Source organism: Monodon monoceros, unplaced genomic scaffold (genome assembly GCF_005190385.1).
Source record: "Monodon monoceros isolate NGI ecotype Baffin Bay Population unplaced genomic scaffold, NGI_Narwhal_1 Super_Scaffold_5, whole genome shotgun sequence".
NCBI lineage: Eukaryota > Metazoa > Chordata > Mammalia > Artiodactyla > Monodontidae > Monodon > Monodon monoceros.
In genome coordinates this window covers 77086471-77157804 of record NW_021703782.1, presented here as the reverse complement: position 1 = coordinate 77157804, position 71334 = coordinate 77086471, and the positions used below count along the sequence as shown (strand labels likewise).

At 45.9% G+C, this 71334-nt stretch overlaps 3 protein-coding genes across 4 annotated transcripts in view; all 3 read right to left on the bottom strand.

Annotated features, from left to right (window-relative positions):
- Window positions 1–14854, bottom strand: part of CLTA (clathrin light chain A) — a 19435-nt gene extending 4581 nt beyond the window's left edge. The window contains exons 1-4 of the mRNA XM_029203062.1: window positions 14465–14854; window positions 7578–7615; window positions 5334–5451; window positions 1180–1291 (exon numbers count right to left, since the gene is read on the bottom strand). Coding sequence (XP_029058895.1) covers window positions 1180–1291; window positions 5334–5451; window positions 7578–7615; window positions 14465–14666 — 470 coding nt within the window. The 5' untranslated portion in view covers window positions 14667–14854. The remainder of the gene's footprint in view (window positions 1–1179; window positions 1292–5333; window positions 5452–7577; window positions 7616–14464) is intronic.
- A 19722-nt stretch (window positions 14855–34576) lies between these two features.
- Window positions 34577–36543, bottom strand: CCIN (calicin). The gene has a single exon (XM_029203579.1). It carries the CDS (start codon window positions 36432–36434, stop codon window positions 34668–34670), a length of 1767 nt encoding a protein of 588 aa, XP_029059412.1. The 5' UTR covers window positions 36435–36543; the 3' UTR covers window positions 34577–34667.
- Window positions 36544–41167: 4624 nt separating this feature from the next.
- GLIPR2 (GLI pathogenesis related 2) lies at window positions 41168–61049 on the bottom strand. Of its 2 annotated transcripts, XM_029203881.1 has the most exons (5): window positions 60954–61049; window positions 51144–51252; window positions 50684–50787; window positions 48788–48865; window positions 41168–41778 (listed from the first exon to the last, which is right to left on the bottom strand). In XM_029203881.1, the coding sequence occupies exons 1-5, from the start codon at window positions 60964–60966 to the stop codon at window positions 41618–41620; spliced, it is 465 nt and encodes a 154-aa protein (XP_029059714.1). In that variant the 5' UTR covers window positions 60967–61049; the 3' UTR covers window positions 41168–41617. The 2 variants fall into 2 exon arrangements, with proteins under 2 accessions (XP_029059714.1, XP_029059715.1); XM_029203882.1 differs by lacking the exons at window positions 48788–48865; window positions 50684–50787 and having other exon boundaries at window positions 41712–41778.
- Window positions 61050–71334: the final 10285 nt, after the last annotated feature.

The window sequence follows — 71334 nt, the reverse complement described above, 5'->3', positions numbered from 1 at the left end:
CTCGGCAACTCAACCCCGACCAGAGGGCCGCCCCACCATACTTGTCACAAAACTTCAAATGGAACCTGACAGGCACGCATGCCCCACAGGAAGGTGGCCAGGACAGAGGCTCGAGGCAGTGACAGAACCAAGAACGGGCAACGGGAGACAGGTAGTCGAAGGCTGCTGCACAAACAGTCCATCTGTTCTGCCGTAGCCGCCCCACGAAGGCAGAAACTGTCTGGCAAAGAGGTTAGCTCCCTCTCTTCTGGCAGATTTCCACTTAACAGCTGCCAGAGACAAGGGTACTTAAACCCACTCCTGCCTCTGAGAACAAGGACCCAAGGCTCTTTACCATGAAAATTACAAACAGCCCCAGGCCACGTCTAACCTATCTTTTACACTTAAGTGGGTGGAGTGACTATGAAGTGAAAGCCAGTTCCCAGTCTCGAGTCTCACAGGGGAAGCAAGCCCATCAGCCTGCGCCCAGGTGAGCAGTGCTGCCCCCATCTCTCTTTCTGAGCTGCTTCCAAGTGGACTCTGAGCACGGAGCATTTAAAGACCACAGCTGCTGGTTGGTGGTGAAGGAGAATGACACTGTTTACTCCCTACAACTACTTAACCTTCAGTAAGTGAGTAAATTCTGAAAAGAGCATTTTTAAAAAGTCAACTCAAGATTTTCTTAGACACAGATAATAAGCACCCAGAGAACCCTTAATTCTGAAGTCACTTGGCTACCTAACGATGAAACACACATCCCTACTACTGGACCCTGTGGGGAGCAGCCCTCAGAGGCAGGGGATGCGACATGACTGAATCTATAATCACCTCCAAAGTACTGAGATCCTGGAATAGTCCTGAAAGTGGCCTTTCATTCCAGGGTTACATTTTTACATGTGGACTTGATCCCGTGAGATGACACTTCCTTCTGCAGAATCACACCATTACAGGCAGTGCATACTAACCAAACTCTCAGCTGCAGAGCTAGACTCACTACAACTAGTGTGGCGAAAAAACAGGCTGAATTACCCTCACAAGATCCAAGAGACTTGTAACCCTTACGATTCAAGTATATTTTTGAAAACCTGCAAAGACATTTCACACTAAAAGACGCGGCAGCTGAAAACCTACACTGGCTGGTGGAAACGGACCTGATTTTGTCTTGGCAAACGAGCTGTTCTAGAAGCAGTACGGACTGACCTGTTATTCGCTTTCGTCTTCTGTAGCTGCTCGTCCTGCCTCGCATACCACTCATCCAGCTCCTTTATTGCTTTTTCTTTCCACTCTGCTTCTTGCTTCCGAGAATTGGCATCTTTGAAGGGAAGGAAAAGGAAGACGATACAAATGAGGCGAAATGCAAATTTTAGTCCGCTTCACCGTGTATTTGGGCTTATTAATCTCATGCTGTGTGCGGGCGCATGTGTGTGTTGGAGGGAGAACAGTCGGGAGGGAAGATAAAATTCTCTTTTCCCTGATTGTATGTCCAGCTCTCGATCTTAGCAATTCTATCCAAAGTGTTTCACCACCACTTATCCCAGTCCACCTACACGTTAGTGGATCACTAGTTTGGGGGTTTTTTTTTTTTGAGGTGGGGGAGAGGTGGAAATACTGACTTTTAATTTTAAAAAAGGCTTTTGGGACACCAACTGGGGAAAAAGCAATTACAGGTGATTCTTTAATGATGCTGCCAGTTCAGGGTGGACTATTCATATTAAATAATCTTTTAATAAAATCTCCTCACAAACTATATTCCACACAGGTTGGACAATTAATGGTAGATGCACATCTATGAAGCAGGGAGCTATGAGAAAATTTATCAGAGGTAGAGATGATTCCAGAAGCAGGAAACAGTAGGGTATAGATGGAATTGAGGGGAGCACAAAATATCTACACCTGCTTAGGCCACAGAGCGAGTCTGTGGCAGAGCTAGGGCAGAACTAAAGGAGAAACTCCAATGCGGAGAACTGTGGGGGGAGAGGTGAGGGTCGTCATGAACAGCTATCCAAAAGGTTCTAGGTGAGAGAGAAAATGCACACCTAGCAGGTGTGCCAGATTGGGTTCTCACCCACAAAGTTTCTCAGGACTAAATACGAGTTTCCCTAAGATACTAAAAGAAACATGTCAGTAAATGGTAGAGAGAAGGAAATACAAGTCATACTTTTGCCACAGTTGACACCGGAAGTCACCCTAATACCTAAACTTTAAGCACATTCTTAAGGATGTCCTCTCTGGCAGGTGTTTTACAGACATCTCATTTAATCTTTACAACAATCCCAAGAAGGTAAACTAGTCCCATATTCAGCAGTGAGAAAAGCTACAGCTCCGCAAGTTTGAGTAACGTTCCCAAAGGTTATAGTAAGTGGTAGAGCCAAGATTCACACCCAGGTCTGACTCTAAAGCTCACACATTCTTACTTCACTGTGCTGCCTCCAAAGAGAGGGACGAGGGACGGAAAGGGAGGCAGGCCCAGCAACAGTCACAGATGTGACCAGCAGATGGGCATCAGTGATCCAGACCAGAGTCTGGACAGTGCAGAGCCAGAGCCCAACCTGTAATGAGTGTCCTTGAGGAGCAAAGTACAAAGCAAACAACTTCTTGAAAGGAAGAAAGTAAGCATTCAGGGGCAATTATAGGGCCTTTGCAAGAAAGGTCTTGTAGTAACAACCTGCAGAAGACTTTGTAACTACTAGAAATAACCTAGTAGCAGCTAGAAACTCCCGCAAAGTTTCAGATTATAAAGAACTTTTTACCCTGTTATCTAACTTATCAGAAGGTGACATATTGGCTCAGGAGGAGAATTATTTCACTCAAATTTTCCACTGATGACTCAAGTATACACAGTAAACTTGTGATGTGTGTCTGTCCATGGCATTAAGTATATGTGGAATGGAGGGTGCTGTGATGCAGGGAGAGATGCTGTGGGCCGACGGTGCCCTGTGGACAAGAAACTGAAAAAACTTTAAAGAATAAGGTCTCCTTTTCAGGAGTTGTGAAATTACTTCCAAAGAATTACTTTTTGATTGGAGAGTATTTTCTTTCTGTATAGTCTAATGATCATTTTACTGCATAAAATAGTTCCTTTAAATCATCTTCTTTTATAAATTTATGAAGTGACACTGGCAATAAGAATTCAGAATTCTTAAACGCTTAGCTTGATGGAACAAAGATCCAAGCTGTAATACAGCGTCTCTGAATCTGGGAGGGAGAAGGGAGAGGAGAGGGTGAAAAATCCTCTTAGAGAGCAGGGTACACTGACAGCTGTCTTCTCTGGCCATACGCATTAATGTTCACAGAAAATTATTGGAAAACGTTAGCACACAGCTAAGCTTAAGACCATGGACATTGCTTCTCTATTTTTAGCATCTTGCACTTTCTCACAGTTCTTGCAACAGAAAAATGTGAAACTGCAGAAACACCTAATTCACGGACCAGTTTAATTCGATTCTACTGGAATACGAGGCCAAATGTTTGACTTCCCTCAGGAAGGCAACATGAGTTAAGAAAATAGCACTTCATGGAATATTCCCAAAGGGCCCAATTTGATAACTGAAAAAGAAAATGAAACTTTTCCAGACACCACAGTGTACGCTCCTCCATGGAGAAGACAACTTTGCTAAACTTTGGGGAAAGAGAAAAGATAAAGCTGGGTTCTGCATCATGAAAAAGACTCCAGTAGTACTAATACCTGCTAAGTCTTGCCTCTAAGTCTACTCAGAAGAGATGCTCAAAGAAGAACAAGCAAGGACCAAGGCTGTTTGCACCATGAAGACCTATCTTCATCTTTCTAAAGCTGCACTATCCAGTACAGTGGCTACTAGCCTCATGTGGCCATTTAAATTTATTAAAATTAAATAAAATTTAAAACTCAGTTTCTCAGACATAATAGCCACATGCAGTTAGTGGCTACCATACAGAACAGCACAGATATAGAACATTTCCATCATCAAAGAAACTACTATTGGATACTGCTGTAAAGGTTAAACGTAAGTGTGCCCTCTGTTCTGAAAGCCACAGAAACTGGGCTGGAGAGACACTAATTGGCTGTATTATCTGGGTCAATTCCTTTCCTATTTCTGGGTGTCCTTTCCTATTTCTACACCATCTGAGTCATGTTTTCACTAGTTCAGCGATTCCCAAGAAGGAATAATAATGCTGACACTGTGGTAACATAGAAGCATGTTGCTATTTCTAGTTGTACAATAAAATATTTAGGCACGATGTATGTGGTGGTGTATATATCTTAAAGTGGATCAGGAAAAAAATTATGTGTATATTCACAATACACATATAAATGTATGCACATGTGAGTGTATAAAACATACACATACATGCCTCATTTATACAAAGACAACCCAATATGGCAAAATGTTCATTACTGAATCTGGAGGAAGGGGCACACATGTTTGTTTTACTCTATTCTGTGTCTGAAATTTTAATTAAAAATTGAGAAAAGAATACCCTCTGGATAACACCCCCCCCCCCGCCTCTGCCACACCTTTCCAACCCACGTGTACAGATACCAAGTCTCTCCCGATCTTGACCAACAGCTGACACACCATGGAGAAGGCTCTTCAGCAAAGGCCAGGCTGACTAGCACTGATTCTCAGGCTCGGCCTGCCCCTCGAGATGGCGTACACTAAATGCAATGCGGCTGAAGGGATGGGTATGGATTCTGAAGCAGAGCAGACTTAAGCTGAAATTCTGACTCTACCACTTCTAGCCGTGGTGATCCAAAAACTTACTCTTCCTCTGATCCTCACTTTCCTCACCCATAAAAAGTAAAAACTTACAGTGATATTAGGGTAAGAAAACCAAATCGTACATATTACCTAACATCCTTCACATTTTCCTCTCAAGCATTACTTTAAATCCAGCCTTCAAATGGTAAATGGACTGTGCAGTCCCTCACATGGATATGATACCTTCAGGTTTACAAAGCACTCTCATAAATACCATCTCAGACTACCCTTGGGGTTGATAACACTGATCTTACTTCACAGATGAAGAAACAGATTCTGTAAGGTTTGAGCAACCAAGTGCCCACAGCTGATAAGTTACTGCTGGGCCTGGAGCCCAGTCTTTCACTCCAAGTCCAAGGCTCTTTCCACAGCACCACTCTGCCCTTCCTGAGAGGACAGATGCACTGTGACTCTCCGGGCTGCCTGAATCCCCACACGGCGGCCTGTGATTAAGCATCTCCATGTGGTGGCCTTGTGACCTTGTTCAGAAAGATACCTTCCCCAAAACTGTACAAGAACATTATGGCTAATTCATGTTAAAAAGGGATAAAAGTAGAGTCAAGGTCAACTATTCCACTGAAAACAGATACCCAAAGACAGAAAGGGATTCCTTACCAAGGGCTTCCAAGCGTTCCGTTTGCTCTTCTCTCCATTTACGGATACTTTCAGGCTCTGACTGCAATCGATCCACTTGTGAAATAGCTGCATAACTGTCTGTTGGCCCATTACTCTCCTTAACACAAAACACAGTTGTGCTCTATCAGTACCAAAACCTCCTCCCAGAAATGCGCTTCACCCAAGTTAGAACCGCTGTTTATGTGCAACACTGATGGCTGTGGTAAATGTAAAGGATTACCTTACGAGCACCACCACCACCTTACGTGCCAATAGGGAGCTTTCAACATTATGCACTCAATCCTTGCAATCCACAAGGGAGCCTGAGTAGTTCTTATCCTGTTAATAAATGGGACATGAGTGGGAGATGGGAAAGCTGGGGAAGTGAGTAATGGACTTACTAGGAAACAGTGTGATCAGTTTTATTTTCCTTACTTGACACAGAGATTGTGATATCTTCAAAGTAACAAAGATAAATACACAGCACGGCAAGGCCTAGAACCTGACACTTCTAAATGTTATTATACAATACAGGGAAAAGTATACTTCATACCGCCTAATCAAAATATAGTGAATTCTAGGAAAAAGAGAGTCCAAAAGAAAATGTATAGTTACTACAGTCACACCAAAGAAAATAAAAAGGCAGGCCAATGTGAGTCACAGCGTATGGGATGGGGAGGGAGACACACAGGTTCTTTATAGTGGTTAAGATTTGGAAGCTAATAAATAAATTGATAAAGATTCAAAAAGAATCTAATCTTTATAGAATTATTTCACCTACTAAACTAGGGAATATTACCAGCTTAACTTAACCAGACTATAAACAAAGATGGAAAGAAAATTATTTACAGTAGTATTTATTAGTAACTAACTTACTGTTAGTACTTTCCATGTTTCAGACACATAAAAGCTTTATCTCCCAAACACCTTGCAAGTCAAATTTTTATTCCCATGTCAGCAGTCGGGGGATTAAACTGAGGCGCAGAGAAATGACATGTCCAAATTCACAGCTAGTAAGGGATAAAGCCAGGACTGAACCCCATTCCATCTCACTCTAAAGACCAAGCTCTAAACCAGGGACTGGAAACTATAGCCAGCTCAGCCACCTGTTTTTGTAATTAAATTTTACTGGAACAGAGCTATGCCCATTCGTTTACATACTGTCTACAGATGCTTTCATGTTACAGCAACAGAACAGGTTGACAGAGACCTTATGACCCACAAAGCTTAAAATGTTTACTATCTGGTCCTTTACAGCAAAAGTTAGTCCACCTTTGGCTTAAACCAATTAGACTAATCTCATCCTTCCTGACAGTTAACTGGTTGAAGGGTGGGCAGAAACCCAGGCAGAAGCAAAGCACCACGCTATTTCCCCAGGCTACAGTGATTACTTCCATCTGGTCAAGAGGGAAACATAGGACTTTTGTTGAGTGGTTGGGAGAAACCTCCATGTTGTTCTAGATAGTATGACATGCACATGTGAGACCCGGAAGTGCTGTAGCCATTCTGCCACCGTGAAAGAGTATAAAACTGCACACTCAGCTGGCAGAACCAGAGTCCTAGAGGAACTGAGTTGGAATCCAGGTCCGAGGACCCCTAGCCTATCTCAGAGTTCTTTCAATTATATGAGCGAGTGAATTCTATTTAAGCCAATGCAAGTTGGGCTGGTGACCAAAAACTCAGTGATACAGAGGGAAAATAATGGTAGTCGTCACAAATACCAGCCACCCCCCACCCTCAAGACCATCTAAAAGCTGAAAAGTTCCAATGCTGGCCCCACCACATACTACCTTTGTTACTTTTAGACTCCTGGTTTAACCTCTGTATGCCTCAGTTTATTCATCTGTAAATGGGAATAACAATAGTTCAGGTCCCTCAGATTGTTGTGAGAATTAAAGAAAATTCAATATAAACAGTGCTTGACACTACATGGCACAGTGTTTAAATCAGCCACCACTGCCACTGCCGCCGCCACTGCCACTGCCACCACCACTGCCATCATCATGAAGGGTCATTTCTTGAGAATAAAGTTGGTAACACTAGGGTCAGGTCAATCACATTTTAAAAGACTACTCTATCAATGTTACCTCTCTTCAAATCCTTCCACTTTGGCAGGTAACATACCAGTTACTAATACATCCAGGAAAGTCAAAGGAGTGGGGTCCTTTCCAGGTCAGTCAATTCAAATCACAGGAAAGGAAGACTCTCAACACTATCATGCAACATAATCAGAGTACTCTGTACCTGGTAGTATTCGCCATTCATGATTCCTTCAACAGCATCTGCAAGACATAAGATTTCAATCTGTCAATTAGGGCTGGTCATATGCTGGGCCAAAGGGTTACAGAGTATGACACTGCTGTAAGTACTCTAAGTTACTACCCCTGTGCTAGGTACCAGATAAACAATGGACAACTTTCTATTTAATGAAATCAAGATGTGCTTACACAAATGACTTCACCAAAATGTGGACAAATCTGTCCAAAAGCTTTTGATAATTGTCTTCTGGCTTAGAGATAACACTTAGAAGCCCGGCAGAAGAGCCTCACAGAGCAACAGTTTCTCTATCAAAGTTCTAAAGAAGGCAAAGGATAAGGGTGGTCCGGAATCCTTCACAGCGAGCAGAGATATGCAGCTTCATATTTAAACCAAGGTGCTTTCTTGGGGTCAGGACTCTCCATCCTTTGGCTAGAATAGGTTTGGCACCTGAGGGTCTACACTTGAGACTTCTTACTAATTCCTCAAGTCTACTTGGAATTAGTCCAGAACAGTAAGCTTTGGGCATACCAAATTAAATTAGTGTTTTCAAGGATGCAAGTTACAAAAACTCAGATTGTATACAATCTGATCTTATTGGCACAATTAATTGTTCATGAGCTAAATGAGAAAGTCCATCTCAGAAATATGAAAAATGTCTAAGTTAAGACTCAGAGATTATCAATCCATACAGTACAAAATGGTGGTCCACAGGCTGAACATATTTTATTTAAAATACAAAGCACTAAATCAGGAAATTTCACAAAATCAGGATTCCCAGTGTGTGTGTGTGGGTGTGCAGACAGAAGATCTGGCAACACTGGGCCTGCATTCCTAAATGAAGGCAGCCTTTACGTGCAGCATGCTCTGGACAATTTGCCAGTCCCCACTAGCCCCATTTTTTTTTTTTTAACCCATTCTGTGTGTCACTAATTCAGTTACCTGACTGGCCCAATAAGCATGTGTTTCTAACCTATGCCCTGACCCAACAGCCATCACTGATACAGCCTGTACCAGGCTGCACACCAGCCCTTTGGAGTGGCTGCTCTGCCTCCCCTTGAAAGCTTCAATACAGGCACCATAAAAATGCAGCGTCCACCTACATATTCTACGTATTCTCTATCTGTTGGCTGACCCATATTTACTGCCTACTATGTAGGACTTACAGTATTTTGTCCAATTGTTTTCAAACTATGATGACCATGTTATTGCATGGGATGGGAGAGGGAAGAGGAGAAAAGAGATGAACCTAAAAGATACAAGAACCCAAGTAGTAAAAGGAATGCAGAGCAGCTAGTGTGGGCCACCATCACAAGGCCCTCAGAAACATCAGAGGTTTCCCTAGAAGCCAGAGGCAGGGTGCTCTGAGTCGCATTCTTTCCTTTGAACAGGCAAAGATTTCATCAAACCACTCCAGTTTTCTTGGTTCCTAACTAATTAAACCCAACTTGAACCGCCTATTTTCCAAATCAGCCTCGTTCTCTTGCTTCTCCCAATTACCCTCCTCTTAGCTTTGGGAGTACTGAAAACTTTCCTTTCCCCAGCATGCCTCCCTGATACCAAAACATTGTTTTAAAAAAAAGGAAAATGGAGACAGAAGAAAATGCCACATAATTTCATTACTCAGCCTATTGGTTTCTATTTTTTTACTTTATCTAATGCATACACATAAAATTTCTTCCCGCAAAATGACTCCTATAACAGATGCTTTTTAGTAATCCATTCATCTATATCATTAAATTCTCAACTTTTTTAGTATGAAAACACCTACTACTTACTGCTTCCAATGTGCCAGGCACAATGTTAAACACTTTCTATATATTAAGTTTAATCCTCACAACACATCTGTATGTATCAGCACTTCACAAACGACCTTAAAATACATGTAGGGTTGGTTCCTTGAGAGGTAAGTAAAGTGTTCTTGAAGGGGCAGATAACTAATGACAGTATTTTCACTCTTAAATTTATTTTTTATGTTTAAGATATATAAGAAAAACATTAAATGCATGTATCATGAGATAATCAGCATTTACAAAGTGGTGCAATACCTGGGCAAGCAAGAAGTCAGAGGAAGGATCATCTGATAACCTGAGGCATGAAGACAAACCACAGGATCTAAGCACTTACCAACCCATCACAGCTCTGATCCATGTTTCACTTGCTGGTTATCTATCAATCATTTCAACATATTTCTCATACTTTTTTTAATTTCCTTACTTGTTTTACTCCTATGCTTTATTTATAAAAGTACAAAAATGAGTTTCTTGTAGTTTTTGTCAGTGGCTTTTTTCTACTTTAAGCTGTTTCTGTGCCACCTATCCCTATCATTTTTAAAATATTCTATCAAGTTTTGAAAATGTAAATTTAGCAAAAAACTAATAAAAGTATTTGCAGAGGGCATATTCAATCCTTCCTCAGCAATAAATTTCTTGACACAGAACTGATGGATCACAGAATATATATTCTAAAGACCTCTAAACACCAGCCATTTGCCCCCTTTGGTCCACCATTTGGTGGACCAAAGCATCACCACAAGTGCCCCATTTTTCAGACCTTCATTGCTACTAGAGACTGAGTTTTAGCGTGTTTTGAAATTTTTGCTAATCTGATAGCAGGAAAAAAAACCTTAAGGTGGCTTTGTTGTGCCAATCTTCTGTGAGGTGGTCACCTGACATTTGATTTTCTTCTTTACTAAACTGCCTGAGTTTTGCCCATTTTTCTGCTATCTTTTGATTTCTAAGTATTCTTTCTGTATTATTTGTTTTCTCACATTGCAAATATTTTCCCCATTATCTTTTTGTATGGTTTACAATAGTTAATGCCTAGAACTACTTAACTTGTATGAGACACTATCAGTTTTTTTTTCCTTTATGATTTCTCTGTCTGCATTTATGATGAAGGCCTTTCCTACTCTAAGATAAACATTCACTTTTCTTCTGGTACTTAAAAAAAAAAAAAAAGCCTCTCTTTAATCCACCTGGAATTTATTTTTTTTGAGTAAAATTTAAAAAGTGAGATACGGGACACGGGTTCGAGCCCTGGTCCGGGAAGATCCCACATGCTGCGGAGCAACTAAGCCCATGTGCCACAACTACTGAGCCTGTGCTCTAGAGCCCGAGAGCCACAACTGCTGAAGCCCGCATGCCTAGAGCCCATGCTCCACAACAAGAGAAGCCACCACAATAAGAAGCCTGCGCACCGCAACGAAGAGTAGCCCCTGCTCACCACAACTAGAGAAAGCCCATGTGCAGCAACGAAGACCCAACGCAGCCATAAATAAGTAAGTAAATACTATTTTAAAAAGTGAGATAACTTTAAATCTTCGGGCCTACAATGGCTAGTCTGGCCAGGCCTACGTTTTGGTTAATATATTACAACTAACACACCAACTATCCAGTTAATATTTATTTCAACCCAGGGCCACTGTCAGTAGGAGAGACCTTGGTCACTACTCCAGACACAACATCAGAAGCAATTCTCATCCCATAGCTCTTTCTAAGTCACATGTTGCCCGTCCTTTAGGTCTGAAGACTCATCCAGACTCACTGGCAAGTGCTTTGAGCTTTTATTAGTTACTGTACTACTGTACTGACATTCAACTGGCTCAAATCAAAGGATCATCTGTTGCTACAGAAACATGCAGAAGAAAGGCCACCCAGGGCCTTGATTTATTAGGACAACTAAGCTAACCAACTTGATGCCCCAGAAGGAAACTTTCTAGGGCATCTCTAGAACTCCAGACAGAAACAAGGGCCAGAATAAGTTTCCAGAGATGAAAGACTCTTTATCCCAAACCCACCTTCAACTTCCCATGTTCCCCAACCAATGGAAGTCAAGCAGACCTGGGTCTGAATTCCTGTGGAGTCATGCATTAGCTTGCCACTTTAGGAACCCTGCTTAACTTCCACAACCATCAGTTCTCACCTGAAACAGGATGACACTACCACTCTGCCTGCAGTTACTGCATGGATCTGAAAGTACACAGAGAACCTGGGGCACAGCAAATGTGCAGTATCACTAAGGATCATGCATGCAATTTCCCCGAACTTCCCTCCACCACTGCTACCAAGAAAATTACTCTCCACCTCCAGAAAGCTTTCCTTTATGTACCTCTCTTCCTTTGATGAGTGCCTCACTGCCATACTCTCTCAGTAGCTCCTTAATCACCTCTCTTAGCCTCCTCCATCCTCAGCCCTCACGATTGAGGGCTTTTCCTCAGCTCTAGACTCGAGCTGCCTCTTTCCTGACCATTTGTTCTTACTCAGTATCCCCAAGCCACTTCACTCAGCTGGTTACCTCCCACCTCTAAACTAATGTTCTTCTCCGGATGTCCTAACAACTGAGGGCACCATCCAAGGCTCAGGCCTAGCCCCTCCTCCATGGGAGTTTTCCCCAAGGCTGGGAGAGTTTAGGTATGTTCCTCTCTCCTCTCTCCTGCCTATATATCTCTGTACGGTAACACATCAGATACAGAGCTCCCTCCTAAAAGCTGTGTCTTCAGCACACCCCAAAGCCTATAGGCTTTGTAACACCTTTCTCACCTCACTCCCAAGGAATAATAGGCAGGGACTGTGTGTAGTCATAACATACCAGGTTCTGCGTGTAAGCACTTTATGGGTGCTCTCCAATATAATCCTAGCAATCCTGTGTGGTGAGTATCCGCACCTTTTACAGAGAAGAAAACTGAGGCAGGGCAGTGGCAGCGATGGTTATGTAAGTTGTCTGAGACCACAAAGCTAAACACATTCAAGCAGTCTAGGACAGCACAGAATCTTAACCCCTAGAGAGAGAGAAGAAAAGAGAAAAAGAAAGAAGATAAAGTGTCCAACTAGTGCTCTAATCCTCAAAGGAAGTGCTGAGCATTGCACTATTTTTTTTCTGACCACTGCACTATTACCAACCTCAACTACACTGTCAGAGATCTGGCTTTAAGTCACTAAATGCTTAGTTCACTAAGAAAGCCCTTCCTAGGAACTAAGTCAGCAATCATCCCTTCCTTCCCTTTGCTGAAAGCTTGATGCACAAGGGATCTGTGTGTCCAGCTCTATTCTTTCCCTTTTACCCCTCCCATCACCAAGATCTGCTGGTTCTATACAGGACCCCTGTACCTGACATTTTTGCACATTCCTTTGTACCTACTGTGTGCCAGACACCTTGCTAGGCACCAGGGATACAACAGTGAGCAAGAGTCAACACTGTCCTTCAATCAGGACAGTCTTCTATGAGTCCTGATACCCCCAACTGTCCTCCCCAGGGCAACCACAACTGCCTTTCAGAAATGACAATCTCTTATCCCACGCCACCCCTGCTTAAACAACTGCAACAGACTATGGCACAGTCTAAGGTGGGGGGACTTGGCGCTCAGCTATTAACTTGCCCTTTTTTCTTAAGCAAGTCGTTTCTCTGCAGGACTCAGTTTTCTCCTTCTATTCAATGAGTGAGATAAACGAAGGATCTAAAAATATTACCATTCTCAGGCAAATGCTGAAGACCTCCTGACAACAACAAAGAAACCCTAATCACCTAAAGCCAAATTCATTTTCCGGCCACAGCCTAGTTCAGCCCAACCTGCTTGCTATAAATTGCATTTTCAGGTATACTACCCATTCTCCTGTAGATTCTTATTGGGCAACTGATTTGCTCAGGAGGCAGCATAATGTAGTATAAAAATTCAGGCTGCAAACTAGGGGTCTCCCCACCCCCACTCCCCAAACAGGTTCTGCTTGGCTGAAGACTGAGATTTCGGAGTCCGAATGGTTTTACGAAGACCACTCACTACTCTAGTGCACCAAAGCCGCAGTCTCCAATACTCCTTATTACCTCACAGCCCGCATGTTTCTCTCATTTATGTTACCTGCCTGGCCCCTTAAGGTCTGAGTTTAGGGTAGCATAAACACCTCTATCTGTCCCACCTGTACCTTATTCTCCCTTAGTTGGAACGTTTTTTAAAGAAATGAAAAGCTGCGTCCCGTTTCTTCTAGCTCATTTCCTACTTCCCTATACGATTAAAAAGGTCTCTTAGACTCATCCTTTCCTCCTACCGCCACAATCCGAAGCACTGCACACAGGTAAGGCATTCAGAAGTCAGACTGGCAGCCTGCCACGTGCTCGCTTTCTCTTTTTTGCTGGAGCTTGGCTGGGGAAAGGCCACACTACTTTTTCCCTTCACCTCATGGAAGACCGATCCAGGCTAATCTCAGGTTCTGCTTAGGCAACACTGCCTACCAAAGCTCTTCCCAGAGGAAGGAGAGCTCCGGAAGTCCTAGCAGTGATACGTTCCACAAGCGGTAAAACTCTTGCCCTCTTTGGCCACAGTTTCTCCAGGGCTAGACCGTCTTTCTCGCGTTCCCTATTCACTCCTCCTTCCCGCCCCCCCCCACCCAACATTCTGTACACCTTAAGTGCTGAAACACTGAACTGCATTGCCATTTTCGTTTCTGTCTCGAAAACGATACCACGATTTTTTTTTTTTCCCTGCCTTCCTTCCTACTAACTGGTCTGTGTTAGGCTCAGACCGGCCTGTAAGTCTGGCCAAAGTGCGCCAATGCGGCTGTGCCTCTGAGGCCAGGCTCAAGGCACAGCAAATGCTCAATGAAAGATCCCTGCATTGAACGGGCTTCTTCGGGCTCCTCAGCTTATCCTATTTTCTTGACTTTTTCCCCCGCCCGTGCCCGGGAGCGCTCAAACACACTCACAGAACGGACCAGGCTTGCCGAGCCTGCGTTTCTGCATGACTGAGCCGGGGTCCCGTTTCCTTTTTGCTTCCTCCTTAACCTCTCGCTCAGCGAGGTACAAGAGTTACACAGAGCTTCTCAGACCCGCTCCGGGCCGAGTTTCCGGACAAGTGCTCCCGCCCCGAACGCGCCCGCACTCACCCGGACCCCCCGGCGGCTCGCCGTGCGGCTGGGGCCCGTGGGCGCCGCCGTCCAGGATAGCGAAGGCCTCGTCGTTCTCTATGCCCGCAATCTCGCTCTCCTGCTGCGCCAAAAAGGCCGCGGCAGGGTCCTCTTCGCCGGCCACTCCGTTCCCCAGCGCGGGGCCGCTAGCATGGGCGCCGAACGGATCTAACTCAGCCATGGCGGGCAGTTCAACAGCACGGTCACCGACGCTGAGAGACACACCAACCGACCAGCCAACTCCGCGCCCGGCAGCGGCCGCTGTGGTGGCGACTGATATCAAGCGGGAGGAGGGAGAAGACGGAAGCGGAAACCCTGCCCCAATATCCGGTCGGTCTGGGCTGTGTTGGAGAGCCGAAAAGGTAATAACCAATCAGAGGACAGAAGTGGTTCAAGAGCTAACCAATCAGCCGGAGGAGGGTTGGGCCCCCGAGTGAAGCTCGTGACTCGGGAAGCACCTGCGAGGAGGGTGCTGAGCCCGGCCGGCCCCCGGCAGGCGGAAGTGGTGCGTGACTTAAAGCAGCTTTGCCTGACCCGCCTTTGTGGCTGGACCGACCCGGGACCGCCACCTCACAGAGGACTCTGAACCGGGAAGTGAGGTGAAGTTAGGGCGGCGATGATTGGCCTGCCGCAGAAGAGTCAAGCCACTTAGGCTTTCTGAATCTCAGTTTCCTCATTTGTAAAATGGGAACAAGAATACTGCACTATCTCCCTCCCAGGATTACTGGGAAAACTGACTCCTTTTACGGCTGTGTACTGGCTTTCTAAAAAAATTTTTATTTGTTAACCCATTGACCCAGTCTGGGTTGTTTTCTCCCCTAGAGCCGCCTGACTTAAATGTAATCAATTCAAATACACTCTGACGTTTCTCCCCTATAGTATTGTTATAAAAAGGCGAATATATCCCCTTATACAAAGCCCTTTTGCAGCCAGTACTCTTTTCAGAGCTAGACAGAAGTTTCTAGGACTGAAAAATTCCTTAAGGATCATCGGGTTCATAGGGAAGCTGAGGCCCCCATGAGGGGTCAGTCCCACAGGGAGTCAGTGGCCAAGAGGAAACCCTGGTCTCCTGGGCAATCCCGAATGGTACTAGCCACAACATCTTATATGTGCGCACCCTTCCCACCTAAGGACAGCAGGAACTTGCTTAGAAAACAAAGTGCTGTCAGTATTTCTTTAATATCAGGGACATGTTAATAACATGGCTAGTTAATTTTGTCTACACCCTAGGGAGGATAATCCAGTGATTCCAGTTTCTCGTGCTCATGTTGAGGAGGGGCTTATCCACTGGCCAAAAGAAGGACCTTTCTCCTTCACCGCCACCACCCTAAAAAGTCGAAAACAGAAACAAACCAAAAGAACCAGCCAGATGTCAAAGTTGCCTCCAGAGGTAGTCAGTAAGGGACAAGAAAGTGGGTCCTAAAAATATACACTAATCTTTGTTGACACAAAAGGGTAATTGCTTCCTTAAAGCATGTATTTACCTTTAAAGTCGTTTAAAGTATGAAGTGTAGGAAAGTTTTGAAGAAAATCATTTAAGAAATTTAAAATTTTAGGGCCTGCACCTGACTCAGTTTCCCCCCTCTCTTTTTGTTTTAATGCTCATCCCTAACATAAATGGACTCATCCCTAACAGAAATTGGCAACAATGCATGAAGTAGTTTCACATTCCTCTTCTCTTTGAAACAATATATCCTGCCCCTGTTAGGAGGATAAGGGACAGAGACTACCCTGAGAGGGCCCAAGGAAGACAACTTTTGGTTGCTCACAGCAGTAGTAGCTGAGGGACAGAGAGCATTCTCTCGGGGGCAAGCGCGTAACTGTGGGGAAGCTGTTCTGAGAGTCACTTGCTAGAGGAGGCATCATCTCTCGTCATGCAAAATCAGCAAGTGTTTATTCACTCAAAATTGAGGAAATCAGCTCGTCGTTTAGGGATGACTTCACAGGGGAGGTGGCTTGGAGTTCAGTTATGATATTTGGGTAAGGTTTAGAAGAGTTACTCCTGGCGCCCTAATGTTACAATTGTGCAAGCTTTCATAGCTTGGCATGTCTGGGGGACAGAGAGTAAATTAGTTTGGCTGGGCCTGAAGGGCTTAAGTAGAGGAATAATTGAAGGTAAATATGGAGACATATGCTGGGGTCTTGAATGCAGTCCATGCTAAAGAGGCTTATTAGCAACAGGAAATTATGGAAGGTTCCAGAAAAAGGAATGCTTTGATCAAAGTGCTGCTTAGGAGGTTAATCTGATCCCTGGGTGCAGGATGGATGGGAACAGAGGCTGTGGGAAAGAAGTTGAGGAATGGCATGATGAAGGTCCAGGCAGGGCAGTGATGTGGACTTCGATGATCTGGGGAGCACTGATGGGAAGTCCCTACCTACCACAAGAGGTAGGGACTGGGAGAGTTGCAGGGGGAAAGGATGAGGTCATAAATCATACCTGAAATCACCAAAGCCACTAGTTTATGCTCTCTGGGGGAGTTCCAGTAATTGCCAGGAGACAGAGAAGAAGATTTAGGTGATATCCAGAAGGTGGCTAGAAGTATACACAAGGAGGGGAGCTCCTGGCTGGAGTGGGAGAGATGGGGAGAGGGAAGTACTGGGTGACACAGCTGGGAAGAACCCTTGGTTCTAGGGAGAGGCAGAGATTGGACTGTGCAGGGTCTTTCCACAGCACTCTGCCAGAGCCAGACCAAGGGCCACACAGTGACGTCTGATGGGTCTTGGTTGAGAGGTTAAGACACAGACCCCACTCTCTAAAGCCAAAAAGTATCTGATCCAGAAGAAGGGTGGTAAGAAATGCATACAAATTACTCTAAGATAGGTACAAGTGGTGATGTGGTATGGGTGTGGAGAGGGCAGTGGTGAGCAAGCAAAGAACTGAAAAGACGGAAGGGAGGCGAGTCACATTTGGTTGAGAAGTCCTAGAAAAGTTTCATACGGGAGATAAGTGCAGTGTCTATCTCTCATAGCTTGGCATGTTTGGGGGACAGAGAGTAAATTAGTTTGGCTGGGCCTGAAGGGCTTAGTAGAGGAATAATTGAAGGTAGATCTGCTGGGGTGAGGGCAGGGGCCATGTATGCCTTACTCATCTTTGTATTCTTAGGGTCTAGCATTATACCTGGCACATAGCAAGTGTTCAATAAACATTTGTTGCTGGAATGGAGTGGCATTTGAGATGGATCTCAAAGGAGAAGGGTTGTGAGATATATATGATGGAGAGGAAGAAAGGCAGGCTGTGCTCTGGGAAGTGATTTGGCTAGGTGATGGAAGATCAGGAAAGTAAATGGATACAGCTGAAGAAAGTGTGTTGGAGTCATATCGTGAAGGACTTGAGAGCCCAGGTGAGGATTATTACTACATTTGCAGAAGCTGTGGGGAGCCTTTGACGGATCTTACCTGGCCAATGACTCTGTCAGAACCCTGTTCTGGAAGAGTCTTCTGGCAGCTCAGGCAGTTAGCATGGCAGAGGGTTCTAAAAACAGGGAGGACAGTTAGGAAAGACTGCTGCAGTGGTTCAGGAGGGAGATGCAGGGGGCCAAGGATGATATTCTAGGAAACAGCAGTGGGCTCAGGTGGAAGGAAAATAATGGAGGTAATATACATAATATAATACTTGTAAGTAATAGCAGAGAGAGGAGGCACAGAGAGAGAGAGGAGATTCACAGATAACTTTTATAGCTTGTGAAACTATGAACAAAAATAGCCACAACAGGAAAAGCCGGTTGTGTGGAATGGGAGGAGATGAGGCAAATGAAGATTTCAGTGTGGACATATTGAGCATGAGGGACCTGTGGGATATTCAGGAAACATTCCAAAGGATATTGGAAATCTAAGTCTGAAGTTCAGGAGAGAGGAGGATCTAATTCCAGCAATGGTGGGCAAGTTGTTCTGGGCCAACTGTTCTGCTGAAAACAACTAGAAGATCTGGCCAAAAGTTTTAAAAATCTCTTTGAAGGTATCAGAGGACTACCAAAGCAGTGAGGAATTGTGGGCCAAAGTTCTAGAAGGGAAGGGAAGCCAAGAAAAGTGAGCCTAACATTTGGAGCCGTTTTTCCTCTCAAGGAGACTGTTAGTTGTAAAAGCAGAGGCTGAGAAGCTGAATAGTTGAGGGCCTACCAAGAAGAAGGGGCCCTGATAAATGTACCAGGCTTTTTGTTGGGACCCCAAAGGGCTACCTACTAGGAATAAAGGGGGAAAAGGCCTTGACTGAATTAAATTGATCCAGGCTTTCTAGTGCCCTTACCTTAGAGCTGCCTGTCAAAAGCAAGAGTAAATTCTCTCTGACAGAAAAAAATTTCATCCAAAATAAATAAGCACAAAAAGACAAAACATGTTCAGAAATATTTTCAAGGACAGGCATACGATAGAAATTCCAGAGGATTCAGATAATGGAGTTATCAGACCTAGACTTTAAACTAGCTATGATTAAAGACTTCAAGGAATTAAAATAATGAGAATTTCAGCAGTTCAAAATTTTGAGAACTAAAATTCACAGTATCTGATATTAGGAGTTCAATGGAGAGGTTTAATAGTGGATTAGACATAGCTGAAAAAAGAATTAGTGAACCAGAAGACAGAGCAGAAAAATATCCAAGCTGAAACAGAATCAAAAGGATGAAAACCACAGAAAAGAGCATAAAAAACATGGGATATGAGGGACAGGTTTTATAATGTAATTTTAGCAAGGAGAAGACTTCCCTGGTGGCGCAGTGGTTAAGAATCTGCCTGCCAATGCATGGGACACAGGTTCGAGCCCTGGTCTGGGAAGATCCCACATGCCGCAGAGCAACTAAGCCCGTGCGCCACAACTACTGAGCCTGTGCTCTAGAGCCCGTGAGCCACAACTACTGAGCCCGCATGCCACGCCCACTGAAGCCCGCACGCCTAGAGCCTGTGCTCCACAACAAGAGAGGCCACCACAATGAGAAGCCCACGCACCACAACAAAGAGTAGCCCCCTGCTCACTACAACTAGAGAAAGCCCATGTGCAGCAACGAAGACCCAACACAGCCAAAAATAAATAACTAAATTAATTAATTTTTAAAAAATTTCAGCAAGGAGAGTAGAGAAAGAATGGAGCAATGTTGGAAGAGAAAATGGCTAAGAATTTCCCAAAATTGGTAAAGGAAATCAAACCACAGATTTAAGAGAATCACCATGAACTCCAAGCAAGATAAAAAGAAAAAAACCCAAAAATGCTCCCTAAGAGAACTGTTTAAAATCTACATGCCTCTTGTGCATTTTAAAACTGACATCTAATTTTTTTCATAACTTAATTAGTTGTAAGGGATATAATTTCTCATATCTTGTAATAGTGATCCTTTCAAATAAAATCGTTGCATTTCTCTTTTAAATGTATCTGGTAGCATCTAAATACCATAGTGATTTGATACTCACCATAATCCATTAAAAATGATAAAGCTTTTCATTAATATTAAATTTCAGATTCTTACTTTTTCTCCATAACACATATTACCATTCCAACACTTGCCCCTATCATACTTCCTGGTAACAAAAATATGTAATATAATTAACTTTTTAAAATATCCTATGACCATAAGGCTCTGAATGTTAAAATTTTGTTTTGCATTGACATCATTATTAGTAGTATACATTTAACCAAAGCAACAAAATATACCAGAAAATTTTATAAATAATTACTAAATATAAAAAGTAAAATTTTATTAGAACTTCATGTCTTAAAGACCTTGATGGGCTTGTATTATCTATTGTGTAATTAGAATTTAGCACCTTAAAATAACAAACATTTATTATTTCACATAGTTTTTGAGGGTCAGGAATCTGAGGGGCATCTCTCATGAGGTTGTCTCACATGGCTGTTGTCAGGAAGTGTCAGTTCCTTGCCACATGGGCCTCTCCAAAAGTTTGCTCATGACACAGAAGTTGACGTCCTCCAGAGTGAGTAATCCAAGAAAGAAAGAATGACCAAGACAGAGGCATGGTATCTTTTTAATAACTTTATTGAGGTAAAATTCACATACCATACAATTAACCCATTTAAAGTATACAATTCAGTGGCTTTCAGTATAGTCACAGAACTGTGCATCTATCACCACTATCAATTTTAGAACATTTTTATTACCCCCCAAAAGAAACTTTGTACTTTCAGTCTCCACTTCTCAGTACTGTCAAATCCCCCAGCTCTAGGCAACAACTAATTTTCTATTTTCTGTCTCTGTAGAGTTGCCTGTTGTGGACATTTCATAAAAATGGAATTATACAACATATGGTCTTTTGTGACTGGCTTCTTTCATTTAGCATAATGTTTTCAAGGTTCATCCATGTTATAGCATGTGTGAGTACTTCATGCCTTTTATGGCTTAATAATATTCCACTATATGGATATACTACATTTATTTATTTATGAGTGGAGCATTTGGGTTATTTCCACTTCTTAACTATTATGTGTGATACTGCTATGAACATTCATGTACAAGTTTTTGTGTGCATATATGTTTTTATTTCTCTTGAGTGTGTATACCTAGGAATGAAATTAATGGGTATGTATACCCAGTATATATATTACTGGGTCATATGGTAACTGCATGTTTAATCATTTGAGAAATTGCCAGACTGTTTTCCAAAGTGGTTGTACTATTTTACATTCCCACCAACATTGTTTGAGGGTTCCAGTTTTTCCACATTCTCACTAATATTTCTTATCTGTTTTTTTTTAAGTTATTATAACCATCCTAGTGGGTATGAAGTGGCATCTCATTGTGGTTTTGATTTGTATTTCACTGATGGCTAATGATATTGAGCATCTTTTGATGTGCATGTTGGCTCTGTGTGTATCTTCTTTGAGGAAACATATTCAGATCCTTTGCCCATCTTTAAATTGCTTTTTTCCCCTTTTATTACTGAGTTGTAAGACTTCCTTATATATTCTAATACAGGTTCCTTGTCATATATGTGCTTTTCAAATATTTTTTCCATTTGTGTCTTTTCACTTTCTTGATGGTGTCCTTTGAGGCACAAAAGTTTTAAATTTTTATGATGGTTCTTTATGTTTTTGGTAATATCTAAGAAACTACTGGCTATCCAAAGTCATAAAGGTACCTATGTGAGACTGATAAAAGTTTTTTAAAAATTCAAAATCAGGAATAAAAATAGGATCACTGAAGAGCCTAAAGACATTATAAAGATCATAAAAGTATATACAGACAATTGTATGTTAATAAATTTGAAAATGTAAATGAAATAGAGAAATTCCTAGAAAATACAACTTAAAAATAACACAAGGAGAAATAGAACTGAATATTCCTATAACTAGTAAAAACATCTTAATAAAACACTTCAAAGAAAATTTCATTTGGCTTCATTAGTGAAAATTCCAGTCTCCACAAATTCTTCCAGAGAATTTTAAAAAGGAGAATACACTTCTTAACTCATTTTATGGGAAGCATAATCTTGATACAAAACCCAACAAAGACAGTAAGAGAGAGGAAAATTATAGGCGAAGTCATTCATGAATATAGTTGAAAAAACCCTGACTGGGAGTAGGATGGAGTAAGCACATCCCTCTTGGTCTTTCCCACTGAATGCAGCTATAAAACCTAGCCAGAATAAACGGAGCAGAAGCTATCTGAGGACTCTGAAAAGGACTCTGGCAAATTGGGGAAGACTGAAATATGGAGCTCTGACCTGGCAATGAGCTCACCATTTTTTATCCTCTGGTCCTCTGCCACTTGACTGCAGACATAGGCACAGCTATGAAAATGCATGGCAGAGTGGGCTAAGTAAAGCTCTAGCTTTTACTTTACTCTGACTGGCGAATCAAAAAGAGTAACCCTGGGGAACTGAAGAGTACAAGGGAGATCATAGAGAGTGAGGAGCTTGGGAGAGTGACCCCATAAAAAATTGTTTACAAATTCCTGGGCTCAGCCCTTACCTGTAGTTTGGTTGATCTGGTCTTAGTTGGCATATAAAAGACTTCCAGAACTGAATTTACCATCATCCAGGTCCCAGACTGGCCACTGGGTTGTGCAAACATGGGACAGATCCAAATACCATTGCAAAATCTTTGAAGATTGAAATGAAATTCTAACCACAGCTCACAACAGGTCAGTTGGAACTTATGTCCTGAAACTAATTAGGTCAATTGCATACTAATACAAAAACATCAACATTCTTCATAGGATTTAAATAAGACTCGAGTCTCATGTCATGGTATTCAAAATATTTATGATACAATCTAGAATTACTTGGCATATGAATAACCAGGAAAATCTCAACTCACAAATAAAAAGTCAATCAACACATGTCAATGCCAAGATGACTTAGATATTGGCATTATCTGACAAAATCTTTACATCAGCTATTATAAAAATGCTGTAACAAATAACTGTAAACACCCTTGGAACAAATGGAAAACTAGGAAGTTTCAGTAAAGAAATGGAAAATATAAAGAATAACAAAATGGAAATGTTTGAACTGGAAGATTTTAAAAACAAACTTAAAAACTCACTGGATAGACTCCAAAACAAAATGGAGATGACAGAGGTAAGAGTTATTGAACATGAAGATTGATCAGTAGATATTAGTCTGAACAGTGAGGAAAAAAAAGAAAAAAGCTGACAGAGCCCCAGGGACTTGTGGAACCACAACAAAAAGTCCAACATTCGTTCCATCAGACTCCTAGAAAGAGAAAGGGTGCAGAGCTGGAAAAAATATTTGAAATAATAAGAGCTGAAAACTCGCCAAATTTGACAAAGACATAAATCTACAGATTCAAAAAGCTCAGTGAATCCCAAACAAAATAAATCCAAAGAAATTTATATCTAGACTCATGATAAAACAGCTGAAAGCTAAAGAAAATAAAAAATCTTGAAAGCAGCCAGACAAAAATAACACATTACTGACAAGGGAACAATGATTTGAATGAATGTTGAATTCTCATCAGAAACCATGAAGGCCAGAGGAAGTGGCACAACATTTTTAAGGTGTTGGAAAAAAGAACTATCAAGCTAGAATTTTATATCCAGTGAGAATATTTCACCTTCAGTGAATATTTCATGAAGATTTCATAAAGATAAAATAAAGTCATTCTCAGGAGGAAAAGTAAGAGAATTCATGGCCAGCTGACATGTTCCAAAAGAAGTGCTAATGAAAGTTTTTCAGAGAAAAGGGAAATGACACCAAAAGGAAACTTGAAACATCAGGAATGAAGAAAGAGTGACAGAAATGATAAATATCTAGGTACATACAATAGACTATTATTTTTCTCTTGAGTTCTTTAAAATATGCTTGATATTTGAAAACAAAAAAACAACAGTGTCTGATGGGGTTTTCAATGTTTGTAGGTGTAATATATAAGACAACTATAATATAAAGAAGGGAAGTAAAAGGATCTATATGGCAGTAAGGTTTTTATATTCCACTTGAAGTAGGAAAATATTAATTTAAAAAAGACTATTGGGAAAGGTGGGAGGGAGGGATAAATTAGGAGTTTGGGATTAACATAAACACAGTACTATATATAAAACAGATAATCAACAAGGACCTACTATATAGCACAGGGAACTCTACTCAATATTCTGTAATAACCTAAATGGGAAAAGAATCTGAAAAAGAATAAAATATATGTATATGTATAACTGAATCACTTTGCTGTACACCTGAAAGTAACACAACATTATAATCAACCATACTCCAATATAAAATAAAAAAAATTTTTAAAGACTACTAAGTTCAGTATGTACATTGTAATCCCTAAAGCAACCATAAAGCCTTTATACAAAGAGATATAGTCAAACACAATAAATTAAGATGGGATACTAAAAAATTTTTCAAATAACCCAAAGGAAGGCAGACGAATGAAAGAGGGAAAAGGGGGAAAAAATAAAAAGGTAGACCTAAATCCAAATGTATCAATCAATTGCATTAAATGTATTTTAAACACACCAATGAAAAAAAAAAACAGAGGTGGTTAGAACGAATAACAAAACAGGAACCAATTGTATTCTGCCTATAAGAAACTCACTTCAAATATAATAATATAGATAGATTCAAAATAAAATGGTGAAAAAAGATATACCATGCAAACACTCATGTCAGACAAAGTAGACTCAAAGCAAGGAGAATTACAAAGGATAAAGGCATATATTACATAATGATAAAAGGATCAATTCACCAAGAAAACATTACAATTCTAAATATGTATGTAAAGCAACAACAATCTCAAAATACATGAAGCAAAAAGTGACAGAAGTGAAAGGAGAAACACAAATCCACAATTATAGCTGGAAAAAGTACAATGTGTGCTCTCTGATTGTAATGGAATTAATGTAGATATCACAAACAGAGCAGTATTAGGAAAATTCCAAACCTTTGGAAATTAAACAACACACTTCTAAATAACTCAAAGTCTCAAGGGGAATTGGAAAATATTTTGAACTGAATAAGTGAAAATACAACATATAGAATTTGTGGGATGTAGTTTTTAGAGTGAAATTTATAGTATTAAATGCTTATATTCGAAAAGAAGAGAGGTCTCAAGTAACTAATCTAAGTTTCCACCTAAGAAACTAGAAAAAGAAGAGCAAAATAAACTCAAAGCAAGCAGAAAGAAAGAAATAATAAGAGCATAAACCCATAAAACTGAAAACTGAAAAATAGGAAATTAATGAAATTAAAAGCTGGCTCTTTGAAAAAATTCAATAAATCTCTTGCAAGACTGGCAAGAAAAGATAGAGGACATAAATTACCACTATCACAGAATGAAAGGCCTGGCAAACATTAAAAGGATAATAAGAGAATATTATGAACAACTCCATGCACATAAATTTGACAATTTAAGTGAAATGGACAAATTCCTGAAAGCCATAAGCTACTCAAACTCACCAAAGATGACATAGATACTCCAAATAGTCCTATAACTATCTAAGAAATTGAATTTGTAGCTTAAAACCTTTCATGAAAATAAACCTCCAGACCAGATGGCATTGCTGGCCAGTTCAACTAAATATTTAAAAGAGTAAGACAAATTCTACACAATGCCTCCAGGAGAAAGAAAAAAGAGAGAAATACACAATATCGTAAATCAACTATATTTCAATAAAAAATTTTTACAAAGAGAGAGAGAGAAAAAGGAGCACTTCCCAACTCATTTTATGGGGCAAGCATTACTCTGATGCCAAAAGTAGACAAAGGTAGTACCAAAAAAGAAAAGAAAACTGTAGATCAACATCCCCTAAGAACAGAGGTGCAAAAATCCTACAGAATGTTAGCAAACTGAATCTAGCAACATATAAAAAGAACAATATATCATGACAAAATGTAGCTTATCCCAGGATGCAAAGCTGGTTCAATATTTGCAAAATAAATCATTGTAATCCACCACATTCACAGTCTAATGAATAAAACTCACATAATTATATTAATTCACACAGAAAAAATATTTGACAAAATTCAACATTCATTTTTTATAAAATCTCAGCAAACTAGGAATGGAGCAGAACTTCCTCAGCCTGATAAAGGACATCTATGAAAAACCTATTTAATGGTGAAAGACTGAATGCTCTCCCCCTAGGATCAGGGATAAGTCCAGGATGTTCCCACTCATCATTCCTATTCAACATTGTACTGGAAGTCCTAGCCAGCACAGCAAGACAAGAAAAAGACATAAAAGGCATACAGATTAGAGAGGAAGAAATAAATTTGTCCCTATTTGTAGATGACATGATTGTCTACATAGAAAATTTCAAGAAATCTACCCAAAAAACTCCTAAAATAAGTGAGTTTAGCAAAGTTGCAAGGTATATGGTCGACACACAAAAATCAATTGTATTTCTATATAGTACTAGCAGTGTATTATTAGAAACTAAAAAATTGAAAATACCGTTTATAATAGCTCCATATGATAACTTTACAAATAAAAACCTGAGTGAATATATAGTGGATGGAATCTGGTAATATTTTAAGGAAATTATATAATTACTGAGGCTAATAATTATATAAATGTATATTGTATTTTATATAAAAATATATATGTAATATGTCATAGGCAAGTTAGGTTTATCCCAGGAATGGATGGATGGTTTTACATTGACAAATTAATAAAAGTGAATTGTCCTAAAACAAGGAAAATACATGCTCATTTCAATAGATTCAGAAAAATATTTGATAATTCAACATCTATCACAATAAAATCTTTTAGCAACTTGGAATAGAGGGAACTTCCTTAAAAAAAAACCAAGTCATTATTTATACATGATATAATTGTGTATATGGAAACTATGGAAATATCTCCAAATAAATTATTACAAATTCTTTCTATATTCTGGATACAAGTCCTTTGCCAGATAGGTGATTTGCAAATATTTTCTTCAATATATGGCTTGTCTTTTCATCCCCTTAACAGTGCCTTTCCCAGAGCAAAAGTTTTTCATTTTGATGAGGTCCAATTTACCAATTTTTAAATGGATCATGCTTTTGGTGTCATATTTAAGAAATCTTTGCTTAACCCCCAGTTACAAAGATTTTGTCCATGTTTTCTTCCAGAAGTTTTGTAGTTTTACATTTTACATTTAGAGCTGTGATTCATATTGAGCGGAGAGAAGATATTTACCACATGTACAACTGATAAAGGGCGCACATCTAGAATATCTAAACATCTCCTACCATCTGCTAAATACATAATGAATATACAGAAATCAACTGTATTTCTACAGACTAACTATAAAAAGAGGAAATGGATTTTTAAAAGAATACTATGTATTTTTAAAAGAATATAATATACATAACTATATATATTTTAATAATATTTGTTAATTTTAAAACATCAAGTACCTAGGAATAAATCTAACAAAAGTTGTGTAAGACCTCTACAAAGTATAAAACTTTAAGAGGAATTAAAGAAGGCTCCCCAAAATGGAAACATACCAAGTCCGTGAATTTTAAAACTGATATTCTAAATATATGTAAATTGATCTGTAAATTCATTGCAATCACAACCAAAATCCCAAAAGTTTTTTTGGGGGGGATCTTGACAAATGAATTCTAAACTGTATAGGATATGTTAAAGCTATAGAAATGGAGGCTGTGGTATTGGCATAAGGTCAGACGGATAGACTAATGGAATAAGAGAGCTCATAAGCATGTCCACCCACGTATGGACATGTGATTTACAACGAAGGTGGCACTGCAGAGAAGTGGGAAAATTGGTACTGGGACAATTATATATCCATATGGGATATTCGTGTCCTCTGGGTAGAGAATGGTTTCCTCAAGTATCACGAGCAGTAACCAAAAATGAAAAGACAAATCAGACCAACTAAAATTAAAATATACCATTATGAGTGAAAGGGCAAGCCACAGAGTGGAAGAAGATATTTACCACATTTGAAACTGGTAAAGGACTCATATCCAGTATATATTAAGAATTCCAACAAGTCAAAAAGAGAAAATAGTCAACCAAATAGAAAAAAGCAAAGATTTCACAAAAGAGGAAATCCAAATGTCCAATAAACATTAAAAGGTGCTTAACCTATAATTATCAATCAAGAGAATGCAAATTAAAACTGCATGGAGATAATACTTCATAATCTGATCGGCGATAATAAAAGTCGGACAATACCAAGTACTGGCAAGCATGTAGAAACAACAGGACTTCTCATGTACTGCTGATGGCAATGTAAATTGGCACAATCACTTTGCAGAATAGTTTGGCATTATCTAGAAATGAAGACAGCAATTCCACTGCTAGGTATATGTCCCAGATAAACTTGAGTACACGTGCACCAAGATACATTTACAAGAATAGCATTGCCTGTAATTGTCCAAACTGGAAAGAACCCAGATGTCCATCAACAGGAGACTGGATAAATGAAAGGATACGTTCATATGACAGAAGACTATACAGAAGAGGGATGGGAAGAACTACACCTACATAACAACATGGATCAACTGTGAAAACAATTTGACTGAAAGAAGCCAGACACAAAATAATTCACACTGTACAATTCTCTTATGTAAAGTTCAAGGACAGGCTAAACTAATCTGTGTATTAGAAATGCTTACTTAGATGGTAAACTATATAGAAAAGCAAGGAAGGCATTATCATAAAGGTCAGAGGGGAGAGAAGGGATATAATCAGGAAGGGGGCCACATAGGAGACTTTTGAGGTATTGGCAATATTCTATTTCTTGAACTCAATAGTGGTTACATGGATATTTACAATATTTACAATAATTCGTTAAGCTATACAATTATGTATTGTCACTTTTCTATGTGTGTTATATCCCTAATAAAAAAGGTTTTAAATGTTTCTTACAAGTCTGAATAAAGCATTCTAATAATAAAATTTTTTAAATTTAGTTTTGGCCACACTGCACGGCATGTGGGATCTTAGTTTCCCGACCAGGGATCAGACCCATGCCCCCGGCAGTGGAAGCACAGAGTCTTAACCACTGGACCACTAGGGAAGTCCCAAATTTTGTTTTGATTTTTTAAATTTTAATTGTAATTTTTTTGGCCATGCTGCATGCTTGAGGGATCTCAGTTCACTGACTAGAGATTGAACCCGGGCCCTCAGCAGTGAAAGGGCGGAGTCCTAACCACTGGAGTGCCAAGGAATTCCCAATAAGCGTTCTAACTTACAGTTGATATATTTACTTTTGCTCAAAGATATAACACTGTTCTTTTGAAAGTAAACGTGGGGGACTTCCCTGGTGGTGCAGTGGTTAAGAATTCACCTGCCAATGCAGGGGACATGGGTTCCAGCCCTGGTCCGGAAAGATCCCACATGCCGCGGAGCAACTAAGCCCGTGTGCCACAACTACAGAGCTTGCACTGTAGAGCCCACGAGCCACAACTATTGAGCCCATGAGCCACAACTATTGAAGCCCGCGTGCCTGGAGCCCGCCCTGCAACAAGAGAAGCCACCGCAATGAGAAGCCCACGCACAGCGACGAAAACCCAATGCAGCCAAAAATAAATAAATTAAATAATAAATTAAAAAAAAATTTTTTTTTAAAGTAAGTAAATGTGGAACTTTTTATGTCATCCTTTAAATGCTACCAAATATGCAAATAGACCCAGGAGAATGGGAGTGCTTTCTTTTTTTTTTGTTTGTTTTTTGTTTTTTGTTTTGCGGTACGGGGGGCCTCTCACTGTTGTGGCCTCTCCCGTTGCGGAGCACAGGCTCTAGATGCGCAGGCACAGCGGCCATGGTGCACGGGCCCAGCCGCTCCGCGGCATATGGGATCTTCCCGGACCGGGGCACGAACCCGTGTCCCCTGCATCGGCAGGCGGACTCTCAACCACTGCGCCACCAGGGAAGCCCGGGAGTGCTTTCTTAATACTGAGAATGGTGAAAATGCAGAGAGGACATGCTTGGTAGTGGATATTTTCTAACATACTTTCTAAAATCTTAAATAGTCTAAGATAGATGGCTAGGTAGGAAGGCATAGAGACTTGTCATGATTCTGTGGCCTGAATGAAATAATGCACTACAACTGTCATGTTTCTGAGCCATGCTATCTTTGTTTTGACTTCACAGAACTCTTCCTCAAGGGTAATACTTTCTCTCCTAACAGTTGAGCACAGAAGAGGCAAGGTTATTAAACAACTGTAATCAAAAATAAGCCCCTGAAAACATATCCAGCATCATTAGACATCAGGGCAATACAAATCAAAACCACAATGAGATGTTACTTTCTCCCACTAGGATGACTATATTTGGGAAGACAGATAATAAAAAGTGCTGGTGAGGGCTTCCCTGGTGGCGCAGTGGTTGAGAGTCCTCCTGCCGATGCAGGGGACACGGGTTCGTGCCCCAGTCCGGGAAGATCCCACATGCCGCAGAACGGCTGGGCCCGTGAGCCATGGCCACTGAGCCTGTGCGTCTGGAGCCTGTGCTCCGCAACGGGAGAGGCCACAACAGTGAGAGGCCCATGTACCGCAAAAAAAAAAAAAAAAAAAAAATCACTAAAAAATTAGAACCCTAATACATTGTAGGTGGGAATGTAAAATGATGCAGCTCCTCTGGGAAACAGTCTGGCAGTTCCTCAAATGGTTAAACATAGAGTTAAAATTTGATCTAAAAATTCTATTCCCATGTATATACCCAAGAGAAATGAAAACATATGTGAACACAAAACCTTGTACACAAATGTTCATAGAGCACTATTCTTATAGCCAAGAAGTGGAAACAACCCAAATGTCCATCAACTAACTGATAAACGGATACATAAAATGTGGTATAACCTCACAATGGAACAGTATTCAGCTGTAAGAAGGAATGAAGTTCTGGCACATGCCACAACATGGATGAACCTTGAAAACCTTATGCTAAGTGAGAGCTAGAAAAAAGGTCATATTTTATATGACATGTCTAGAATAGGCTAATCCATAGAGACAGAAAGTAGATTAGTGGTTGCCTAGGGCTGGGAAAATGAGGGGGTTGGAGTGTTACAGGTAAGGGGTACAAGGTTTTTTTTGGAGCAATGAAAATGTTCTAAAATTGATTGTGGCAATGATTGTACAACTCTGTGAATATATAAAAGCCATTGAATTCTACACTTTAAATGGGTGAATTGTAGTATGTGAATTACACCTCAATAAAGCTTTTAAAAATAGGTCATCGTACCATTGTGCTATTTAACATTTCTGAAAAACCCAACTTGGACCAAAATACCCCAGTTTCTAACACCAGATTTCACACCTTAGCAGAAACACTGTCTAGAAAAGCCAGAAAAATACAATAAACCCTTCTTTGGATATTGGTGTCTTGATGAAAGGAGTCTTCGCCGACACTTCACTGACACCAGTTTATACCCTTATGTGGCATCCGGGGAAGTGCATCCTGGGAAGATTTGGGATGGTTAAAGTTTGCTCTGTGTGTGTGTATGTAAAATGTTTGACAGATAATTTTGAAAGGAAGATGGGAAAAGGGAGCTAGAATGAAATCTCCACCACAAGTGTATTCTCAGATCAATTTTAGGAAGAAGTTGAGGATCTGGAAACTGATTCCCTTAAAACTATGAATGTCTGAATTTCCCTTGGAAAGACTTCATGTACCCCAGTTTGAAGACCTGGATTGCAGTACAGAAGTCATGTCTTTCAAGACCATAATCTCTGCTATGAATTGCTAAAGTTCCCCTAGCAACAAAAGAATTGGACTCTGATTCAGCTGTGTCAGCCTCCTCAAGGTGATAAACCCTGATGCTTCAGCCTCATGGTCTAATTTTAATGTGGGAAGGAGGAAGGAAAGGCCACATTGGTTAATATATCAAATTATAATCCCACGATGCTAAACAGCTCCCATTTTAGCAAGCGCTCTAGTGATTCTGCCGCACATGGGAGCGCCCAATACTGTCCAGTGCCCAATACTTTCCAGCAAGGAAAAGAAAGAATGCTGAGAAAAAGACAGAGGACAGTGTCATCAGGAGACAGTTTGGTGGCATGGTGGGAACAGAAGTCAGACTGAATGGGTTAGAGATTGGTCTGGAGCCAGAGAGCAGAAGCAACATTTAGGAAGCTCAGCTGAGGAGAGATATGCACAGATAGCAAGAGGCGGACCTCAGAACTGAGGAGGGTTTGTTTTCAGAAAAGGAGAATCTTGATAGGAGAACCTTTACGGGTTGAAGAGAAGACATCAGGAAGGGGATGTGGAGAGAGATGGGCACTGGGGAGCCTGAAAAGTTGTGAGGTCACAGAATGGAGAGACAGGGAGGGGGGCTTCCCTGGTGGCGTAGTGGTATAAGAATCCGCCTGTCAATGCAGGGGACGTGGGTTCGAGCCCTGGTCCGGGAAGATCCCACATGCCGTGGAGCAACTAAGCCCGTGCGCCACAACTACTGAGCCCGTGCACAACTACTGAGCCCATGAGCCACAACTACTGAAGCCCGCGTGCCTAGAGCCCGTGCTCCACAACAAGAGAAGCCACCGCAATGAGAAGCCCACGCACCACAACAAGAGTAGTCCCTGTTCGCCGCAACTAGAGAAAGCCTGCGTGCAGCAACGAAGACCCAACGCAGCCAAAAATAAATAAATAAAAATTAAAATAAATAAATTTATTAAAAAAAAAAGAGAGACAGCGAGGGGTCAGCTTTGAATCATGGAAGGACACCTCTTCCTCTGAGGTGCAGAAAAGAAGCAGAAGCTCTGGGGGATAACGGATTGTTTATGGTGCTAGGTAATTTGACCTCTATTTCTTTGGAGTTCTGGTGGCAGAATGAGAGGTAAGTGGCTGAGAAGAAAGAGAAAGGAAGGGCCAGGCCCCAGTACACCAGAGAAGGTTGGAGAATCAGCACTAGGGAATGGCATCTGGTGTCATAAGAGGTGACTCTGGGGTCAGCCAAGCCTGCTGGGGTGCTGACGGGGCAGCTGGGCTTAGCTGCGTGGGTCTCTAAGACCCTGTTCTTCCAGCTGGGGGACACAATGAAGTGAGCAGAGGCGGGGGCTGCCCAGGATTGGAGAAGTGAGAAACGTGGGAGAAGTTCCAGGGGAGAGCGTGTCAGCTGTGACGTCCAAGGTCCTGGCCTACAAGGAGGAAAGTTAAGACTTGGGCAGAGGGGTAGGCTTTGAAGAGGGAGGCCACCTGTCAGCGAAGTCAGGAAGATGCTTCGAGGCAGGTGGAGTAGGACTGAGTGGGAAAAGGCAGGGGATGGAGCAGATTTGAACCATGAGGATATGTAAAGTATCCTGCACTGTATAATACAGTCGCCACTAGCTTTGTGGGGCTTTATGTATGTAGTGAGTCCAAAATGAGCCATGCTGTAAGTGTAATACACACTGGCACAGGGACCTGCACAGAGAGGCCCCAGTGACTGGTGTGTGTGTGTGTTTGTGTGTGTGTGTGAATTGATGAGTGGACAAGTAAATTCATGAATGAACGAGTGAATGGGTGAATGAGGATTATATATAGTGTTCGAGGACGTCCATCGTTGAGTCAGTTTCTTCTAAATTGTTGAGGATTATATGCAAGTACACGAATGAAAGGGAAGAGGGAGTTAGAATTGAGGAGAGCTCACTAAGACTTTGATGTAGGGAGTCTCAAAGAACATTTTATGGAACCTAACTTAATATAAAGACCCAAGAACCTAGACCCTTGCCTCACTCCTCTTTTTTTTCTTTTTAAAAAGTACTCCCACAGCACTTTAATATATGCCAGGGACTGTCCTAGGCATTTTGCACATCACATCACCCTGTTAGGTAGGCGCTCTTATTGTCCCCCTTTTACAGATAAGGGAACTAAAGCACAGAGATGTCAATAGCTTCCCCAGGATTACCCAGTAAGTGATGGAACTGGTATTTGAACCAGGCCATCTGTCCCCAGTGTCCAGACCCCTAACTGCTACACCATCCTGTCTCTCATCCCGTCACCTTATTGCCAATCTTCTCTCCAACAGAGATGCAGGTTCCTTTTTCTCTCCCATTACTCACCTCTCTTCCACCCCCAGCTCCTCAGAACTTGTATTCCTGGAGAAAGTTCCCAATGAACCTTGTTTACTGGAAACAATTGTAAGTAAACCCCCAACTTTCCCACAAATGAGACACAAACACACCATAGCTGCGTGGCCAAACACAACAGCCAAGTAACCCTGCCTCCCCTCCCATCCCAACCCCACTCCCTTTGCCCGCATCCCTGAGCCTGGCTCACACTGCCTTCCCTCTCCCCAGTCCGGGAGGCTCCTCTCCCAGACCTGAGATTGGCCCTCCCCTGCCTTCCTAGGCAGACTCAAGGGAAATGAGTGTTGGAGGAGTCTGAGGCTTCACAACTCTAAGTAAATGCTTTAACTGTCAGTCTAGCAGATGCCCGCAAGGTGACTACAGGGGTATAGAATAGGGGGCCTTCCAGACATCACCTTGGCCAGTGCCTGGGAGATGCCTCAATCTCACCCACCAGGGATTTCCTTCCAGTCTCTGCTTGGATCTCTCCAGTGACGGGGTAGCCCTGAATTTCCACCTACTGGGAGCCACTACCCAGGAGATGCCTTGATCCCACACATCAGGGACTCTTCCAGCCTCAGCTTGGATCCCTCCAGTGACAGAGTGGCCGTGAATTTCCCCCCACTGGGGGTAGCTGTAGCCCAGCATCTCCACCTTTAGGGCCAAACAAAGACTAAGAAGGAACCAACAGGCCATCTTCTTCTCTTTCTCTCTCTCATTAAATCGTGAATAATAATGCATTTACTTATTCTCCCACTTAAAAAGCCATTTAAATCCTTTGAAGAATCTTGCAAGGTAGCTTGGCTAGACAGCAGGCAGGACAGTCCAGGGCCTCTGGTGGGGGGGCCAGGGTCTTCCACTCACCTGCGTTTTGGTCCAGCATGTAGGCGTTTGGACTGATGGTGTAGTCCTTTGTCTGGACATCACTGGCTGTGGTGACACCTCCACATACAAACACCTTGTTGTCTCCAATGGAGCATATAGCATGGGACACATCCAAGGGGCAGTTGTTGGGCAAGAGAGGCACTAAAGTGGTTGTCTTGTTGGCCTTTATCTTCTGCAGGTTGATTTCCACACTCTGCCGGTGGCTGTACACGCAGAGGATGTTGTCCTGATGAAAAGAGAGCAGGGGCCGGTGGTTGAACTCAATGGGGAAGGTGATACACTGGACCACGTCCCCAGTGTTGGTGTCAAAGCAGTCCACCACCCCGACCCGGGAGATGTAGCCCTTAACCAAGCACCTCCCAGTGACAATGTACAGGTTCCGGTCACCCTTGGTGATCACGGCTGTGCCGTCCATAGGGATGCTCATCTTCCCTGCCAGGTACCAGGCCTCCTTGCGCTCATCATAGCGGTAGATGTTAGAGACATACCTCCTTGGGGCAATGCTCCCACCCACTGAGTACACTGTCCCCCCGCAGGTCACCATGGTGTGGAAGACAAGCCCAATTGGCAGGTCGGGCAACTTGGTCCAGGAGTTGTCATCCATGTCATACCGCCAAGCCGTCTTCAGCCCTGAAATCTGCTCAGTGGTACCACCAGAGATGTAGATGTAGCGACCAGCAGAGGTGGCACTAAGTGCTGCTGCCCGATAGGGCATCTCTGAGAGCTTCAACCACAGGTTCTCCTGAATGATATAAGCAAACACTCCATCGTTGAACTTGCCGTGGGCCTTTTGGCCACCTAGGATGACCACCGAATCAAGCAGGGCCCCTTTCCGCTGGTAGCTCAGCAGGCTGGTTGGCCTCTCCTGCCTGCGGTCCACAAGGACACTCTCAATCAGGGTTGCGTGGGCTGAGCTGTTCTCCATGCCCATCAGCTTGTTGCTGGCATACATCAGCGTCTTGTTGGAGACAGCATTAAGATTGATGTAATTGAAGAACTTCTTGAAATACTTCTCCCGCTCATCCTTCTGGAAGTATACCCAATTGATGAGCGCATTGAGAGCCTGGTCCTCGTTGAGCACATGCAAGTTTTCATCTCGGAGCAGGCGGCTGAAGATGACAGGTGGACAGCGCATGAAGTGCATGGAGGCCTCAGGACTGGCCCAGTAGTGGAAGTTGTCACGAATGCCAGAGTAGGCCAAGTCTGATATCTCTTTGAGCTCAAAAAACTCAGCCAAGAAGAGGTAGCGCAAGCAGTTGGCACGGCGGATGGACTTAATCAGGAAGTCACTGCAGTGAATTCGAAGGCGTGGTGTGTTGAAATACTGGGCCCCACGAAGCAGCTCCTCCACATTCTTCTCTGAGATTACCACCTTTCCGCTGTAGAAGTAGTCCAGGAGCTGGTCCACCGTAGTCGGACTCAGGTAGTTGGGGTCAATGGTGATAAAGAGCTCATCAGTGGTCTTCATGTCGTGGTTGGAGATGAGACTCTTCACCAGCGGAGAGACTGCGGCCAGCACATTGCGATGTGCAAAGAAGACATGGTGGTCCACAGTCAGGGCCATGTCCCAGTACTCTTTGCGTTTTCTCTGTTTGTTCAGGTTCTGAAGCACGAAGCTGTTGTAGTTTTTCTCGGTGAACTCCAATTTCATGGTGCTTCTTGCTGGCTGAGGCAGAAGATCAGCAGCAGGTACTGGAGAACAGACTTTCTCAGGCCTTTGGGATTCAGACTGATGCTTGTTTGCAGAGCAGTTGATCAGGGAGGAGCGGGGGTGGGAGAGAGGATGATGTCACAGAGTGGATGAGGTCATCACAATGCAGGGCCCCCAGAGGTCTTTCTCAGAGGCACAGGGCTTTTCTCCCCTCTGATGGCCCTGAGCTGCCAAGGCCAGATGCCCTGCTAGGGCCTAGTGTCAGGGCCTAGAACTCAGGAGGAAACTCGGAGACGGGTCACAACTCCCACCTGGGACCTTCAACCTCAGTTCAGGGCTGCTTCCGGAATGTCAGAGCCAGTTTGGGCAGGGGTGGTGTGGAGAGGGTTAGGAAAGGCGGGGGTGGGGGGAAGGAAAGGGATTATTAGATCATCTAGAAGAATGTACATTGTACAGGAGGGAAACTGAGGCCCAGAGAAGAGAAGGGACTTGCCCAAGATCACATAGCCAGTTGGAAGCAGAGCAGGGCCTGGAACCCAGGCCTTCTGTAATATAGGATTTTTCCCACCCTTCCAGGATGCTCGTAACTACTCAGATTTCCTCTGTCTCTGATTCTCAAGCCCCAAGGCACATTTCTCTGCCAAGGCTCCTGGATATCAGAGAAGAAAAGCTCTGTCCTTTGGCTTCTGACCTTTGTGGTTACAGATACCATTCTTTATAAAATAGAGGGAGAGGCAGAGGCCACTCTCAGGAGCAGGGACACAGGAGTAAGCTGCGTACTGGGGGGACCTTCAGAGCTCTGATTATTTCAGTTCCACCGAAAACTGAGACATTCTCTCCACATTTCCAAGTCTCTAGCTTGTAAAATATTGGGGGTTGTGATGGGTCTGCTCTCTCCATCAAGTGTGGACTTCTCTCTAAACCTCAGTTTCCTCCTCTGTGAGATGGGAATAATAATAGTACCCACTTCAAAGACTAATAAGAGGGCTTCCCTGGTGGCGCAGTGGTTGAGGGTCCCTCTGCCAGTGCAGGGGACACGGGTTTGAGCCCTGGCCCGGGAGGATCCCACATGCCGCGGAGCAACGAAGCCCATGCGCCACAACTACTGAGCCTGCGCACCCTAGATCCCGTGCTGTGCAACAAGAGAAGCCACCGCAATAAGAAGCCCGCGCACCGCAACAAAAAGTAGCTCCCCCGCTCACCACAACTAGAGAAAGCCCGCGTACAGCAACGAAGACCCAACGCAGCCAAAAATAAATAAGTTAATTAATTTTTAAAAAAAGATGAATACGAGTTTACAAGAGAAAAGGACTAGAAGTGTTAAGCACAGTGTTTACCTCGTAACAAACCTTCAATAGTTGCTAGCCGCCATTACTTTAATATTACACCAGTTCGCCAAGCTCCGGCGTCCCTGGCTGGCTGCTCCCTTCGAAAACCCTTGTGGTGGTTCTCAGTTTGCGGTGGTTGGGAAGTCTGCAATCCCCATCCCCTCCGGCCGGGCTCCATGCGCTCCCTCGGCCACGCGGTGGCGCTAGAGGGTCATCTCCCGCCTGGGAGCGGCGCGCCGCCCCCCATCCCCTCCTCCCTGTAGCCGGGCCTCCTACGATCAACATAAAACACAACTGTGCCCATTTTCCAGAAGGGGGCATTGAGCCCCAGACTGCGGGCGCAGGGCCGGGCGGCCAGAGAGGAGCCATCCAGACCGGGCGTCCCCTTCGGCGCCCCGCGGGGTGGGGTGCTCGCGGGCTCGGCCAGCTCTCACGTCCACTGCACTCCCCGCCTCCGAGCGGGCGTGGGTCCCTCGGGGTTCCCGAGGCGCGGCTGTACCCAGGAGGGGATAAGGACCAGTCGGAGCCTCCCACGGAGGAGGGCCGGCTCCTGCGGGCCCCACCCGGACCAGCCTTTGGGGGCTCCCAGGAAGGGGCTCAACACGCAGACCCTGGTGGCCTTGGCGTGGTCGTGCAGAGAGGACCTGGCCTCGGGCCGCGTCCTTGATCTCCTCCAACCTGGGCCCTGAGCCCCAGTCCTGACCCTCAGGCCGTCCTTAGCGTCCCTGCTAGGAAAACCGTCATTGCAGCCTGGGGAATGTGAGCCTGCCAGGTCTTTCCCTCCCTGGTGTAGTCAAGTTCTCATTATCATTCACTGTCTCCCCCTCATCCTTTCATTCCAGACCTGGCTTTTTCTTAATTTGAAAATTATTTTAAAGTACCTACCTTTTAATGCTGAATCTGTTCACCTTGATGTCTTCAGGGTTAGACGCACTCAGTCTCTGGAGATATGTGTCTGCACAGGACTAAGACTTTCTGTTTTCCCCAAAGGAACAAAGCTTGGCTTTCAGCCCCTCCACAGACTAGCTGTGTGGCTGAGGTGAGTCCCACCCAGTCCGTTCTCTCCCTGTGAGGATAATTGAGCTCTAATTGCTTCTCCAGCTCTGATCTCTGGAGAGGGGCGGCAAGAGGAGGATGAGGTCTCTTGGTGCTGCTGTCAGACACCTGTCACTCCCACTGGCTTCCAGGCCTGCCCACCCAGGGTCAGGCCCTGGTGCTTCACCACTCCTTTGCCCGCACACCCACTTTGGTGGAGGAGGTGGCCATGCCCCTCTTTTTTGTTTCAGGTCCCAGAACACCGTGGAGGGAAGGTCTTTCATCAGATGCTTCCTTCCAGTTAAGAAAGTTGGGCTTATGGGCTGTCATGGAGACCTGAGAGCATCCAGTAGACTTAACTCCATGTGCCAGACCTTGTACGGATGGACAAATTGGGGCCCAGAAGGGGGAAGGGGCTCGTCCAACTCAGTTCACAGAGCTAGGGCTGGGAGCCGGGGTTCCCAGCTCCTTCCTCTGCCCTCTGGCTGCAAAGGAGAGCCGGCAATCTGGCTTGTTTTCTTCTCCTGTTGAACTTGTGGGAGTTGCCATCTTTAAGAAATCCATTAAAGAAGTTAGATTTGTGCCCACCCGCTCAGCCAGCTTTGTCGTCTGGCTTGTCTTCAGCCTGGTAAATCTCCCCTGGTCAGCTTGTTCCTTGCTCCAGCCAACTGAGGAAACAGACTCCAGCCTAAAGAGGCTGGCAGCCTGCCAGTGTCCACCACCTCATTATGTATGTGTGTATTGGGTAGAGTGTGTCCCTAGGAGCCCCAGGAAATTCAATGACTGGTCATTGAGTTTGTGTTGTTCGTGGTAGCTGCCCAGGTGTGGCCAGAATAAGACCTCATCTCAAGGCCCTCAGCTGGGTCTCAAAGATACTCCATCCATCCTCAGCTTCCTGCCCAGCTCAGCATTTTCTGTTCGCGGAAACTCCCTAAGGGAGGGGACTCTAATATTCTAATCTTCTGGGGACCATCAGCTGATGTATCAACTTGTCGGGAAGCCCTGAAGAAAATGAAGGGTATGTTTTAAAGATACAGATTTGGCCTGGAACTAGAAAGGTCAAGAAGAGTCTTTCCGTATTTCCACCTGTTTTATACCTCTGACAACTGGCTTTCTCACTTCTATATATTTCCAACTCATAACAGGGCTTGCATATAGCTTTGGCTTGCCGTGGCCTTAATTCAAACTCGTGGCACCCGTATTTTTTCAGTTCCACTGGTAAATTCTCTCCATATTTCTTGGCTCAAATTCCCAGTCCATGGCCAGCCTAGGGATTGGCTGCCCTTGGATCACATGTCCACTCCAGACCAGTCAGCTGTGTGATGGTAGGTCACGTGATTCAAAACATAGCCACCTAAGGAGCACGGTCTACAGGGGAGAGGTTGGAGGTATTCAGAATCTTGAGTTACCTAAGATGGGAACTCAGAGTTATGGATTACCTTAGTCATTGATAAAGAATCGGGCATGAATCACATGGGAGTAAGATATTACACAAACAAAAAAGATTTTTATCAATATCCCTGGGTGAAATGAAGGGCACAGAATGAGCCTGTGTTCACAGTGCCACAGAGACCTTCAGAGACTGGCCTGCACAGACTCCCAGCCCTGCCTATCTCACCAGCTGGAGATGCCACGGTTTCAGGTACACACAGCTTGGCACCTGGGTTGGTCCCTCCCACATGGACCACGTGAAGTCGTTATTCAAGAGGACTTTGTGTAGTTTGAGGCAAAACACAGAACTAAATTAGCGACTCTAAGCCCCCACATGGGAGACATCTCCCTGGAACATTTGGGCCTGTCACACATTCCTGGAGGGAGCAGCAACACAGCTGCAGCCACAGCTGCCAGGAACACGCCCCGGGCTCCCACCCTGTGTGCTGGGGGGAGGGCAGAGGCTGGAGGGCTTCCTCCGGGGGCCCTGAGTGAGCTCACCCTCACCCCCACGCTCACTGACTTCATCCTCCAAGGCTGCTTGGCCAAGAGCCCAGGCGGTGTGAGGGGCTTTCTCCCAGAACAGGCCCTGGGCCACCAGGCTGAGTGGGGGATGGGTGAATCGCAGGCCTAGCCCAGCTCCCTAGAAACCAAGGTGGTGCTGGGGGGCATACTGAACTCTGAAATGCCAGTGGATTTTAAGAAAAAAGGGAGGGTGGTGGGTGGGCAAGGGGCGGTGGAAGGTAGAAAAATGCAAGGAAGTAAAGCTTTTTTCTCCATTTGTTCTTTGGCAATCCCACCAGAGAATTCCAGGAGGCGTGCAGATGACATCATGGCTTACAACGGAGAAATCTCAGTAATTCTGTGAAATGGAGCCCCTGCCTACCCCGTGTCTCCGATGGAAGCTGCTTTATATTTATGTGTTTAAAGCTGTATATTGTGTCACATTTGATGAGGGTTTAATATTCTTAAATATCTACCAAAAGTAGATTACAATGCATGAAGGTCACATAAAATGAACTTCATTTTCTCAGCATCACAAACATTTGGAATACAGAAAGTCCAGGGATGGATATTATAAGTAAGAAAGGTACAAAAGGAGTTTGCTTAAAAAATTTTTTTTAAGTTTAAAAATTGATTCCCCCCCTCCCAAAGTCCAAATAATTGTAGTCTAGGGAACCATCAAGGTAAAGCCTTCATATGCTCCTTTCTTTGGTAAGAATGAATTCATGCAGAACTGTAAAACCGAGTGTGTGCTCAAGAGACTCATAGCATCACACAAGCAAGCACATACACCCACAGGGACAGACACACAGCTGAGTTTTTGTTGTTCTAGGCACTTCAAATCCAAGTTCTTAAGTCTGCCACCTTCCCGTTACATTGGACAAATTACTTCTTTGGAGGCAGGACATTTTCTTCAAAGAAGCCCTGGTTGACGACATTCCCTGCTGGGAAGTATCTAGCCACCACGAAGGAGGACCCATCACTTGCAGATGCCTTCCCCACTCCCATCTTCTTTGTATTCTTCCATACCATGGCAGTGAAATGTCCTGTAGGGGAGCAGTCATGGGGAGAAGGAAACAGATTAGTTAGCAAAGCCTGGAGAATGATGTTTCAAGGGACTCTTGAACCCCTGTGCCGTCTTGCCATGCTGTGAGAGGCTTGATCTTCAGCCACCAATCAGAGGAAGGAGACACAAAACACTGACCAATTTTCTAATGCATCAGGTCCTCTCAGTCAGCCACAAAGACCCTACTCATCTCACTCTCTGATGCCCAAAGGTTTCATGGTCTCCCAGAGATCATGGCAAAGCCCAGAGACCCCAACAATTAGGATGCCACCCTACCTGGCACCTGCTTCCACCCCTCCCCCCAAACTGTACTCTTCAAGGTCACCAATGATCTCCATGTTCCTTCCCAATGGTCACCTTTTGTCTTCATCTTACTTGACATCTCAGGAACATTAATGGAGTCGACTCTTCCGCTTTTCAAAGGACTCTCCTCTTTTGGTTTCCTCACTTGGCATTCCTCCCATGTCACTGCCTCTTCCTCTTCCTCCTCTATCTCACTTGTGAATATTGGAGGACCCGCATTTCCCAAGGCTCAATCCTGGGCTCTCTTATCTTTTCTTTTCGCACTCTTCAGGCAATTTCATCTTTCCCTGGCTCCCAAATTTCTTTCTCCAGCCCAAACCTCTCCTCTGTGTTCCAAACACAACTACTTACTTGACATTTCCACTTGGATGAGTCACAGGCCTCTCAAATTTAACCTGCCCAAACCTCACTCTTGATTTTGGTCCCTCCCATTTCCATGTCTGGTACCTCTGTGCACAAAATCCTCAGGGTGGCTCTGTATTCCTCCCTCCTGCTCATTTCCCCACAACAACCCATCATTCAATCCTGAAGAAGAATCGGAAGGGTAAGCTGTGACAAAGCGAGAGAGTGGCATGGACATATATACACTACCAAACGTAAAATAGATAGCTAGTGGGAAGCAGCCGCATAGCACAGGGAGATCAGCTCGGTGCTTTGTGACCACCTAGAGGGGTGGGATAGGGAGGGTAGGAGGGAGGGAGACGCAAGAGGGAAGAGATATGGGAACGTATGTATATGTATAACTGATTCACTTTGTTATAAAGCAATTATACTCCAATAAAGATGTTAAAAAAAAATCCTGAAGAATCTAACTCCAAAATACATCTCTAGTCCATCCACTCCCCAAACCGTGGTCTCAACCGCAAACTTTTCTCACTTGGGACCACTGCAACAGCCTTCGCCTGGCTCTCCAGAAGCCACACTTGCTGCCTCAATTCACTTTCCACTGACATAGCCAGAGTGATCATTTTGAGACATAAGTCATATCTGTTTACTTCTCTGCTTAAAAATCCTTCCATTGTTTAGTCGTACCGAAAACGAGAGCGAATGCTTTGCCCCAGTGGCCTCGTTTCCATTCCTTGAACACATCCGGTTATTTCTGACTATAAAGCCTTTGCACACACTGGCCGCTGTATGCAACGCTCTTCTGATGACCAGCGTTTTCTTGTCCCTTAGGTGTCAGCCCAAATGTCACTTTTTCAGGGGCTTCCCTGGTGGCGCAGTGGTTGAGAGTCCGCCTGCCGATGCAGGGGACACGGCTTCGTGCCCCAGTCCGGGAGGATCCCACATGCCGCGGAGCGGCTGGGCCCGTGAGCCATGGCCACTGAGCCTGCGCGTCCGGAGCCTGTGCTCCACAACGGGAGAGGCCACAACAGTGAGAGGCCCGCGTACCACAAAAAAAAAAAAAAAAAAAAGTCAATTTTTCAGAGAGGCCTTTCACAATTACTCTTATTTCCTGAACACCTCCCTCCCCAGAGTCTTATTGCATCATTTTCCCCCTCGTATCATTCTTACCATTTGCAATGATATATTTGATTATTTGCTAATTGTTTGGCTCCTTCACTAGGCCATGAGCCCCACATGGGCAGGAACCAAATTGATTTATTCATCAAAGTACATGCAGTGCCCTGGCACAGCCTGACACATGGAAAATGTAAAATAAACCTTTGTTGAATGAATGAATGGAATGAATGAGTGAATGAATGAAAAGCATATGGAAGAACCATCTTGGACTAAGTTCTGGCACCACTGGAAATGCAGGCTTTCTACAGTTTGAGCTCTTTGAGACCTTGACAAGTTAGAGCCTCCTTCAGTTCCCTCTGCTCTGAGCCAAATAGCCCAGTTCCTTCTCAAGCTACTGCCTGCCCCTCCAGGTGCTTCTGTGGCTTGCCAAAGCTTCCCAGCATCATTCTCTCACTGTTCAGGCTGCCTGCCCCTCACTCACTGGTATTTTCAAACTGCTAACATAGCTTAGCTTCTAACTCCCCTCCTGCTTTGGGGTCAAAGAGCTGATGCTGTAACATACTCTTTGCTCAATGACCATACATTCTCGTCTCCTGGGAGTAGAGACTGGGAGTTCATCCTTTGCACCTTTCTCATAGAGATCCTTTGACAGGTCAATGGGATATTTACTGCCATGTCACAGAATGGCATTCATTTTCGAAAACAACCCCAAAGAGATTATATTTCCTCTTTGAGGGCAGGCACCATATCTGTCTTATTGACCATTGGGCTTGGCACATAGTAGATGCCCAATTAATATCTGATGAAGAAAGGAAGAGACAGAGGGAAGGAGGAAAATTGTGATCAGAGTAGCTAAGCTTCCAGTGGCTGGTTAGGAAAGAAAGAGGGCAACCGCTTTATACCTGTTAAGATGGAAATTATTTAAAAAACAAAACCAAATAACAAATGTTGGTGAGGATGGGGAGAAATTGGATCCCTTTTGCTTTGCTGATGGGAATGTAAGATGGTGCAGCCACTGTGGGAGACAGTATGGCAGTTCCTAAAATAATCAAATACAGAATTACCGTATAATCCAGTAATTCCACTTCTAGGCATACACCCAAAAGAACTGAAAGCAGAACTCAAATATTTGTACACCAGTGTTCATGGCAATATTATTCACAACAGCCAAAAGGGGGAAAGAAAACAACTGCCCGTCGACAGATGAATGGATAAACAAAATGTTGTATGTATACACAATGGAATATTATTCAGCTTTAAAAAAGAAATAAAATTCCGACATATGCTACAACATGGATGAACCTTGAGGGTATTATGCTAAGTGAAATTAGTCAGACACAAAAGGATAAATATTGTAGGATTCTTACCTATATAGGTAGAATAGTCAAATTCATGGAGACAGAAAGTGGAATAGTAGTTACCAAGGCTTGGGCTGGGGGTGGTAGGAAAGGATAAGAGTTATTGTTTAATGGGTTTAGAGTTTCAATTTGGGATGATGAAAAAGTTCAGCAGATGGATGGTGGTGATGAGTGCGCAATGACATGAACGTACTTAATCCCACTGAACTGTATGCTTAAAAATGGTTAAAATGGTAAATTTATGTTAAGTGTATTTCACCACAAAATAAAGAAAGAAAGAGAAAGAAAGAGGAAGAAAGGAAGGAAGGAAAGAGACAGGCTGGTACCCACACTCTTCCATTCAGGGAAGAGACAGAGTTGATATTTCCCGTCGTGTCTCGTATTTGGTAAGGACTAAATAAACCTTCGTTAATTAAATTGTGTTGTTTCCCCCTATAAATGAACTCCATTTTTATAATTTTGAAATTTCGGTATAGTTTATTTCTTTGTCTACATCCCTAAAAGATTTGAGTTTACTAAATTCTTTATGAAGATAAGCAAACATAAACGCTAATCAGTAGGGTTGCTGTGATACAATCGAAGCAAGAATGAAAAGAAAACAAACGCTAAGTACAATTATGCATCCCGACCACACTCATCCTTAAGCTCATGTTAACCGCTGCTCAGTACACTTTGATTCTCACCTCAGAAAAGAAGAAACACTACTTTCCAATTCACCCTTGGTCCTTACACTTTTTTTTTGGGGGGGGGCCTTACACTTTTGAGTCACATTTCTTTCCCATCTCCAGGCTGTCAGCAGGTGTCACTGCTTCTAGAGACTGTCTTGTCTTTTCTTCTTCTTCTTTTCTCTTGTGTTTTTTTTTAATTTGGCCACACCATGAGGCATGTGGGATCTTAGTTCCCCAACCAGGGACTGAACCCGAGCCCCCTGCATTGGAAGCATGGAGTCTTAACCACTGGACTGCCAGAGAAGTCCCTTAGACTGTCTTTCCATTAAGGCTCAGGCCCTTTTTCATACAAGGCTTTTCTCCAAGAGACCACATGCTTTGGCCACTGACCCACCCACTCTCTCTGCCACCCAGACAAGGAAGAGCTGCCATTTATCCACTGGTTGCCAAGAAAATAATTACAGACACCACATGCGCACCAGCAGTGTGAATGCCCGTGGAAGCCTATTCCAAATAGATGAGACTAAGTAATCCTTCTTCTGACTGGAGAGGTTTCTGTCTGCTCAGAGATAATTAAGCCTGGGTATTTAGAGATGAATTAAAGGACACAACTTCCTTAGCAACCATCAGATACACACTGGTTTCTAACCCTAAACTACTAACAGCTTCCTTCTTTTTCTTTTTTTTTCCTAAAGGGATCACATCCTCTTTCCTGCTATGGACCCAAACTTCCTAGAATATGCATCTGAAAAACAAGTTGAATAAGTTACAGTACATCCTTGCAAGAGAATAATGCATAAGAAAGAGAAATCTCTTTCTGTATTGATATGGAACAATCTCTGCCAAGCTGCTGTGTGAACAAAGCAAGTGCAAAACAGATCATCTATCTGACACCAGAGTATAAAAAAGGGAAAAGAGAGCATTTACACAACTGCTGGTTCAGAACATCTCTAGAATGATCCACAAGAAACTGGTATTACTGGTTGGGAGGGAAAGCGCTGGAGGCCAGGAACGGAAGGAAGACTTTCCACCTTATACAGCTTGCAAATTTCATGTCATATAAAAGTATTATTTATTCAGAATAAACAAAGCCTACTCATTAAAAGAAAACATAAAGGGACTGCAGGAAGCTATTTTTCTCCGGCACAAAGCATAGGACAGTGTCCTTCATCACAAGACTTTGACCCAGGTGGGGTGCGGTAGGGACAGATTACAGGATATTTCAAAGGCCTTTGCACCTGCAACATGGACTCAGGGAACCCCTGAACCATGGTGCAACAAGAAGCAGCTCTGGGGGAGGCTGACTCATGGGGGATGGGCCTAAGCATCTTTAAGGGTCTTGCGAGCCCCGCTTATATCACCACCCAAAGCTGTGCTCCTGTCTGAGGATCAGGCTCTGTGTGACCCAGGCATTGTCCACTGGCACCTGGGATGGCATAGGGGCTGGAGGCCCTGGGGTTTTCCTCTTTAGGGCTGGGAGATGTGGGGCAACAGACAGGATCACAGGGGGTCAGTGGTCACGGAAAGTTGAGTCCCATCTCCAGTTCTGACACTTGAGAGATTCCCACCTTGGAGCAGGGGCCATGTAAAAAGCATCAGATTGAGAATAGAAGGTAAACAGAAGTCTCTTCCCCTTTCTGGGCCTCAGTTTCTCTTCTGCAAACGGGTGGAATAAAGCCCCACCTTCAAATGGTGTTGCAGGGTTACGTGGTCATGGAGGCAGAGATGCTTTTCACTGTCAAGTGGCGTGCACACACGAGCAACGCCAATCACTTGCTCTGACACATGTCTGATTGCCCAAGAATCTTGCTCAACGGAAAAGGACGTCCAGATGCTGTGAAATAAAACGTCTTCTGGACACTGATCTTTATGAAAAGAAGGCCAGGTTCTGCCTACACGTCCTTAATCACTGGTAGGAGGTTGTCACTGTTCCCTCCCTCACCTCTCAAATCTAATTGCCACAGAACCAGCAATTCTCACTCAGGGCCTGACAGTGGCCTCCTTGTCCTGCCCCGCAGGGCAGACGCTTCTACCTCTCCCCACACGACTGCAAGAACCCCTGCCCAAAGGGGTGAGCACAAACCACAGGAAACGGTGACTGGCTCTGAGAACATGTCACTTCCTGCTTCTGAAGAAGCCTCCAGAGAGTAAGCCGTAAGTGGCTCCATCCATGGGTGGGATGGGGTGGGGTAGAGGAATGGGGGGTGGGCAGAGAACCCCCTTTTCAGTTTCCCTGGTGCCTTCTGGTCAGAGAAATTCACAGCCTCTTCCAACCCATCCCGGGCCCTGGGTGCATGTGAGTCGGTCCTGAGGAAAGACAGGAGCCTGGTGATTGCTGCTGAGGGGCAGGGGGGGAGCCCAGAGCTTGGAGCAGCTGCCCGGGGCTTAGTAAGCTAACCATTTACTGCTCACTGGGGAGGCCTATGCAAAGGCTGATGGTCCTGTGGCCAGTTCCCTGCATCTAAATACCGGCTCTCAGAACGTCCCATAGAGGCCTCAGCCTTGTCCCTCTCCCTTGGGGACAGGGAAGAACAGGGAGTCGACCCTAGTTCACACAACTAATAGTGCCAGAGCTGAGACTAGATCCAAGCTTTCTGCATTCCAGGCTCTCCTGAATGACAAACTCGAGTATAAACGTGAAGGGAGAATGCCTGGGAGGCTGTGAGGAGTGAGGTGCAGAGAGGAAGGATGTGAGGGTGTGGGGGGAGGAGGGAGCTCAGACCAGAAGAGCCAGCAGCTTGGCCCTTTTCTCGATGGCCCCAGGAAGCCACTGGCAGCTTAATCAGGAGAGCAGCGTGGGCAGAAAGGGTCTTAGAATATTCTGGCTGCTGGGGAGCAGGCTGGAGCAGAAGCGGGATGACAGGTTAAAAGCACTGAGGCATCACTCCTGGAGAGGAACACTCAGCGACCTTTGAAATCCACAGCCTCCTTATATCACACTCCAGTCAGGCGAAGAGCTTTGGGCTGGTGGAATCGGCAGCTTGGGTGCTCTTGGATGGAGGGGTGTGTGTGTGTGTGTGTTGGGAGAGGTGTTGGGGAAAGAGGGTTTTGCCCTCTGGGCAAAGTCAAACCAGAGAAATATGGAAGAGGTGAAACAGGAGAGAAATGATTGATTTAGGGTTAGCTCCTCTCTGAAGTCAGACCCAAACGGCAACCCAGCGCAGGGCCGGGTCACTGGTGTGACCATGTCACTCACCTGTCCCGGAAGTGAAGCCAGGCTGCTGAAAGTTGTAGCTCTTTATTTCACTGTACCATCTATCAGCCACCTCCTTTCCTGTATGGAAGAGACAGTTTAAAACTCCCTATTCCTTCCATCTCCTCCCATTAACCCCAAAGCACCCATCCCACAGTTAGACGTCTCATAAAGCACCAACGAGCTGACACGGGGACTCCTGCCCATGAGCACATCCAGGCTGCAGGGAGGGCCTTGTTAGGGGTTGGAAAGAGCCCTGGCCTGAGCTCAGGGGACCAGCATCTGTGTCCCTGCCCCGACACTAATTCACTGTGTAATCCTGGGCAAGGCCTGCCCTGTTCTGTACAATCGGGTTGAATGCAACGTACTCCAAGGGCTTCTAATGATGCTCTGAGTTTCCGGGAGACCACACCTTCATCCCACCGCAAGTCTGGCTCCTGAAACACCCACAGGAGGAAATGTAATTGGGCCGGTGGGTCAGGGTCTCCACTGCAGGCAGAAGGGTACTCCCCTGGAGCATCCACTGGTCACAGCATTTCCCTGGGAGCGGCTGATCTCAGGGCCAGAGAGCTAGGAGCCTTGGACCTCAGAGCAGTAAGTCCTGAACTTGAATGAGTGCACGAATCACCTGGGGCTCTTGTTAGAATGCAGATTCTGACTTTGGAAGATCTAGGGTGGAGCCCTGAGTCTGTATTTCTAACAAGTTCCCAGGTGCTGCTGCTCATCCGTGGACCACACTTTGAGGAGCAAATCCTTTGAGAACAGTGGCTACACAGAGGCCGCAGCTGGGGAGCTGTTCAAAATTACTGATGCCTGGGGCCTGCCACAGGCTGACTGTATCAGTGTCTCCGGAGGAGCGATCCAGGCACTAGTATTTTTTGAAAGCTCCACAAAAGATCCCAGTGTGTAGCCAGGGTGGGGAACCACTGCCCTAGAGATGTCCTACCCAACCCCTCTCTGTAGAGATGGGGAAACTGGGGCCAGGGAAGGTAGCAGATTTGCTCAAAGCCCCCCAGGGAGCCAGCGCGAGGAGCCCTGTCTCCTGCTGGCTCTCTCCCACCACTCTCCCTTCTCCCCGCCAAGGCCCACAGCCTGAGCCTGGGGAGGGGCTGCGGGCCTCAGGCTCCTGCTTTCCCAGGGAGCAAGCGCACACTTCTCCTGGAGGGACTCTGCCCCAGGGAAACCAAGAGGACTCCCAGGGCCTCCCCAGGGAACTCCCAGGAATGTGAGGCCGGGGAGGGAGCAGTCATTCTCCCGAGGGAGTTTGGAGAAAGCTTCAGAGCACGAGGTAGCTCTCTCCAGCATTTTTCCTAAAAAGCCACGACAGCCTTGTCAGAGCCAGGAAGCTCAAGAATGTTCGGTCAGTGTGGTGGGATCACCATTCCAGGCTGTGACCTTGGATGAGAAATTGTCTTTCCCATTATTATTACTTTTTCCAGCACGGACAAAAGCTCTATTGCATTTTTTCTCGCGAAGAAAGTTAATACACAAGCACTGTAAATATTTCCAGAAAAACGTGAGGAACGTAAAGTCCTTCTGAGGCTGGGGATGCTTCAGGGCCCGCAGGGTCAGGCCGAGACTCAGCACCGTCTCCCCGCCCTCACTCCTCTGCTGGGAGCTCTTCTGGAAGGTGGGTGGGGCCGGGCAGTCTGACTCATCTCTGTGTCCCTGGCAGCCAGCACAGGCCTGGCCCTGAGCTGGCCATCGGAGACCTTGTGGTGAGCTGCAGTCAGCTCCTGGGAGCAGACAGACAGCTCTGGGGTTCTCTTCCCTTTTTCTGGGCCTGTGGCTGCATCACGGCGACAACACCACGGAGGGCGCTGGGGCCAGGAGGGGCGTGCATGATGGATGTCCTAGGCCCGGCTCAGGCAGGAGCGGGGGAGCCGAGAAACGACTCACCTGTCTGATCGTAGGATGCCCACGCCAGGTTCTCCCCGCACTGGCCACGACTGGACTCCGGGCTGTGCTTGAGGATCCTCGTGCTGGCCAGGGCCTCTGAATACCTGCCGGAGTCCACGGTGCTTCCTTAGAGCGAGTACGGCCCAGGGAAGCCCCCAGAGTAGGAGCCCTAACCTGGTGTGGCTGAACTTCCTTCCCTGCCCTGGGCTCGCCGAGGCAATCGGGAGCATCACACCTGCAACTCATCTAAGCACCCACTCCAGTCCCATTTTACAGAGGAACACACTGAGGCTCAGAGGAACAATGGGACCTGCCTGGGTAAGTGGCAGAGTGGTTATTCAAGTCTGGCTGTATTTGCCCCCCAACCCACATCCCTCCTGCCTTCCAGAGCCCATCTGGGACTGCAGCAGTGGCAGCACCGGGAAGGGCCCGAGTTGCCCGGGGCCCTGGGGGGACTCACTGCTGAGCCTCCCGGTTGAGCTTCTTGCAGAGCTTCAGCGGGGCGACGCCATGCTGCTTCCGGTACTCATTGTGGGCCTTCAGGACCTCGTCATTAAACTGCTTGGAAGCTGCAATGATTTCAAGATGGAGACTGTCTCAGCGTGGAGAAAAGAGCCACGGAAAGTACGCCAGCAGGCTTCAGAGCAAAGCCCAGCTCAAACCTCAGGCCACGTGCCCAGGCTGCTGCCCCGGTCTCTGCACATTGATGCCCCCTGCACTACGCAGGGCCCCATGGGGCATGTTAGGCATTTGGATCTTTATCCAAGGCAATGGGAAGCGACTGAATGGGGGCGGGGGAGTAAGCTGAGGAGAGCTGTGTTTCTGGAAGACCCTGCTGGCTGCTGAGTGGGGGATGGACTGGAGGTGCAGAGCAGATGGTGGGAGGCAGGACAGGAAGCAGCAGGACTTCTGCAAGAAAATGTTTGAAGGGGACTGGGTAGCTCAGAGCGGACCTACAGTGCATGGTCAGGGGGACTGGAGGTGGGAGCCCAGAGAGAACAGGCCTGGCTGGGGTGGAGGGGTGCCTGCACTGTCCCGAGAGAGAGGGACAGATGAAGAGAAGAGGACCAACCAGGGTAGGACAGCATTGGGAAGCAGAGAGAGGGGAGAGTGTGGGAAACAACGTGGTGGTGGGGTGGGATCAGCTGGGCTCAGGCTTGCAGGTGAGGGAAGAGGTGGAGCCTGTGTCCAACTGGGTCACAACCTCAGAAAAAGTAAGGCCAAGAAGTGGTGAAGCCAAGGGTAGGCCAGGTCAGTAGTGGACAGAGGTCACTTCAATTCGGATCTGAAATGGAACCCCATCCATCCCACATCCTCCATCCATCTCTCCACCACTCATCCATCCACCTATTGATTCATGATCTAAGCATCAACATCCAACCACCCATCCATCATCCATCCAATCCCAACCCATCCCTCTGTACATCTGCTCTCTGAGTGCCTCCTCTGTGCGAGGTCCCATATTGTACACTGGGGGTCCAGAGACAAATCAGCCATGTCCTGCCCTCAAAGAGCTCACACACAGAAGGGAGACAGCCTTGTAAACAGACACTAGCCAACAGCGTTGTAGGGCCAAGGTGCAGGTGAGCACAGGTCAAGAGGAACTCAGAGAAAAGCAGCCTAACACGGTCTGGGAGACCAGGAAGGTGACCCCTGATTTGAGGCCCCACAGATGTCCGGACAGGAGCTGGCCAGGCTAAGATTGTGAAGGCGCAGAGCGCAGCCTTAGGAATCTGCGAGTCCCCCCTCTCCCTCCCCCCACCTCCCTCACCATGGAAACGGGGGGTGAGCTGGGTGAGTTATGAGCGATGGCCACAGAGGGTCCATAACACTGAGCTAGTCCCCTCTGGCGGGAGCCTGCCCCTGAGGCCTGGCCATGGGCAGGGAGGGTGTAAACCGGAGGATGAAAGAAGCACCCCTCCGTCCACTAGCCCAGGTCACCTTCACCAGCCACCTTTCTGCTCCTCTGCTGTCTTCCCCCAGAGGCCATGGAGATGAAGCAGCAGGGGTCCTCTTCCCCTCCCTCAGCCAGATCCCTCAGGTCTCCTGGGCCTTCAGATAGAATCCCACTGGGCCTCTGAGGGGATGTGAGGGAAGAAGACCCAGGGCTTGCCCTCCAGAGCTTTGGGCTAGACGCCAACCCAGCAGACGGAAGGAAACTGCAGGCTATGCCAGTGGTGGTCGAGCTTTCCAAGAGGTTTCCAAGATATCGGACAGCGAGTGGTCCTGGCCTCAAACATTCCAGGGCCCGGCAGGGCAGTGCAGTGGGGTCCAGTCAGAGTAATGTGGAGAGAGACAGGGACAGCGGCGGGAGGGGGTGCTGAATGCCAGGATCTGGGAGATCTGGGTTGACAGGCAGAGATGGGGAGATGCTGTGACAAAGGCGTGGAGGTGAAAACCCTGGTGATGGTAACTGGGCACAAGGCAGAGGGTGGAGCTACCACCTGAAGTCTCAGGCCTCTGTGCCCAAGAGGCCGGCCAAGCCCTTGTTGGAACGAAAGACAAGGATTTGGGGTTTATTGGAGGGAGGGGGGAAAAGGGAAGATGCTGTCTAATGGGTATAGAGTTTCAGATCTACAAGATGGAAAAGTTCTGGAGATCTGTTTTACAGCAATGTGAATCTACTTTACACTACACTAAAAAATGGTTAAGATGGTAAATTCTATGTCATGTGTTTTTTACAATTTAAAAAAAAAAGATTTTGGGTTTAGCATGTTCCTGTGGACAATGGAGTCACAGAGGCTTTTAAAGAATATCTCAGGGGCTTCGCTGGTGGCGCAGTGGTTGAGAGTCCGCCTGCCGATGCAGGGGACGCGGGTTTGTGCCCCGGTCCGGGAAGATCCCACATGCCGCGGAGCGGCTGGGCCTGTGAGCCATGGCCGCTGAGCCTGCGCATCCGGAGCCTGTGCGCCGCAACAGGAGAGGCCACAACAGTGAGAGGCCCACATACCGCAAAAAAAAAAAAAGAATATCTCAGGAGCAAGTGGCGGGAGCCACAACAACTCACGGGAACCGCACTGGAGCCTCGCTGACAACACGCTAAGGAGTCAGCTGGGTGGCGTGGCAGCCAGAAACCCACGGGGCGATGTGTTGCACAAGCCAGTGTCCAGCTGGAATGCTTCACCCAGCCCAGGCCCCACCTTGCATTAGAGGCAGTAAGAATCTGAAGTGTGTTCAGAGATGGTGATGAGGTGAAGGAGGGGCTGGATATGTGGTCTTATAAGGGACGGTTGCAAGTACAGGAGAAGATCAGACTTTGGAAGACACCATAGAGGGCCCTGCTGAATTCTGGGGCCCCACAGGGCAGAGCTGGGGCCAGTGGGTGGAAAAGCCAGGATGACAGATTTCAGCTCAGCCTAAGAAAGATCTTTCTCTCCATGAACGCTTTCTGAAGACTGAAAAGGCTACCTCGCAAGGTAGTGAGCTCTCCAGCAGTGGGGACAAACAAGCAGGTGATGCCTCTCAGAGGGATTCAGGCACTGAAGACCCAGTCAGATGACCTTTAAGTCCCTTCCAACCCTGAGATCCCATAAGGTCCCATCAGGGTAGGGGTGAGAGGAGGCAAGATGACCGACTGACCCCAAACTTCCAGGAGTTCATAGCTTGTCTAACGAGTGATCAAGGTAAGTGTATGTGTCCATGCAAGGGCAGGTGTAGATACACACAAAGTGGCAGAAGGTCTCTGAGTGACAGACCTGGCCAGGCCCATACTAATATCCCTTCCAGCTCCTATGTCCCAGGCAGGCCACGGTGGGACACTACGGGAGATGCATGGGACTGAGTGGCATGGGCAATGGTGACCACAGATGTATCAGGGAAGGCTCCCTGGAGGAGGTAATGAGGAGGCAAAAGCGCAGAAAGGGCCAGTGTGGAAGGGACCTGATGTATCCCGGGGCTGTGTGGAGGAGGTGGAGATAAGGGGAATGGGTGGGTCGCTAAGGTGAAGCCCGTTTAAAGACAGCTCTGAGTGCTGGGGTGAGATACACTGGACTCTGGAGTGCTCAGGCCCTGCAGTCTCCTTGGCAGAGGGGACATAAGGCTGCTAAAAACTAGGTCACTGCACTCCCAGAATGTGGGAAGTAGTGAAACAAAAGTGAAAGTTCCTGCGCCCAACCTAAGCTTGTAGCCCAGAAGCTGAAGCCAGTCATTGATCCCAGCAGGGCCAGTGCCCTGGGCCAGGGTTCCTAGGAAGGGGTCAGGAGGGGTGCCCTCTCTCTCTGCCCCTGGCTGGGAGGCCTGGGGGCCCCATAACCACACCCCTGGCTGGCTCACTGGTCCCCTCTCACCACAGCAGCCAGTCCCAGTCCAGGCGGCCCCTGTGAGCAGAACCTCAACCTCAGGGAGGCAAGATACCACTGATGACCACACCCAGAAAGAGGCACACCTCACTTCTGTAGAAAAACCTGAGAGCAGATAAACATAAGGGAAAAAGGAGTCAAAGAAAACCCACCCATCCCTGCCTGATGCAGGGAGAGCCCTCAGAGCCACCCCATGGTTGTGGGGGGAGAAGAAGGGAGGGATTATGCCCTCATTTTGTGGGAGGGTAAGCTGAGGCTCAGAACTCACACAGCCTCAGGGTACCAGCCTGGAATGAAGGAGGACCTTTCTTCTGCTCGATGGCCAGCCATTCTAGGTGCCAGGCCTGTGCAAGATCTGATTTACTTCTCACCACCATTGTGGGAGCTTCCACTACTGTACCCATTTTTTGGATGAGGAAACTGAGGCTCAAGAAGGAAATAACCTGTCCACATTCCTACAACTGGTCCAGAGGTAGGCCCACGAGGAGAGAAACCCTGCCCTTAACCCCACCCCACCCCAAGGGTCACGAGACAGAGGAAATCATTGAGAAGAGAAAGATAGGGCCACCAGTCCCAGGAGGAGGATCAGCCTAGTGGGGTTGGCAGCCGCCTTCAAATCTCTGAGGGGAAAGAAGAGGAAGAAGGAAGAGGAGAAAAGAACTAAGATTTCTCAAGAGCCTCCTCTGTGCCAAGGCCTTTATAGACAGACCATCGTGAGGGGCCCCAGAGGAAAATCAGGGGCTGTGGAGTAGAAGCTCCAGGGGGCAGACCTGGGGCTTAAGGCCAGAGCTGTTGAAAGGTGGAAGGGGCTGCCTGGGCCTGGCTCCTGCAGCTGAGGGAAGGCGGCTGGCCAGGGCGGTCCCTGCCGCTTGGAGGGTGCAGGCATCTTGGGTGGGGCTGGACTGGGGGCTCTTGAAGGTTCTTTAGGGCAGAGCTTCTAACTGTTGAATAAAGAATCTAAGGAGGTCCGTGCCCCTCCTCCCTCACAGCTGGTGGCTGGGACGGGCTCCTCCCTCAGCATCCATCCTCTTCGGAGGCCTCCCAGAGCCCAGCTGACTCATTTCTCAGCCCTCGCCAGACTCCCCACCAGAGAGGCCCAGGACCATCAGGGGCCAAGGCAGGAATTATGGACAGGCCCCTTTGGTCCCCTGGCAAGAGGCTAGAAGGCCTTTGGGGCAAAGCTGGTTTTATTTGGTCCCCTGGCAAGAGGCTAGAAAGCCTTTGGGGCAAAGCTGGTTTTGCTAGTTTATCAGAAAGAAAGAATAAAAAGTTGATTAAAAAAACAAACATATGGGCTTCCCTGGTGGCACAGTGGTTGAGAGTCCGCCTGCCGATGCAGGGGACACGGGTTCATGCCCCGGTCCGGGAAGATCCCACATGTCACGGAGCAGCTGGGCCCCTGAGCCATGGCCGCTGAGCCTGCGCGTCCGGAGCCTGTGCTCCGCAACGGGAGAGGCCACAACAGTGAGAGGCCCGCGTACCGCAAAAAGAAAAACAAAAACAAAAAAAACCCAAACAAACATATATACACTAATATGTATAAAATAGATAACTAATAACCTCTGTATAAAAAATAAATAAAATAAAATTCAAAAAACAAACAAACAAACAAAAAAGCAATGAGTTCCAGATGAGTAGCTCTTTTCAGCTTGGGTTCCAGGAAATTCAAGAGGCAAATCCCAGCTCTGCCTTTTACTAGCTGGGTGACCTTGGACAAGTTGCTTCATCCCTCTGTGCCTCATTGACTCCATATACAAAATGGGGATAACAGTATTCACCTCATAGGGTTGTTGTGAGAATTAAATAAATTAATCTTCGTAAATGCTTTAGAACAGATCTGGAGCAAAGTGAACAACTATAGTTCAACTAAATGTCAGCTATAATTATTATCATTACTGTTGGGCAGAGGAGCCTTTAGCCTCCTAAAGGAGGCTAAAGTCCAAAGTTCCTCCTGGCCTTGGGGGAAACTGCCCCCATCAGATCCCTTCCCAGATTTTAACAGGAGCAGGGCTGCTGGTATTTAACCTGGCCTTTGATGACCTCTTTCAGTACCTCTGAGCTCAGATATTTACTGAGTAAGTGAGCACAAGAACAAATGAATGAGATTCTCACACCATCACTGGGTAAGCCTGAGGACAGGATTCTTCTCATTACAGAGGAGGAAACTTTGGTCTTCAGGAGGACACGTGAATTGCCCGAGGTCACACAGTGAGTCCACATTAGAGCCAGATCTAAGAATGTCCCTCCTTTGCCCCGATCTCACACACTTTCCACCTTACATGCATCTTCCTTTCCCTAAGCAAGAATGACAAGGATGTCCCAGTGTATCGGCTGCCCCTTTGTGATGGGCAATAGTCACTGAAGGGCTGAAGAAGCCAGGGCAGAGAGGGCGCTTGCTCTCACCAGCAGACAGGTGGTCCCCTCTCCAGCCCTGCCTGCCACCACTCAGGCCTGCCCGCCAGCACTGGGCAAGTCCCTGCCCAGTGCCAGGGCCCTGCTTCCCCACCTGTGTGAGAAGGAAGGATGACATCTGTGGTTTTCAAAATAGCTTCAAAGCAGGGAAACCCTTTCTTTGAACCTTTCTTTGGAATCAACAGATGAAAATGGTACTGCTGGGACTGACCTGGCCACATGGCCTCCCCCTGCAGAGGTGTGAGGGCCCTGCTCAGTAGAAAATTCAGATTAGTTGGTCCCTGAAGGTCTTTCTGCTCTGATAACCTCTGGGGCTGGGAGATGTGGGTCAAGGGATAACAAGATTCTTAGAGACAATTAGAGGGTGTGTGGATGTCCCTAAGGGCCAGAGTCCAGGCTGAGAAGCAGAATGACAAGTGGTTATTGTGGTAGAGGGGACAGCACCCAGCTGGGAAGTCAGAAAGCTGGGTACAAATCCCAGTTTGTCTACTTATTGGTCAGGGTGTGAGCTTGGGCGAAGTACTCAACCTCTGTAAATCTATTCAGCTGATAACAACTGCCTCACGGTGCTGTTACGAAAGTTAGTAACACATATGAAATACCCAGCTCCAAGCCTGGCACACAGCAGGAGCAGAATAATTGGTGATCACTCTTATTAGGGAGTATATTAGAGGCTTTCACTGAGCCCCAGGCCATTGCCTTTCTCTGCCCGGCTGCAAACTGAAGCCCAGCAGGGAGACCAGGGTCAGTGGCCGGACCTGGAAGTCTCTGAACACTGGGCCAAGTGACTCCTGGAATTTAAGCTGTTTTGGTTATGTGACACTTTTCCAGCAATGCCCGCTACCCCAACAGCTCTGGGGTATATATGAGGTTGAAGATTAAAAAGAGATGGGCTCCTATGCAGGGATGAGGAAACTGAGGCCCAGAAGAGGCAGGCTCCTTATGAAGGTCTTTGTGGAACCACAGAAAGCCCCTGGGTGGATACACATCTGTGATGCCGCCTGTCTTTTGGGCACAGACAGCCTCAGGCTGGCGGCCCGGAACATCAAGGTTGGGCCCGTGTCACCCAGAAAAGTCATTTTCTCTTGGAGACCCTTAGGGGAGCCAGATACTATCCAGGGGGCTCAGAGTCTTCGGGGCGGGGCGGGGGGGAGACAAATAAAATGCATGTGGCTAAGGGCCAGCATTCTGAAAGGTCCCTGGGTATATGTGGAGGGTGGGCATGGGAAGGGGGGTGGAAACTGCCTGAACCACCTCTAACCTGTCTTCCACCACCATCCTGCTCGACTCTGTACCTCCAGTCCTGGAAGGTGTCATCACCTTCCTGCACCCAGATTCATACCGCTGACCTTTCCTTCTTATTCACAGCAAGTTAGTCACCAAGTCTGCTCGAGGCTACCATTTCAAAATTCCATCGCTGCTTCCTCTCCAGGCCCTTAGATGTCTCTGTCATCTCTTGCCTGAGTAACTACAGCAGCCTCTCCGTGACCCCCACCTCCACCCTCTTCCCATCTGATCTGCCCTCCACCCTGGAACAGCTCTAGTCCTGTGGCTTTGAGATCGATGCTTTTCAATGGTCCCCCAGGTCCCATCGGAAAAAGTCCAAAGTTCCAAGACACTCTGGGGTCTGACCACCTCTTCCAGGAGCCTTCACTGGACGCTTGGGCAGAGATTTTCCCCTCCCCTGAGCTCTCACTTCTCTTCATCTGTACCTGTCTTGTGGCTTAGATTACTTTCCACCTCTTACTGGAGCCATGTGGTGCCTGTCTATCCCCCCAATCCGCTTTATGGTGCATTTCATAATCCACATGAACACTCCTGAGGGCAGGGGCCATGCCCTCCGCAGCACTGGGTCCACAGCTTGGTACAGAGCTGATAGATGGTGGAATGGAAGGATGAGAGGGAGGGAAGGAAGGATGGAGGGAGGGAGAGAGGGGGAGAGGGATGAATGAACAAATAGAAGATAGGCACCCAGCAGTTCTGGAAAACTGTTTCTTAGGGAAGAAGCCAGAAACAACTGATTAAAATGTAGCTGTAGAGAATTTGTGGATTTTCTCCTAATCTATAGAGAAAGGAACTGATTTCCCAAGTAGGGATCTCAAAGTGCCCTCTCACATCTTCCATGCTCGTGTCCCCGCCCTCCTCTCCCCACACCCGCCACCTATCACATTCTTCTTTAACTGCAAGCCACCTTTCCATACTGTAAAAGGCCCTGGGGATGATATAGGCCATCCTCCTTGTATAGATGAGAAACAGAGAAGGAAAGGGCTTTGATTGAGATCACACAGCAAGTGATTAGCAGAGCCAGGGCTGAAAGCCAGACCTGTAACTACAGATAAGGGCAGGTTAGGACCAATGCCAGAGAAAACTACTTACTCCCAACACTGGTACCTCATAAGTCCAGATCTTGAGGACAGATTCAAGAAGAGACCCAGCCTTACCCATCTGAGGCTGACAATCTCAACTTCCCATGAAGCAGGACTTTTGAACTCTGTTCAAAAGCTGTTCATTAAAAAGCCTCCTGTGAGGCAGGAACTATGCTGAGATAGACATGGTCCCTGGCTGCCAAAAGTGAGGAGTCTGTGGGAAACAGATCTTTGGCTGGGTAGTGTCCCAACCTGACTGCTGGGAGGGCTGCAACAAAGAAGACACCAGGTGGGGAAATCGGGGTGGGCTCCCAGCACAGGAGTTGAGCCTAGAAAGATGGGGAGGATTTTCAACTTCACCGAAGTGGGAGAGGTGGAGTGCTGGTGGTGGTGGTGAGCGCTGGGAAAGGGAACCCAGCGGAAGAGCTATGCCCAGAGCACAGCTGAGTGCAGGGGGAGGAAAGGGGCGATGATCAACTCCCAGAGGGCCCCGCCGTGGGGCTGAAGAATGTGTACTCTTTTCACCTGCAGACAATGGGATGGAAGGTGTTAGGGAATGACGGCACTTCACCGGGACAGCCACCGTGGTGAGGATGGGCCGCGACAGGTCAGAGAGAAAGGGGAAGCCGTTGTTGGCAACCGTGTGTAGCCTGACTGAGTCTGGCACCGGGTAGGGGTGGAGGGGCACTTAAAGGAGGAGGGACAACGACCGAAGAAAAGGATGCTCAGAGCTGTCTTTCGGAGGGTTGGTCGGGGCAAGCTGTTTTGCAGGAAGAGAGGCTGTCACAGTTCTGTGGCTTTTTCCAACTCTAACCCTGTCCTGAAACAAAGCAAAAGCCACGCCTTGGCCGGACGTTGAGCGCTAATCCCATCAGCGCCTGGAAGCCCTCCCTGACGCAATCTCTGGCTCGCAGACAGGAGGACCCTCCCTCGGTCTCGCCTTCCTCCCTCTCTCCCGAGGGCCCGACGGCCACCCCGACTTCCTGGCTGCCCCGGAAATTGCCCGCGTCGCGAGCCCCTCCATCCCGCACCCAGTGGTCCCGGAGCGCGGCCGGAACCGTGTCGCCCGGGCGGAGGCTGTCGACCCGCTCCCCGGGGATCCAGCCCACCGCGGGAAGAGTGACAGTGAAGACCCCGGAGCCTGGGGCTCCGAGCCATCCCCGCACCCCGGCCCGGCTGGCACGGCGGGCTCACCTGATTTGCCCATGGCAGGCTCCGCGCGCTCTTCGGCTCCCGCTGCGCTGCGCTGCGCTCCCTGCCGGCCCTGCGCCGCTCCGAGAGCCGAGGAGGAGGCCGGGCTGCCGCAGCTCCTCCCCCGGCGCGGCCCGGCCCCCGCCTTATAAGGCAGCGGCAGCTGCAGGAGGAGGCGCCTGGGGCCACACCGCCGGCTGTCTGGAGGAGGCACCGCGCGCCTTCTCGCCCTGCTCCCGAGAACTTGCCCCGAGTGGGGACCCCAGCGACCGCTCAGGGCTCTCCAGGTGCGGACGAGGAGCCCAGGGCGTACTGGATACCTGTCCCTCTCGGGACACTGAATGGGGATGCAGAGGGAAGCCCACGCCTCTCACCCTGTTCCTGGTAGATGCTCAGCAACTGATGCGCTACGGGGACCGCGGGGCTCACAGTCGAGGTGTGAGGGTCGGTTCCGACCCGCGTCACCAGGGGTCGGTGCTCTTCCCGCCGCGGCCTGACCCCCACAAACCCCTAAGGCCCCGAGCATGCCGCCTTCCCCTCCCCAGTGACCCCGGGCTCCGAAGGGCATCTTCGTCCTCTCCCCAGCACACACCCTCTGGTGCGAGTCCAAGTGGGAGATGGGCACTCCCCAACCCTCCTGCGTGGCCGTCCCAGGGAGGCTCCTGCAGCCCCTCTCTGACCTGCCCTCTTGTCCCTCGTTGCCTGTCACACCAAGCCAAATCCCCCACCCCTGAAGTCAAACTAGACTTTTTTGCGGGGTTGGGAGGGCTCGCCAAGCGGCTTGCGGGATCTTAGTTCCCAGACCAGGGATCCAACCCGGCCTGGCAGCGAAAGCGCTGAGTCCTAACCACTGGACCGCCAGGGAATTCCCCAAAGTAGACTTTTTGATATTCCTCAAACATGTTCTGAGATTCCTCGCCTCCTTGCCTTCCTCAGGCTGTTCTGTCAGCATGGGCTGCTGGCCCATCTCTGCCCATTCAGGTCCTACCCTTCCCTCAGGGCATATGGGTCCCTTCAACTTCCAGAGGTCCTGACCTTTTCTGGCCTTGGGGCAGTGGTCAGTACACACCTGGCACTGGGGAGACTTGGTCTCAGTCACAGCCCCACCCCGTGTGAGAAGAGTGGGGAATAAAGACATAGCCTGGGGCACCTGTGTGAGATTCCCCAGAGTAACTCCTTATTGGGGAAGGGGCTCAGTAAACCCTAATTGAAGGAAGCTAATTTTAAGACCTTTCAATAAGTGGGCACTGAAGTGAACTGATTTGCTTATTATAAGGGTAGACCTTTTTTTTTTCTTTTTTTTGGGGGGCTGTGTTGGGTCTTCGTTGCTGCACGCGGGCTTTCTCTAGTTGTGACAAGCGGGGGGCTATTCTTCGTTGCGGTGCACGGACTTCTCATTGCGGAGCACGGGCTCTAGGTGCGCAGGCTTCAGTAGTTGCGGCGTGCAGGCTCCGTAGTTGTGGTGCACGGGCTTAGTTTGCTCTGCAGCATGTGGGATCTTCCCAGACCAGGGCTCGAGCCCATGTCCCCTACACTGGCAGGCGGATTCTTAACCACTGCGCCACCAGGGAAGTCCCTTAAGGGTAGACTTTTTAACACCAGGGGCTTCAAATATCCAGTAGGGCAAGGCTGGGCACTGCCCTCTTTATTCCCTCCCCTACGTCAGGCAAATACATTTACTGTAGTTTCATACTTTCAAACAGCATCAGAGGGGACCAAGTTGCTGCCCACTCTAAATCCAAAGAGACTTCTGGTGCTAGGTGGGGGTCTAATTCCCTCTGTTCAATTCCTCTCCCATTTTGCCAACAGATCCCCATTGAAATGACCAAATGAACCCAGTAGGAAGAATTCCATGTCACCTCTAGAATCTCTAGAAGGTGGTTTCCATTGTAAACAAAACTTCAAGGTGGTGCATGGGCTGAGATAGCTGAGCACAGTGGAGCCACTCACTGCACGCAGCCAGAAGCCCTTGTGGGGACCAAGTTTCACTCACATCTCCTTGTATAGAGTTGAGGGCTAGAGGTGAGAGCCTGAGAATGGGTGGGGGACAGGATCCTAAGTAGTGGCATCTTTGGAGTCTGTGTAGGGTGGGATGCTGTGGGCTTTAGAGCTGGCTTTAGCAGCAGGCATGGGGAAGGGACAGTGTGCTGAATGTCAGTGCCAAAGTTGACCCCCTACCAAGGGCCCTGGGCTGGTTGGAGGGGGAGTCGCTACCTAGCTGGCCCCAGAGAAAAGAGATATGGCAACAAAAGTCATACGGAAAGAGTGTTTGACCCAAGTTATTTTTTGTTTGTTTTATGTCCTATTTAAGAACTCCTTACCTACTCCAAGATCATGAAAAGTTTCTACATTTCTTCTAGAAGTTTTACAGTTTTAGCTCTTACATTCATTTTGATTATGGTGTATGGTGTGAAGTCAGGGTTGTAGTTCTCTCTCTCTCTTTTTTTTTTCTTATTTGGCATATAAATATCAAATTGCTCTAATAAAATTTCTTGAAAAGATTATTCTTTCCCAATTGGCCATATATATATATGGGCTCTCTATTCTATTCCATTGATCTATATACCTATTTTTACTAATATCCCACTGTCTAGATTACTACAGCTTTATAATGTCTTGAAATCAGAGTGTAAATCTCCCCGTTTTTTCTTTTCAAGGTTGTTTTGTTCCTTTTAAGTCCTTTTTATTTCCATGTAAATTAAAAAATCAGCTTGTCAATTACTTTAAAACAAAACAACTAAAAATACCCTGCTGAGATTTTGATTGGGATTGCCTTGAATTTGTAGATAAACTTGGGAAGAACTGTTACCTCTTAACAATATTGAGTTTGCTGATCCACCAGCATGGTATATATATCTTTCCATTTATTTATATCTTCTTTAATCCCTCTCAGATATGTTTTGTAGAATGTTGGTCTATAGTTAGTTTGCTATTCTTGTAATGTCTTTTTCAGACTTGGGTATCAGGGTAATCCTGGCCTTATAAAATAAGTTGGAAAGGGTTCTCCTGTTTTCTGGAAGTTTGTATAGAATTAGTATTATTTCTTAAATATTTGCTGCAAATCATCAATGAAGCCATCTAGGCATGGAGGTCCTTTTTTGGGGGTGTGGTTTAAATGATAAATTCAGCTTTATTAATGGATATAGAACCTTTCAGATGATCTATTTCTTCTTGAGTGAGCTTTGGTAACTTTTTCTTGGTGGTGGTGGTGGTGGTGATTTTCCTCCTTAAAATGACCCCCAAGTGAAGTGCTGAAGTGCTAACTGCAAGAAGGCTGTGGTGTGCCTTAAGAAGAAAATGTACATTAGATAAGTTTCTTCCAGGCATGAGGTATAGTGCTATTGGCCATGAGTCCAATGTTGATGAATCAACAGTATATATTAAACAGAATGTCTTTAAACAGAGACACACATAAATCAGGGTTATTATTGATTGTCGGACAAAAAAAAATGTGACTAGAAGCTCACGGGAACCTAACCCTGTACTTTCTCTAGGAGCAATGGTTCAGTATTCTCTAATTCAGTGTTCCCGGCAACTTTATAAAGCATAATTACTGCAAATAATGAGAATCAACTGTACTATTGATCTCAGAAAAACAGCTTTTGGGTTAATTGATTTTCACTATTGTTTTCCCATTTACAATTTCATTGATTTCTCTTTATAAATATATATGTGTGTGTGTATATATATATATATATACATACACTTACTTTGGGTTTAATTTGTTCTTCTTTTTCCAGTTTCTTAAGGTGCAAGCTGGGGTCACTAATTTTAAGCCTTTCTTCTTATTTTAAAATAGTTAATTAATTAATTTTTGTCTGTGTTGGCTCTTCGTTGCTGCCCACGGGCTTTCTCTAGTTGCGGCAAGCAGGGGCTACTCTTCATTGAGGTACGTCGGCTTCTCATTGCGGTGGCTTGTCTTTGTTGTGGAGCACAGGCTCTAGGCGCGCAGGCTTCAATAGTTGTGGCACACAGGCTCAGTAGTTGTGGCTCGCGGGCTCTAGAGCACAGGCTCAGTAATTGTGGTGCATGGGCTTAGTTGCTCCACGGCATGTAGGATCTTCCTGGACCAAGGCTCGAACCCGTGTCCCCTGCATTGGCAGGTGGATTCTTAACCACACCACCAGGGAAGTCTGAGTAAGCCTTTCTTCTTTTCTAACATAAGCATTTAGTGCTATAGATTTCCCTCTAAGACTGTCTTTAGCTGCATGTCACCAAATTTGATATGTTGTGTTTTCATTTTCATTCAGTTCAAAATAATTTCTGACTTCCCTTATGACTTATTCCCTGTGACTTATGGGTTATTTTAAAATGTTAGTTAGGGACTTCCCTGGTGGTGCAGTGGTTAATAATCTGCCTGCCAATGCAGGGGACACGGGTTCGATCCCTGGTCTTCCCAGACCATGCTACGGAGCAGCTAAGCCTGTGTCCCACAACTACTGAGCCCGCGTGCTACCCGCACACCTAGAGCCCATGCTCCACAACAAGAGAAGCCTAGGCACCGCAATGAAGAGTAGCCCCTGCTCGCTGCAACTAGAGAAAGCCCGCGCACAGCAACAAAGACCCAACACAGCCAAAAAAAAACCAATGCTATTTAGTTTCTAAATATTTGGGAAACAATATTGTTTAATGATTTCAATCTTTTATTACATTTACTGAGAGTTGTTTTATGGCCCAGAATGTGACTTATCTTGGTAAATATTCTGTGTACCCTTGAAAAGATTGTGTGTTCTGTTGTTATTGGGTAGAATATTCCACAAATGCTAATTAGATAAAGTTGATTATAGTGTTGTTCAAGTCTTTTATATTCTTACTGATTTTTTGTCTGCTTGTTCTATCAAATATTGAGAGATGTTGAAAGTTTCAGCTATAATTGTAAATTTGTCTGTTTCTCCTCTATATTCTAATCAGTTTTGCTTCATGTATTTTGAGCCTTTAAATAAAAAGGTAATGCTACAAATAAGGAGCATAAATATTGACAATTCATGTATCATTTTGATAAATTGACTCCTTTGTCATTAAGCAAGGACACTATCTCTGGCAATACTCCTTCCTGTGAAATCTCTACATTGTCTGAAATCAATATAGTCGTTCTAGCTTTCTTTTAATTAGTGTTAGTAGGTTCATTTAATTTCCATCCCTTAACTTTTCTTCCTTCTTTCAGCAACCCAGAAGACTACTGTTTTACATAGCAAAACACCATTTTGCTTTAGTGTTTTATAGAATTATAGCCTTATTGGCATAAAACTTGATATTGATTTATTTGGAAGGTTGTATATATTGACTGGTATACAAAAGACAAAATTTGCACACATAGGCAAAAACTGTATACTTTTTGCTTTATTGCAACATTGTTCACACTAAATCTAATACATGTGAAGTACTTAGAACACTTCTTGACAATATTAAGCACTGTAGAAATGTTTACCACCACTCCATTCTTTAACTTTTAACACAGCTGTTTCTTTACATTAAAAATGGCCAGCTTGCTTCCCTGGTGGCGCAGTGGTTGAGAGTCCGCCTGCTGATGCAGGGGACACGGGTTCGTGCCCCGGTCCGGGAAGATCCCACATGCCGCGGAGCGGCTAGGCCCGTGAGCCATGGCCGCTGAGCCTGCGCGTCCGGAGCCTGTGCTCCGCAATGGTAGAGGCCACAACAGTGAGAGGCCCGCATACAGCAAAAAAAAAAAAAAAAAAAAAAAAAAAAATGGCCAGCTTGTAGTTGACAAGATGTAGTTGGGTCTTTCTTTTTATCCAGTCTGACAATATCTGTCTTTTAATTTGTATTAAGACCATTTCTATTTGATAACATTATTTTCAAATTTCTATGGAACAAATACAAGGTTGACCAAATATTAGGCCTTAAAGTAAACCATGATAAATTCCCGAAAGTAAAAACTGTTCAGTTAAATTTTCTGAACACAATATAATAACACTAAAATTTAACAAAATATTAACTGAAAAATTTTGAGCTATTTAGAAAATTTTTCAAATCCCTCCTAGAGCACTGAAAGGTGAAGTCAAAACAGGTGTTCAGAGATGAATGGCAATTAGAATACTCAGTTAAGAGCCTGGGGCATGGACTTGAAGTCATGTGGCCCAAATCCAAGTTCTGACTCTGCTGCCCACTGACTGATTGTGATCCAGGTGCTTGAAATGAAGACAGTAATAACTATCTTAGAGGATTTTTTTAAATTAAATGAGATGCTACTTAAAAGCACTCTTTAAAAATCATTTATTTTTGTGTGTGTAATATTTCACAGTCCCAATTTAGATATGTAATAAGGTAACTTTTTCTCTGTATAGATCTAGTCCAAATTCTGCTGATGGTAGAAAACTTAAACTTGCATATTGACAGAAACTCAGTCACATCTATTTTAGTCTCTTGGGGGTAAATATTCAAGCAATCCAGAACCTTTCCTGGCCCCTCTCTACACCTCTGGGTCAACTCTTCCAGACTCAGATTCTTGGGCAGGAGCATCTGTTTGGCTGATCCTGAGTCACATGCCTTCACACAAGCTTTCAGAAAGAGAACAGAGGAATGTCTGCCCCCCTTCAGCTTCCATAGTTAGATACAAGATCTTTTACACTCACACAGAGACTTCTCTACATGCTGAGCAGCCGAAACCCAGAAGATGTCTACCATATCTCCCTTTTCGGAAAGGGAAATTTTGTTTCTGTCCTAAATGTTTGCCCAGAGTGTGCTGCACTCCATGATTCAGCCTTTCTCAGTGTCTAAAGTCTTATATTCTTATGAATTCTTCCCTAAACTATGGTTTAAGATATGTATAATGCTTTAAGCCCTTCAGCCTTTGGGTCTTGATCTGCAGAGTTATTTGGAATAAAAAATTCATTGTAATAGTTCAATGGGTAGAAGGGCATGGCAACTAGAAAAGTGGGGGAAAGAAAAGCCTTGGCAGAAAATCTCTTTATTTTATTGGGTTAGGCTGTCTTTGTTATTGTTGTTAGAAAATATATGGGATGCCGCCAAAGCTGTACTTAGAGGAAAATACACAGTATAACAAATATGAGTATAGCTTTGAATTAGACCTAAGTTCAAAATATCCCTACTCTGCTACTTACCAGCCATGTGACCTTGGAGAAATTATTTAATCTCCTCAAGCCTTAATTGCATCAACTGTAAATGATATTAATAATACTATATAACTCAGAGAGAGGTTGTGAGAATTGCATGAGGTAATTCATTTAAAACACTTGACCACTATGCTTGTGTGAAAGGAATCCTTGGACAATCTTGAGAAAACGGTCTAGGAACCTTCTTGGTCATTCTTGGTCATTTTTCACATGATAATTCTTCCAGTGGGAACCGTCAGTAGAAGAGAATGATACACAAGGCTTAAGCTATACTAGTTCCATGAGATAGTAGATGTAAGATATAACCAAGCATGGAGTGTTTGCTAGATTTTACATTTTGCTGATTTGTAGTATAGTATTCCTGTTAACATACAGACCAAGTTCATCTCTCAGTGTTCCAGATGGAAAGAAAAGCTGTAGTTAGGTGACATCACTGTCAAACTTGGATAAGCAAAGGAAGGTAAGGTGGAAGGGAGAGAAGCAGTCGCCACAGCATATCAATGGAGCCAAACTCTAGATGAGTCTCTTACTGTATCCCCTTCTTAAGAGAGGGGACACACTCGACTCTCTGCCCAGAGCTTGGAAACCAGTAAAGAGAGAAGCTTCACCATCAAAGGGCTGAGAAAAATGTCTATAGATAGTGACTTATTACTGTTTTTTTTTTGGCTGCACTGGGTCTTTTCTTCATTGCGGTACACAGGCTCTTCATTGCGGTGCGTAGGCTTCTCTAGCTGCGGCACACGGGCTTCTTTAGTTGTGGCTTAGTTGTCCCGCGGCACGTGGGATCTTAGTTCCCCAACCAGGGATCAAACCCGTGTCCTCTGAATTGGAAGGTGGATTCTTAACCACTGGACCACCAGGGAAGTCCCCGTGACTTATCGCTTGATACTTCTTTGATTTGAAAATAAAGGAACTTCAAGGAAAATCCCTTCTTACTGATAACTGTATTGCTGTAGACAATGTTTGTGTCCTGCTGAAATTCATATGTTGAAACCTAATCCCCCAATATGCTAGAATTTGGAGGTGGGGTCTTTGGGAGGTGATTAGGTCATGAAGGTAGAGTCCTCATGAATGGGATTAGTGCTGTTATAATAGAGACCCCAGAAAGCCAGCAACCTATTTTTTTTTATATATAAATTTATTTATTTATTTTTGGCTGTGTTGGGTCTTTGTGCGAGGGCTTTCTCCAGTTGAGGCGAGCGGGGGCCACTCTTCATCGTGGTGTGCGGGCCTCTCACTGTTGTGGCCTCTCCCGTTGCGGAGCACAGGCTCCAGACGCGCAGGCTCAGTAGTTGTGGCTCACGGGCTTAGTTGCTCTGCAGCATGTGGGATCTTCCCAGACCAGGGCTCGAACCCACGTCCCCTGCATTGGCAGGCAGATTCCCAACCACTGCGCCACCAGGGAAGCCCAGCAACCCATTTTAAAAGCACCCAAGTATAGACTTATTTCACTAGACACATGATCAAATTCATTTTATTATGAGGATTTTGTCCCTTCTTTACATGAGACAGCCTGGGCTGCTTTAGGAAGAAAATGAATACTCACGTTGAGGAGGGTACTTGCTCTTGGGCAGCTCCTTGCTGATGGGGAAGGTGAGCTGGATCCTGAAGCCTGGTCCTCTGCTTGGGAGGGGAAGTGTTCTGCCATAGCCTGAACAAGCACAGCTTGTAACTCTGCTCCTGTCTGGAGCGCTACGGGCTGGGAGCGCATTTGTGTGACTCAGGAAGGGGCAGAGGGCCTGGATCCTTTCTAGGTCGTGGAGGGGTGGGGATTCTCGGGGAGCTGGGGAGACAGTCTGGGAAATGTGGGCATGAGGAAGGGCTATGAGAGGAGGATAGAGAGGAACTGAGGAGGCTGAGTGAGGTCAGGAAGGTAGGCGTGCTCAGCGGGACCCCTCCAAAAGTTTAAATCAAGAGGGAGGTGCACTGGAATGAGGGGGCAGATACTGTCACATCTCCCGTCCTCTTACTTGGCATTGCCCTGTTGTGCTGGTGTCTTCTTTCGCTCCACTTCCTTCCCTAAATTGCCTCTGCGCCCTGCTGTCTGCTGGGAAGGCTGACCTGTATAGTTGCAGCAGGGCCCCTTGTCCTCTGGCTTCTGACAGGGTTCAGCAACAGGGGGAGACCTGAGGGTGGGGCAGGACGCCCGCTCCATGCAGCACTCCCCCTGGGCTCTGGTAACAACCTCACTGATTTGGGCTAAGGGGTGCTAACAGCCCCATGTTATAGCTCATGCCCTGCACTCTTCCTGTGGTTTCTTACATCCTGCTCACACCTTTGTAAATAGTCCCTTTATTAAGCCTTCCTCAAATTATCCTGATTTGGGTGGGCCACCTGTTTTCCTGCTGGGTCTTGACCAACATAAGTGCCTCCATGACTCCTTAGTAAAACTGCGGCTCACATCTCCAGCAGAGGTCAGAGGGAGATTGTCCAGGGAAACAGTGAGGCAGGCTTCAGGCATAGGACAGCTGATGACCCGGCGAGGTTCTGGCCGAGATGCGGCTTCCACCTGCGAACCATTAGGCAGGGAAGTGCCAACCAGCAGGCAATGTCCCAGATGTGAAACCATGGTCCTGGGGTAACCCCCTGTGCTACCACGCACACAGAGGAAGGACCCTGCCCCAACTAGGTACAGAGACAGCTCTAGAAGGATTCTGCGCTCATTTGTAGAGGCAGGGGAAGGAAGGTGCATTGAGGGTGACTTTTTCCTTTGTTTATATTTCCAGGTATTTGGGGGAACGCACACAGGTTATTTTTTACATTAAGAAAACAACAGAATTTCATTTAGGAAAAATGAAAGAGTGGATGGAGCTGGGGGCAGGGGTGTTAACACGCTTTCCCATGTGAAGGCTTCCTGCCTTACCCTTACCCCCACCAGCCTAACTTCCTGAGAACCTAACCAGACCTTAGACTCAGCACGTGCCCTCTCTGTACCGTTTTCTGTCACAAAAAGGGCAGGAGAGCTGTGTCTGTTACGTTTATGATCCCTGTTGCTCCTTGGACCTGTCAGAGACCCCACTCAGGTGCCTGCCTTTTCAGCCTGACCTGATGCTGAACCTAGTTCACTCGGGCCACTCCTGGTGTCCACCTTCGCGGAGCTCTCCTGCGTGGCTGGCTCCATCCCTGAGAAGCACAAATCCTGCCCGGCTGCCTTGTGCCGGGGAAAGCCCAGAGCTGGCCTCAGGCTTGGCTCTGCCCTGACTCGCAGTGTGACCCTGGGCTAATATTGCTTTCTGGGCCTACTGCCCTCTGCGTACAAAATGGATGTCTGCTCCCCAGCTCCAAGACTG

Coding starts and splice junctions, on each gene's coding strand:
- CCIN (XM_029203579.1), bottom strand. CDS start 36,434: ATGAAATTGGAGTTCACCGAGAAAAACTACAACAGCTTCGTGCTTCAG.
- GLIPR2 (XM_029203881.1), bottom strand. Junction 50,788..51,143: donor CTCAACCGGGAGGCTCAGCA/GTGAGTCCCCCC, acceptor GGACTCCGGCAG/GTATTCAGAGGCCCTGGCCA. Junction 41,779..48,787: donor TGGCTTCACTTCCGGGACAG/GTGAGTGACATG, acceptor GCTCCCCTACAG/GACATTTCACTGCCATGGTA.